Raw genomic sequence first — 72,089 nt, 5'->3', positions numbered from 1 at the left:
CTCTGTGATGTGCTAACTCCTACTGCAACTCCTGCGTGAGTAAACCTGTGGTCAATTGCCTTTGCATATTGTTGTGCTAAATAAACCATCTCACTTGTTTTCACTTTTAAAGAACCTCCTGGCGTCCATTATTCTATTTTGCACTTATATGCCTGTGAGTTGTAGTTCAACTACAGTTTGAAGGGGAAGCTTCCATTTGGCGAAGGCTCTGCCCTGGGGAAAGATTCGCAATGTAACCCATGCTCACTACCTAGCTGGTCACCCTTAACTTCTAATTGGCAGATTAGGCCAAGAAAGCGTTACAAAAGTGTTTTTTTTTGTCTCCCCAATGTATAGATCAGAACACTCTTCATTACACTGGACAGCATGGACCACATTACTCTTCTGGAAATATACAGGAAAGTGATGTTTATTGAAGATTTTCAGATGTTCCTGCCACATATGGGATAACTATGTTGCTTCGCCGGCAATGCTTCTCTCCTCTATTTCTTGTTTTGGTCTTTTTGCTTGGCTTTGATTTTATTTTGAAATAGGTGCAGTCCAGGTATATACAATTTTTCAGATCTCCTTTCAGATATATTCTTTCTCTTTCACTTCTGCACTGATTGCCACAGTTTCAGCCCGATTGTGTAGTCAAGGGTTTAGATGCCAGGGAATTCCCTACCACTTCAGTAGAACTCGGATGAGTGGGGAAACATTTCCATGAAAAACCTGTCCAGTTGTCTTTGATTTGAAAAATTTGCCCATTTGTCTTTGACTTAAATCTACTAGATAATGTATATCATTACCTGGATAAATGAGAATCTTCAGAGACATATTCCTTAGTAACCTTACATCCAGCTAAAATTTCTACCCATAGGGCTTCTACATGCACCCGCCCCAGTGCTATCTCTGGAAATGTCTTTAGTGCATGGCTTTAATTTTGGCTTACACAAAGAAACACTCCTGCCTTTTTGCATTCCTTCTATAAAAGGTGTAATCATTTAAATTCACAGCCCAGTCAGAAGTTTAATCCCACCAGGTCTCTGTAATTATATTACAATTATATCATAATTCTGTGCACAGCATACCCTCTTTCATTAAGCTGCAATGTGTCATGCCTGGATTGTACTCCCAACTGAACCCCATGCTAGATTGTACCCTGATGGTACTTCTAGAGTCCAGTGCTCTAGTAACCCAAACCCTTATTTAGCCACACATTTAGATCCCTAAACTGTAGCAGTCTTTCTAAATTTACAAAAAAATTACATTGGAAGATATTTGAAGTCCTACATTAAAAGAGCTTTAAGATCTCCAATTTATCATTACACTTAATGGTACTTAAACTAGTAGAGAACCTTCTAGACTTCTTTATATGTCTTGATTAATTTTAATGTTCTCTACTCACCCTCTATGGCCTGCCATCCCTCCTCCCAGTCATTGGCATCCTTGCTACACCCTTTGGTGCCCTCCATTATGTAGGGAATCTATAACAAAAGGCATCTTAGATACGCACAAATGCTTTGAATGCCCATTATGATTAGCCAATGAATACACACAGTAGCATAATTAGATAAAGCTATCCTTCTTTGTGGTTTAATTTATATCCAGCAACACAGTATTGGGTTGCTTATGAACGTAACCCTGAGTTGTTGCTGTAATTTTTATTGCAGCTTCTCTTCTCTAGAAATTTAACATTCATCTCCTTCAGATGGGCCTGACATGTTCATTTATCAAATCCTACCCTGTAACCATGTGTGTATTGACTTCTAAATCAGGTATGCGTGCTTATAAAAGCTCTATGTGATTTCCTTCTTAGGAAGAAGGTCTGTCTCAAAGCTCTTATCAAAATAAAGTATTGCTTGGTGCATAAGAACGGAATTACCGGTTTAAGTAAATCTCCCAAACTCAATACAAGGGCTTGGGTTGTCAAACTAATGGCCCTCAACTGTAGGAATACAGCAGTTTTTAGTAATTCTACTTGTGAATGTTGGGACATGCAGTATACTGTAGTTTACAGCTGTTAAGTCACTAATCAGTGACTTCAAACACTAATCTACATTCTATATGGGAAAATTATTAAAGGAATGTATAACCCACTTTTGGTTTGTGCTTATTTAATTGGGCTTTCTGTATTTAAAAAAAGGTGCATGAACATATAAACTGCCAAAACATTTTTTTAATAGATTAAAAGGAAACCATGATACTCATACCAATCATTTTCCAACACCCCTTGGGTAATGCAAATCTTCCCTGTATATTTTTATTTATATATCTTGTCGGCGCTATATAAATAAATGATGATGATGAAGATATTGCACTTCTTATGTAAACAGTGCTGTACAGCAAGACCGCCATCAGGCGGGGAGAGGAAGTCTCCCGGGCCCAGGCCTGAAGGGGGGCCCAGCAGTGCTGAACATTTCGAAAGAGCCGGGCCCCCTTGACGGCGCCGAGGCCGTGCCGCCTCCTTCCGAAGTCCCAAACAGACGAAATACGGAAGTGCCAAAAGTTACGAAGTCCCGAAGCGCAGAAAAGACCCGAGCTACGGAAATAGCCGAAATCCCGAAGCGGTGAAAAACCCGAAGTCACGAAAACAGCCGAAGTTGAAGTCCTGGAGTGGCGAAAAGACCCAAAGTCCTGAAAGGAGGCGAAGTCCTGAAGCCACAAGTTAAATTCTACTGAACAACAATGTGTGTGTTTTTTTTATTATTATTATTGTGTTTTATTTTAATATTCTATAGGCCCCGGCCACCAATGTTTTTTTTTAAAAAATATTCTTTTTTTCAACTTGTAAGGGGGGCCCTGGTGCCAATGTTTTTGTTTTAACTTATAGGGGGCCCTGGTCCCAATAGCTTTTTATAACTTATGTGTGGGGGGGGGGTTGTTGTATGGGCCCCCGTGATTTTGAACAATATATTAATAGAACAAACAGGGGTCATTACAATAACAAAAACAGATAAATATAAAGTACAGCAACTATATTTTAAAGATTATGCTAATAAAGATAATGATGGGGCCCTGTCCTTTAGAGTTTATAATCTAAGTGGGTGGATAATTTACAGACACTAAAGGATATTAAGTGCTGCAGGTTACAGTCACTGCACTAGAAGTTCCAGAACTGGGTGGTGGATTTGGGGACTCTTTTCCTTTTGGATGGTTCACAGATTCCTTACTGGTTTGAGTAAAGGTACTGGTATCAGGCACTTATGACAGATATAAAAACATATATGGAGGAACATCAGAATGTTTCTATATTAATTACACATGAAGTCTATTAATAAAACAATTAGACTTACTGCCTCTTGGACGGCCATATTTGGTTCACTAGCTGACATCTGCATTGCATTGTTTTAGGAATATAATGTGTATAGATAGATAGATAGATAGATAGATAGATAGATAGATAGATAGATAGATAGATGATAGATAGATAGATAGATAGATAGATATATAGATAAGCTGCTAGATACAGTATATAGGAATTACAACAAACAGCTAAATAGATGAAGAAGGGTTCAGCAATTCTAAAATATCCCATTAAAATGTTGCCTACAGAAGTTCAGTGCATGTGCAACTCCTTTTTTGCTGCAGAACTGTCTCTCCAGTCCACTAACATAGATGTATACATAACTGTGGGTGTCCATTCCTTTCAGCATGTGAAGATTGGATCCTACACTCCCCTTCCATCATCACCTTCAACCATGACAAGAGGACTTCTCAATTGACCCTTCGCTTTCAGCCATCCCATTGAACCCCATTGTTACATGCCTTAATGAAACACCAGGACCCAGAAATGTGCAAAATGGCCACATCATTTATTCAAATTTTATCAAATAAAAAGGACCTTGTCAGCCTCACCCCAATGCAATATTCCATACCTCCCAATTGTCCTGTTTTCTGTGAGACAGTCCCGATTTTGACAGTTCAGCCTGCCTGGTTTATCTTTGATTCTCCTGCACTGACGACAGAAAAAGATACAACGTTTCTGAAACTCAATTAAAATAACAGGCTTTTTGGCAGAGAACACTGAGCACCTGCACATATGTAACAATTTAAGGTAAGCAAAGAAACACTTGTTAAGATAAGCAGGTCTTTTGGGGAAACTGTGACTCACAGCTTAGAGTTTGTAAACTTTTAGTAAGATGTAGAGAGTGATATTCTGAGACAATTTGAAATAATTTTTTATTCTTTATTATTTGTGGTTTTTTAGTTTTGTAGCATTTTATTTGGCAGCTCCAATTTTTAATTGCAACAACTTAGTTGCTAAAGTCCACGTAAAGGAGTTCTGGAAATCCTTTACTTTGTCTACTAAAAACCATTCAAACATTAAATAAACCCAATAGGCTTGTTTTGCCTCCAATAAGGATTAATTGTATCTTAGTTGTCATTAAGTACAAGCTACTGTTTTATTATTACAGAGAACATTTTAATTATTTGCTTAAAATTGTTTCTGTAGGGGATGACCTGTATTACGCCACATTCTGGACATCGAGTTTCTGGGTTAAAGATCCCATTGGTGTTATATTTTGATTTTTACATTTCTCAATTATATATTTTACATTTAAGTATATCATCAATTCAATAATGCAGCCTAGCTATGGGAACAGCTGTCATCCCTGCCTACGCTAACAATCTATGGATCCTGCAGAGCAAAAAGACTTTATGCTAATTTTTTTATTTATGCCATATGGTGACACCTGGTGGCATTATACTGAAAATAGCTTTCTCTGTAGAAGAAAGGTTTACAATCCAATTTAGCTTTTGTACATGCTGCAAGCTCTTAACCTGTCTTTATAAATTTTTATTTAAAGGAACAGTAACACTAACATTTTATTTATTAAAATATGCATTTCCCCCCCACTAATAATAGATCTACCCTGCATAAAGTTTATTAATATCAATGCTTTATTAAAAAAATACTGTTTGAAAACACTGGTTCCTGTCTAGTACAAAACGGCGATATGGCGACTCACTCTGCAGATCTGCGCTCCACATCTTCCCCCTAACCCGACTTCTGCCAAAACCGGAAGCTAGGCAGGGAGACTACTGACAGCTCAAAATGTTCAGCAGCACTAAGGACAGAAAACACTTTCTGTTGCCACCAATTTCCAAGCTTTCTCTATGTAGCCCATTCTTACACAGTGTACAAGCCAAACACTCTATGCACATTTAGCATGGTTCTCCATATTCTGCATATAAGAGGAAGGCATTTAAGGGGAACTGTCATGGAAAATAAAAGTTAAAGGGATACTGTCATGGGAAAACATGTTTTTTCCCAAAATGCATCAGTTAATAGTGCTGCTCCAGCAGAATTCTGCACTGAAATTCATTCCTCAAAAGAGCAAAAAGATATTTTTATATGCGATTTTGAGATCTGACATGGAGCTTGGCATATTGTCATTTTCCCAGCTGCCCCAGTCACGTGACTTGCGCCTGCACTTGAGGATGGAACTACTTTGTGGCAGGCTGTTATTTCTCCTTCTTAATGTAACTGAATCAGTCTCAGTGGGACTTGGCTTTTACTACTGAGTACTGTTCTTAGATCTACCAGGCAGCTGTTATCTTGTGTTAGGGAGCTGCTATCTGGTTACCTTCCCATTGTTCTGTTGTTAGGCTGCTGGGGGGAAAGGGAGGGGGTGATATCACTCCAACTTGCAGTACAGCAGTAATTGAAGTTTATCAGAACACAAGTCACATGACTGGGGGCAGCTGGGAAACTGACAATATGTCTAGCCCCATGTCAGATTTCAAAATTGAATATAACAAAATCTGTTTGCTCATTTGAAAAATTGATTTCAGTGCAGAATTCTGCTGGAGCAGCATTATTAACTGATGGGTTTTGAAAAAAACATGTTTTCCCACAACAGTATCCCTTTGATATAATGTAAGCTAAGAAACTTTTTAATTATAATCAATTTAAAATCTGTACAGTTTCTGAGATCATCAGGTTAGTCTTCACTATCCCCCCTTCCAGTAATCTGTCTCTCTACATGCAGCTTTGTGCCGGAGACAGTTATTTTGAAAGTCAGCTAGCTCTAATACATTGTCTAGGCAAAGGAAATCACCCAGTTTGACAGTTTATTCGACTAAACTGCCAATCAAAATCTGACTCTGACCCTGCATGAAGAAAGGGAGATGTATATGAAGCTCATATTGTATTTTTATTTTCGTGATAACTTCTGTCTAATTAATTGATATCATTCCTTATTTACAAGTCAATCTGAAACATTTTGTAAGGTTTTCAGTATTTCAAAGAAGTGTCACTAAATATTGCCAAAGCCGGAAATGGTAGATCCACGGGTTGCATAGACACAAAATCTGCAACTGATTTCTTGTATTCAAACCAATGACACTGATTCATTTAAACGTTCAGGGTCGGACTGGGCCAGCCGGGAAAAAACCCGGGGCTGCTATACATGTCCAGGAGAGAAGCCTATATGGCACAATGATGTCTACTGGGGCTTCAGTTGTAAGGAAGAAAAGAGGGCAGGGACCCTGGTGGTAAAATAATTCTGGTAACGTTATGGTCTTTTATTCTAGCACAAATTACTGTTTAGCTGTTTACTTCTTTTCTGTGTAGATATTTCTTTGTTTTTCATAGGGTGAATAGCAACTGGTGATATTGATTTTATGTCGCAAGCACCTGCCTATTGTGACAATCCCCTGATTTATTTCTGTTATCTCTCTTTGGGGACAAGATATTGATTCTCCTTCATTAAAGGAATTAAGGGATGGTTACATCCTAATTGAAAAGAATTCCTTTAGGGTAAGGGCACACGCTAAGATTCAAGGAGATTTAGTCACCCAGCGACAAATCGCCTCTTCTTCGGGGACTAATCTTCCCGGAAAGCCTTCCCACCGGCTAGAATCTAAATCGACCAATGGGATGGCACTCGGAACGCTTCGGTTTCCGAAGTCGCCCGAAGTTTTCTCCTGAGGTGATTTAGATTCTAGCAGGCGGGAAGGCTTTTCAGGGAGATTAGTCGCCCGAAGAAGAGAACTCCAAATAGGTTCTAGGAGGTCTCCCATAGGCTAAAACAGCAATTCGGCTGGTTTTAGATGGCGAATGGTTGAAGTACACGATAGATTTCGATATTTTCAAATTTTAGCAATTTTCCAATTCGAATTTGGACTATTCCCTAGTACACAAAAATTAGCTTGAAATTCAAATTTTTTTAATTCGAATTTTCACTTTGACCTTTCATAAATCTGCCCCTAAACCTCCTCGTGTTTAACCCTATTATTCCAGTTGAATTAATATGGAACACCGTCACCACATAGAGACACAAACAAACAAATAAAGAAACTGCACTTCACAAAAATGACACCTGCATTACACTATACTATTTTACCAGTGGTGTGGAAGCTATGACGTCACAAATTAAATTATCTATGAAATTTCTTCTATTGCAGCTAGAGTTGCCACCCGGCCTGTATTTTGCCGGCCTAGCCGGTAAAACACCTGCAATTGCCGGTAAAATTTGAAATACCCTTTAAAAAAGCCCCTGGCCTGCCCCCAATTCGAAAATAACTTACCTTTTTTCCAGCGCTGTGCAATGTTGCTCCGCCCCTTTTGCGGCACGACGCGTAGCTCCGCTCCCTTTTAGCGTCACGCCGCGTAGCTCCGCCCACTTGTGGTGCCCGCCCCCAACTGGCCGGTAACATTTTTTAATAAAGGTGGCAATCCTAATTGCAGCAACAATTTCAAGTTTATTTTGGAAGCTAACATTGCTTGCTAGACGTGCAGTGCATTTGAATTTGGCTTTTAGAATCACAAGCACTTTTTCCTGAAATAAGTGAGAGTATTGGGTCCATGAAATTTAGCAGTATAAACATTTTTAATAGTTTAAAAACAACTTTAAAACAATTAAAATAGAACATTTAAGTAGGTTAGCTTAATTTTTGGGATTAATGAGACTGGCATGTCGGCGCATGGGCAGTTAAAGCAATTTTTATTGGCGCAAAATATTTTGGCCATGCCCATTTTTGGCCACACCCGCTAATTACCAAATACCCAAATTCGATGAAAAAAAATATTTAGATTCGATGGTTGAATTTCTAAGTATTTTTAACTTCGAAATTCGACCCTTGATAAATCTGCCCCTATAAATTACCTTGGCCTCGTGTTTTTATATGGTAACTTATAATATCCTTATAATTTACAAAAGGGGGTACTTTATTCACTATATATCTTTAAAGCAGTTAACATTTAATTAATGAAAGGGTTTACACAACAGTGGCTTTTGGGTAAATTGATGTGATTTCTTGTGCTCAATCTCTGCAACATGAATGCGAGTCAATAACTGCCTTGTACTTACTCTAGTGGAAAAGCCAGATAAAAAAAACAAAATGTGCATGATATTAATAAATGAGTTCTTTCAGGATCCGCAGGCCAGTTTCTAGCTGGTTTAATTTCTCTCCCACATATTTTGTAGAAGTAGTTTGTATAAGAATTCCTCAGAGGCCAGGCACTGGCTGTCAAGGTGACACTATGCTGTCCTTGTTATTTATGTATAGTAAGGAGAAGCTGTGACATCAGTATGCATTATTTATGAGTTTGGGGAGATTGTCCCTCTGTGAAAGTAAGATATACTAAGAGATGTGGTTCTGTTAAGGAGCTATTAGCAGCCTGGTGCCAGAAGAATATCGCCAACACAATGGAAAAATAGATTTGTTTGTTAGGCAGTTTGAGATTATATGCTACAGGGCTAATACCACTGCCTCTAGCTAAGGAAAGCTTCATGCAGTCATCAAAAATGCCAAATGAACATTACAGATATCTCCAAAATCACACTTAACTAAAACTCGACTTTTTCTCACTTTCATTAAAAAATACTTCTCGAAAAAAATTGGTTTGAGAAATAGTTGCGAAAAAATTGAGCATCAGTTCAAATGATGTGACTTTTTTTTTTAAAATTGATGCTCCAAAAACTCAAATTTCTAGGATTATTGAACAAAAACCAGTGCAAACAGCCCAAAACTATCAAGGATCCAGAGGGTAAAAAAATATGTTCCAATTGTTAAATGGGCCATCTGCCATTGACTTCTACATGATTTAATAGTTTTTAGCTTAAAAAAAATCGAGCTAGTTAAAAACACTAAAAAGTTTGAGTAGAAAAATTTGAGGTTTAATAAATAGGCCCTGTAGAGTTTAAAAAATCTTTTTTGAGATGTATCATCCTCCAAAGCTGCTAAAAATTGGAATCTAATAATACTTAAGATAAAATCTGTCAAAATAATGTAGATGTTAATGGCAGATGGTCCCTTTAACAATTGGAACATGTTTTTTACCTTCAGGATTCCCAATAGTTTTGGGCTTTTTGCACTGGTTTTTGTTCAATAATCCGATAAATTTGAGTTTTCAGAAAAAAATAAAAAGCTGAACAATTTGAACTGATGCTTGATTTTATGGCAAATTCTTCTCAAACCGATTTTTTTGAGAATAATTATCGGTAAATTAAGGGGATTCAGGTTTTGGAGCTTGCTCAAGTTTTTTAAATATAGTGAGAAAGAGTGGCGTTTTAGTAAAGAACCCCCTAAAATCATTATTACAATTTGATTTTCTCCCTTTAACAATTGGAACATGTTTTTTTACTTTCAGGATTCTCAATAGTTTTAGACTTTTTACACTGGTTTTTGTTTGATAGTCCGATAAATTTGAGTTTTCAGAATGTCAATTTAAAAAAGCTGAACAATTTGAACTGACGCTCGATTTTATCGCAAATTTTGCTCAAACCGATTTTTTTGAGAATAATTATTGGTAAATTAAGGGGATTCAGGTTTTGGAGTTTGCTCAAGTTTTTTAAATATAGTCAGAAAGAGTAATGTTTTAGTAAATAACCCCTAAAATCATTATTACACAGTGGATTTTCTCCACTTTAATTTCTGCACAGTTAAAACAGCTGCAGTTTCATACAGGTGTAACCCTTTTGACACCCCTTCTGTCGTGTTAGACACCACGGGGCATATTTATCAAGGGTCAAATTTTGAATTGAAAAAACTTTGAAATTTGAATTCAAAAAGACCAAACAAAATTAAATATTCGATATTCTAATTTTCTAAATTTTTTTTAAATTCTAATCGAATCTGGACTATTTCCCTAGTCGAAGTACACAAAAAATAGCTTGAAATTCAAATTTTTTTTTCATTCGAAAATTCACTTCGACCTTTGATAAATCTGCCCCCACATGTGGCGCTTAGTCGATGGCACGTATAAAACCTGAGCCACTCAAACTAGGTACCTGGTGGTGATGGGCGAATTTGCACCGTTTTGCTTCACTAAACAATTTGCGAATTTCCCACGAAATTCGCGAAACGGCGAGAAATTCGCAAAACTGCGCCGTTTTTTATGCCAGCGTCCATTTTTTTCAACACCATCGATAATTGATGCCCGTGAATTTTCGCCAGTGAATTTTTGCACCCATTTTGTGAATTTATTCGCTGGTGGTGAATCGTGCAAATTTGCCGTGAATTTGTGCCTGGCGAATAAATTCGCCCATCACTAGTACCTGGTACTTACTGGCGCAATTTCTCCACCTAGTGGGATCCAGGAATGCACCTACGGGTGGCCCCACTAGGAACACAGTAATAATACACACACAGCCCTGTGTTTGTACTGGAAAGTCCCGACTTTCTTTGCACTGAACAGCCAGAAAAGATACAAAGTTTCTAACTTAGCTTTTGGCAGAGAGCCCAGAACAGGTAACAGGTGCAAATAAGATACTTTGTTACGATTTTGAGATAAGCAAATAAGTAATTGTAACAATTTAGATAAGGAGGCCCCTTGGGAAAAGTCAGACTCACAGCTTAAAGGGCAATTCAGTATTATAATAGAAATCAGGACAAATCCAAGGCAGTAGCTATGACTGCAAAGTGCTTTTATTGGGGTAAAATGCTCCACAACATGTTTCGGGCGTTGGCCCTTTATCAAGTGTCACTTGATAAAGCGCCAACGCCCGAAACATGTTGTGGAGCATTTTTCCCCAATGAAAGCACTTTGCAGTCATAGCTACTGCCTTGGATTTGTCCTGATTTCTATTATAATACTGACTGTATCAATTTGGGTGTGGACACAGGACACCTTGCAGGAGAATCCACCTACATGTACTAAAGGTGAGCTACAGCCTATTTATAATTGATTTAAAGGGCAATTCACCTTCATTAGCAAAACTGTAATAACTGAAAAAAAACACAGAAATATGTTCAAACTTTCATAACCTGCCAAATTTTGTAAAATGAACATGATAATTAGGGGGTGTGGCCACAAAAATAAGCGAATATTTTCTGCCACTCATTTTATTTCAAAATGTTGGGGAAGTATGCAGTTACCCTTTCTCTCTCTCTCTGTCCACTGTGTGGTTCTCCATGCCAGGCTTTGCTGCTTCCTTTTCCTGCCGGACCCTCCCCAGCTGCTGTGTTACTTCCTGCAGCACTGAGATCAATGTCCAGCTAGTTGCTAGGTGACAGCCTACGGCACACAGACACAGGTTTTGTGGCAACTGCCTAACAGGGAAATACTGCAGAGTTTTTTGCACTTCTTCCCACAGGAAAGACACATTTCACAATCCTAAAGCCCACTTGCCCTAAAGCCTGACAGTTATTTACTGTGAGGTAATGATTTAATCCCTGGAACTAGCCATACTTGAGAATGCTTGTAAAAGTACTTACCTTTCATCTGTTTCTGACTTTATAAAACGAGTAATATGCACCAAAACAGACAGACATACAAATAGACATGAGAGATGAGCGCTAGAAACCAAGATACTCAATAAAACTAGTGTTGACGCATGCCATTTTCCATACACAAAGCCATTTCTCAGAATAAATATACATTTTCTATCTTTCATTACATTGATGGTAAACAATCTCAAAATTTCCCCAAGCAAGATTGCTCAGAAGCAGCTATTGATTCGCCTCACAGACTCCTAACTGGTACATGAAAAGCAGGTTTCAACTGTACAACATAAACAGCCAGAATGACTCATTTTCAGACCATGTGATTACTGAATATGCACAATTTCTTCTTTCTCATGCCTTAAGGTCAGAGTTTAATTATGGTAGGAGATGAAGGCGATATTTATAATTATATTATGAAAAAAAAAAAGAATTGTGTCTCTGCTTATATTGTGCAGCGGTGAAACTAGAGCAAGACTATGATTTGAGTGGTTTGTGAAGAAGAATGGCTGCTTGTCCTGAACCACCTAACCTTTATAAGCTATATTTCTTTTGGTGAATATAACTAGGGGCTCTACTACTACTTTTCTGCCTACCAGAAAATATAATAGCCTTTTACATCCACATGTCCAAAGGGCAATTTGCCCCAACACTTTATCAAGGTCGAAGTGAATTAGAGGGAATTTTCTAAGTAAAAAAATTCGAAATTCAAAGTAATTTTTTGGATACTTCAACCATTGAAAAGGATACTACGACTTCAACTTCAAATTCGATTCGAAGTAAAATAGTTTGAATATTCGACCATTCGATAATCGAAGTACTGTCTCTTTAAAAAAAACTTTGAATTCAATATTTCGCCAAATTAAACCTGCAGAAGTGCTATGTTAGCCTATGGGGACCTTCTAGAGTAGTTTTCTAAGTTTTTTTAAGTTGAAGAAAAATTGTTCGATCGATCACTGAAAGGATTTAAAGGATCGAACCATTTTACTTCGACCACAGGATACCCAAATTCTCTGAAAAAACTTCAATATTCGAAGTCGAAGTATTTTAATTCGATGGTCGAATTTCGAAGTATTTTTATCTTCAAAATTCGACCCTTGATAAATCTGCCCCTAAGTCCTTCATCAATATTACTGTCATATTTATTAATCCAAAACCAGAGCAAAGTGGGTAAACCAACAGACCTGGGAAATGTGTACATAGGGGACTGTAATTGGCAGAATTACTGCATATCATGGCTCAGTTAGGCACATGGTCTCAACGCCTTTATTCATCCGATACCGAATAATAGCACAGAGTATACATGAAATGTATATGGATACAGGAATCCGACCACAACCAACCATAGTTCCAACTATTAATAAAATACAGTGAAAGATAATAAAACAAGGAAGGAACTCGTGGAGGCTAAAAAAGAATTAATATCTGAAAACAATCCTAATAAAGAGACATTATAAAAGTATTTGACACATACAGTCCCACCATTTGCCTACTGAAACGAATAGTGTGCAGAATGCAGTATTTATACCAGATGCTTTGGTAGTGCATGCTCTATAAATATTTTAAAGCATTTTCGAGACAAAAATGGAGGGTTTATTTGCTGCAGTGCCTCAAAAAAAGATTGGTTAATAAATGACCAAAGAGCATCCTTAACGGTTCTAGTTTACTTGTGCTAACATAGCACTTTGTTGCTGTTTTTATTTCACATTCCCCTTTTGTTTCCTTTCTATTCCCCAGACTGCTACCCCTTAAATTATTTAAATATGACTCCATAAATGTTTTATTATGACTCTAGAGCTTTTTATCAGCCTTTACAGAAAAACTTCTTTATATAGAACCCTATTATTTACATATGCATAACAACTGTCTCCATCAGACTTTACCCTACATTAAGTTTTCTCAGTGGCGTAACTACTCGCAGGTGTGCCCTGGCACAGGATGGGCCCCGGGCCCCACTATCGAGCCCTCCCTCCTATGAATTGGGTGCTGGAGTATTGCTGGCATGCATGCTGTAAAATCTCCCCCTGCCCAGCCGCCCACGATAACCATTATTGTGGCTCCAGTGGGCCCCAAGGGAGTGCGGGCTCTGGTGCGTTCGCACCCACCGCACCACTGGCAGTTACGCCATGGAGTTTTCTCTAGAATGTAAGGGTACTTCAGATGTCACCTCTTAAATTAGAATAGCCACCTGTCTGAGGAATCCATCCCAGCATCTGGACTTAAATGGGTGAGCCCACAAATGAATTTCAACATATTTCAAATTTAAAGAAAAAAAAATTGTCCTAAACCTAGAGCAATCCTTTTTCTCTCTCCTTGCTGAACTTGCAGTACTGCACAGAAACAGAGAGGGCCTGTAATTATGTATTTATAGTATTCAAACTTATTATGCATTACTTTACAGTGATTGTACATCATTCACACAACAATTGCCTCGGTGGAGCTTACAGTCTAAGGTCCCTATCACATTCACATACTATGGTTAATTTTATTAGGAGCCTAATTAACATTGTCTGTATGTTTTTGGAGGAAACATGACTATTCAATGACACAGCCACAGGGAGAACATAATTCCTTACAGAGAAGGTCCCTGGATTCGAACCTAGTACCCCCAGCAATAGTGCCAACCACTGCTCAACCATGCTGCCCTGATACACATAACAACTTCAGAGTAGCAAGTTAAACTTTGCATATCATTCTACTTTGTAATGTATTTAGTTTTTCATTTAAAAGTTGCTTCAATATAATAATGTTAATGCTTGAAGTGACTTGAAAGAGTTTGATTTTTTAATTTCAGATTGGCTCCAAAATCAGTCCCCATGAGATATTTATGTAGCAGAACTTCAGGTTACAAATACGATTAAATTATTGCTCCACCCCCGAAGACTTTAAGATTTATCCCCCTGACAACTGACAGGGCTCTGTACTGCAGTCAAACTAGTTCCCATGTTTACAGTTTGTATGGTCTCTAGCTCTGCTAAGCATAACATTACCCTGGAGCTATTACCAACAGATCCAGAAAGAAATTAAATCAAGCACATGTTGCCAAGTAACCATCTGTGGAAATTGGAAATACATCAGTATTTCATTATTTTGGATTATTTTTATGATTTATGATCGTTGCCTATTTATTACATTCATCAAAAGATGCATTTATATAAGTTTGAAATGTTGTGATATAGACACTAGTTCATTAAAACACTAAGCAAAGTTATACTCAATTCAAAAAGGTAACATTAAAAAAAGTTTCTATTTGACCAAATCTACCTTTTATTTTCTGTTTATATTTTATTTTTATCTCTTTATATATTTTATCTCAACCCATAACTAAATGTTAATAAATAGATTCTCCATCCAACAAAGAACCAAGGCAAACTGAAGGACTAACTAAAGGAGAAATTTAATATAAGTTTGAAAAGGAGAGGCTAATTAAATAGAATACATTAAAAGTCTGTACTGTTCATGAAATAATCAAATTACTCTTCCCTATCCTCCACTCAGCATCTGTTTCTCTGCATGCAGGGGACTGAGTTTCTTACAAATAATGGTAAATAAGGTATATTCTGATTCAAGGTCTCTCTCTCTCATTAGTCCTCTTACGCTTAGGTCAATTTGAATAGGGTGGGTACATTAAAGTAGTATGGACGACTTTATTTTTATTACAAATGTAGGAACCTGAATATAGACAAAAAAGATCCTCTAATGTCCTACACATGAGCCCACCCTAAAATTAATGTTCCATGCCCCTCTACTGTCTGGGGAAAAATGTTAACCCAAAAAGTTTAATAAATAGAACTTTTGCAGGCAATCCCGCTTAAAAAAAAAGTCGCCAGCGTTTTTACAACTTTGATGAATTCCTGGCATACATGATATGATGTCACTGACATAAGATTGAGGAAGATGTAGTTTAATTTTAGCAGTTCGCCTGGTCTGAGGTGGCGAAGTCAACTCTGGCGAAAGAGATAACGGTCAGTACAATTCGCACTTTACTGAATATGCGAAGTAACGACCTTTCGCCAATGCGAAAAGTCGCCTGGAGAATGAACGCTAGAGACAGTCCCGTTTGCTAGCAAATTGTCGCCTACATCTGTCCCTGCGGATGGGATTTCTAGCAAATTTACGCTAGCGTTGGACACTTCGCCCTTTATTTCGATGAAAATAAAGGAGTGGGGTGTGTATCGAGGTAATAATTATAATGAGGTAATTGAAAAGAGAGAGAGGATTGCAGTGGGTAGGTCAAGGACTAAAGAAGAGAATTAAAGGAACAGCAACACAGCAGCTTGTTTACTTAAACTATAGTAGAGTTTCTGAAGCAAATACAACAGATTAACCAGTGCATTATATTGTCATTCCTTTAAATCACTTTAATTTTTGGTGTTACTGTTCCAAAGATTAGAAAATGATTTAAAAGGTTAAACAGCTACAGTTTGATTAAAGGAATGGTGAAACTATCATATATTATATACTGCGTGGGAGTTTAAAAGATGTTTGACCCTGCATAATTGTATATGCAATATAGAGACTTGTGGTAGTGTCAAATGCAATAGATAAATACATGTTTATAAATACATGTTAATAATAATAATAATAATGATAGATGGCTCAATTTGAGGTGTTTCACTGGAGGTGTAACATGTTTGTTTCTCCTTGTGTAAGAACTGAGTATGCAATAGAAAATAAGCTTTTTACCATGTACAGGTGTCTAAAGTGTAAGTTATGGATATTGCAGAGTCTGGTGCATAAGAGATAGCTGTAAATCTTCTTCCTGGTACTGGTCCTTCTAGACATTCTCTCCATCACGTAACGTCTTAGTAGGGTCAGTTCCATTTCTGTCTCAAGAACCATATTGTCATATAATGTAATAATAATCATGCAGGCACATGAATGATCACAAAATTATCAAAAGCAACAAGGACTAGAAAATGCATTAATGCAGAATATAAACTACCTATATTGTGCTTGTTCCTTCTCCCACTGTAAATGAAATAACTGTATATTTCATTTTTTTTTGTTTCCCTTGAGGAAATAGTCACTGAAACTTTGGGCTCTGAATAAACGTTTTTCACTTTGAGACCCGTTGAGTGCTCTACTAATTCTATAAAAATATATGTGTGTGTATACAGTATATAAATATATATCTATATACACACATATATAATAGTTGTAATATTCATAGCAAACATGTAAAACTCAGGATGTCATTTAGGCCCTTTTGTGCAACAGTTTGATTAGAGGAGCTAATAGCAACTGAGGTTCAATCACAGATAAACATATCTAGTTGCTCCAGTGCCACCGCTTTTCTCCTGCCTCTTGTTCTGAATAAAGTGCTGCTGCACATATCAATGCAGGGAAACTACCTGGTTTAGAGGTGGAGATGGCTTCAGAAAAAAAAATTTGGGCACACACTTCAAGGTGGACGATATTGGGCTGATCCGATAATTTGGTCCTAGGGCCCATGATCGGATCAGCCCAATATCGCCCACCTTGAAGTGTGTGCCCAATTTTTTTTGAAAAGCAATACGGGTTGTATGATTGCGGGGCCGCCTCAACAAACAGATGCAGTCTGCGATCCGACGGGAATTTTACCCCTGCCAGATCAACATCTGGCCAGATATCTATTGGGGAAGCCCGTCGGAGGGCCCAACAGGGGCCAATAAGCTTGGTCTGTCGACAGCTTTTATTGGGCCGTGTATGGCCATCTTAATGCTTCTGCCACAGAGTTAAGTATATGGGGATGATTTAGCATGTTCAAATTTGAATATTTGCCACGATTCAAATTTTTTTGCACAAAAGCTCATGAATTCAAATCATATTTTCAAAAACTAATGGTTGGTATTTGTTAAAGGGATACTGTCATGGAATTTTTTTTTCAAAACATATCAGTTAATAGTGCTGCTCCGGCAGAAATCCATTTTCCAAAAAGAGCAAACTGATTTTTTTTTTTTATATTTAATTTTAAAATCTGACATGGGGCTAGACATGTTGTCAGTTTCCCAGCTGCCTCTAGTCATATGACTTGTGCTCTGATAAACTTCAGTCACTCTTTACTGCTGTACTGCAAGTTGGAGTGATATCACCCCCTCCCTCCCCCCAACAGCCCAACAACAGAACAATGGGAAGGTAACCAGATAGCAGCTCCCTAACAAAAGATAACAGCTCCCTGGTAGATCTAAGAACAGCACTCAATAGTAAAATCCAGATCCCACTGCAACACATTCAGATACATTGAGTAGGAGAAACAACAGCCTGCCAGAAAGCATTTCCATCCTAAAATGCTGGCTCTTTCTGAGACGGCTGCCGACACATCAATATTACAACTTAAAAAAAACATACTTGCAGATTCAGGAATGAAATTTTATATGGCATAGTGAATTATTTGCAGTGTAAACAGTGTAATTTAGAAATAAAAACTACATCATAAAAATCACGACAGAATCCCTTTAATTTTATGACCTGAATAAAGTGTGAAGCTGAGTGCAGGATAATGTGACAGCTACAAATTAAAAGGGAAGACTATAGAGTTGAACTAGGCTTCCCAGGGCTTGCAAATGACATCCAAGGACATCCACTCTCACACAGTAGCAATCGTTACAAGCAAGAAAACTACTTTTATATCAATTGAGTTATAGGTATTTATTCAAAGAAAATATGAACACACGTTTAATGCCTAGTGCACAGATCTCTGGAATTATCGATATGGATCCTCTAATCTTACAGCCCATGATTTTGACTGGAGCTGATGATATTGAATCATCCTTCCGAGTCCTACCTGAAGGCATGGGCTCCATTGCCCAAGTGCCCAGGCACCGCCCACGGACAGCTTGAGCGTGTGGGTCCCCCTTCACCGAAGCTAGGGACGGCCCACCATCCCTGCCCCCCCCCAAAGGGGTTTGGGGTAGTTTGGACTCCCCTTCGCCGAAGCTAGGGGGAGTCCCGTCTTCCCTGGGTTCTGCCGAAGCTTTCCCCAGGGCGTGTTATGGCCTAGGGTCCAGTCAAAAGGACTAGGACACCTATCCAGGGTGCTCAAACCAGGCACATAAAAGGTGCTGGAAAGTGCAGTGCAATGCCATTGATTGCCTTGTTAGGGCTCTGGCTGACGGCCGGCAAAAAGAAAGAAGAGGAAAGGAGTAGTGGAGAAAAGATTTCCCCACCCTAGCCAAGCAGCCGGGGATATGGGAAGTGAAGCAAGATTATGTGTGGGCATGTATTATGCAAGACCCAAAAAAAGTAGATCAAACACTTCTCCATATAGGATCACTGCGCATCGCTTTGGTCAAGCTTCCACTTCATCTGCCTATACCAGAGGATCAAGCGTATCTGACTACACATGATCTTAGTGGTCCAAAGACCAAGTGTTGACCGGAGCTGATGCAGTACTGAAAGCCTTCCCATTTAGGCAGTTTTAGACACATTAAAAGCTGGGCTAGCACTCACATAGTGGGTATCATTAGGGAGAGATTCCAGTATTCATATTTTTGCCAAACATACTTTGTTCTTTATATAGACACTTGCTTGACAAATGAAGTGGGGCAGCACCACTGGGAACAGCTTTCTTGAGCCCCAGTTAAGTCAGTCTCTGAATAGAAAGTCATGTGCAGCATATAAATGCCATTGGGTAGGATTGTGTGCAAGAGGGTATGTCCTTTGGATACACAAGTGCAGGACAAACAAGGTTTATAAGGTTTACAAATAGCTTTCTGACCAAAGAGGGAAGACCTGAGTAATCAATGTATAGTCCGTGGCCTCTTGTTTTTTTAGTAATTCATATTTCTTCAAGAATGTACATTTCTAAAATAGGAGTTTCTGTATATACAAAAATTATTATTTCAAAATGTATATAGAGAAATAGACTTTTAAAATATTGGAAAATGAATATAAGCAGATCGCTGCTTTCATTTATAGTTGCATGTAGTCGTTTTGGTCAGATTAATAGCAAGCGCTCCAACAATCTCCTTGCAGCAGAAATCTTGCCAGTTTCATGTGAAATGGCAAAAGGTTGCCCTCAATTGAGTCATGTGAATCCCAAGGTGCTTTATTACAGATCCCCAATACTGCTCAGCACATGCCTCGTTACAGGAATATTATATAGTTTGTACTATGCTGCCACCATGTGATTAAAACTGGAAAATAATCACTTCCATGCTATAATGCTCTTGGGGTTTTTTTTGATCTGCAACTCCCAGCAACTTTAGGTCTGCCACCAGGGCTGCCAACAGAAATCTTGGGTCCCTGTACAAGCTATTGTTCTGGGGCCCACCTATGAACACAAAATTGCTGGCTATACACCGTGTGCTCTATGAATCCGATCAACTAGCAGTTTTGCCAGATCACAAGGTTGAACTTGATGGATTTTTTTTTCAACTTCATTTGAGATTACTGCAATTTCCTAGAGTTCCCAGACTCTCACTTGTCTCGCCTGCAATCAGTCTTAAACTGAACTGGGAACTGGCACTTATATGGTAATGTCACCCACTGTAACCTACAGCATTTAATATCCCTTCGATTTGTGTCGGAATGTTACCTTCCCATTTAGACTGTAAGCTCTATGGACAGGGACCTCCATCCCTTTGTCTCCTTGACAATAAGAACTTAATATGTATTGTAACTATACTTAATATTTATGTGTATTGTATTTTTATACTTATTTGTACTTATTATTGTAATAACCCCTGTTTCTTCTACTAATTTATTGTTCTGCTGTACAGTGCTTTGCCCTCAAGGAGCACTATACAAATAAAAACATACATACATACATACTGTACTTACATAAACACATTTATTGCTTGAATTAAAGCAGTGATATAGAGCAGTGCTGTGTAAATAGTTACAGGCAGGGATTTAAATAGATATGTCATTCCATGTGTTTGTGGGTCAGATTCATTGCTGTTGTCACTACTGATAAGTGAATCTGTCCTGTTTTGCTTTGCCGAAAAATTTGTGAAACTCCAAAAAAATTCGCAAAATGGCGAAAAATTCACGAAACTCATTGGTCAATGGATGTCAAAATAATTTTAACAAGTTTTACACACGACTCTTTTGTCCAAATGCATTAAAGTCAACGGGCGTCCAAAAAATTTTGACGTGCAACAATTTTTATGCACACGTCAATTTTGTTGTGCAACAATTTTTTTTTTGTCACATCGAATTTTCCACGGAAATTTGCCAGGCTCAACTTCGCCGCACTTCGCCGCACTTTGCCGGGCGTAGTTTCGCCAGCGCTCCGCAAATTCACTAAAATGCGAAGTTGCACTCAGGGGTAGCGTAAGGTTGCGAAGTTGCGCTAGCGTTGATTCGCTATGTAAAGCGAAGTTACGCTAGCGAAGGCTAATTTGCATACGGTGCCAAATTCAAATTTCAATGGAGGAATACGTATCAGCACTACAAATGCCAAGAAAACCTTCAAATCATTATTTAAAAATTTTATTTTGCCCTACACATGTGCCCACTGTCTAGGTAAGTTGCCACGAGTCAGGAAATGTAGGGGGGAAGGAGGGGAGCCCCAAAAATTTTTTCGATCTTTTTCAGCCTATCAGCCATCATGTAGAAAACACGCCAGCGTTTTTTGGGACTTTTTTTGAAACAATCCCTATCTACTCTATTGCGCTTCGCCAGGTCTGAGGTGGCGAAGGAAGTCTAGCGTAAAGGTAGCGTTCAGTACACTGCGCAAGTTAGTGAATTTGCGTAATTACTTCGCTAGCGAAAATTCGTCTGGCGTAAGGGTGCGAAGTAACACTAGCGAAACTACGCCAGCGTTCGTTAGTGAATTTGCGCAGTAACGAAAATGCCAAACGCTAGCGAATTAACGCTAGCGAATTAACGCTAGCGTTCGGCGCTTATTGAATTTGCCCCAAGGTGTGAAGATCCAAATTACAGAAAGATCCATCATTCAGAAAACCCCAGTTCCCAAGGATTCAGAATAACAGGTCCCATACCTGTACTAGATCGAGTTATCCCTAATGACTCTGAACGTATAGCAAATGCAAACTATAAAATTCGCATATGGTCTTCCACTGTCGGAAGTGGTCAATAAACAGTTTCCGGGTTCGCAAAACGCTATATTAAATTCCCGCAAAAATTTGTTTGTGCAAAGGCATAACTTTTCCCATTACGAATAGATTTTCATGTAGCTTAGTATAAGGAACTGTTTTATTATTACAGAGAAAAAGAAATTGTTTTTAAAAAGGCGGTATCATTTGCTTAAAGGAGAACTATCTCGAAAATGAAAATGTTAAATTTAAAGCTTCAGCATATGGAAATAAGAAACTTTCTAAATACAATCAATTAAAAATTCTGCATTGTTTCTGAAATAATCACGTTTATCTTAACTATCCCTCTCTCAGCATCTGTTTCTCTTCATTCTGTCTTCATTCAGGAGTTGAGCGTCAGATGTTCAGTGATAGGTTAGATCCAATATATTTTATAGAGGGGCTTCCTTTCCTAGCAGATATATTAGAGCTCACTCAAATAACTGATTCAAGTACTAACAAAATCTAACAACATAACTGCATTCTGCATGTAGAGAGACACTATTTCTGGTGATTTTAATAGAGTGAGCTTTAATACATATTCTAGGCAAAATGAGCCCCCCCTATAAGATATATAGGATCTAACTGTCAATGATTATCTGACACCCAGCTGTATGAAGAGAGAATGAAGAGAAAAAGAAGCTGAGAGAGGGATAGTGAAGATGAACAGTACAGATTTTTTAATTGATTATACTTAGAAATGTTATTATGATAAAGCTTATATTCAATTTTAATTTTCACGATAGTTCCCCTTTAAAATGCAGCCTATAGAATAAGGATACCCCATAATATGGAGCTTTCTGGATAACGGGTTTCCGGATAAGGTATCCCATATCTGTACTTAAAATGTACTATAAATGAAGTATTTATGTCCTAATGGAGAAGAAAGATCGTTTGCACAAAAGCCTAGTATATCATTTCAGACATGCCCATGTTTTAGTGGAGTGGAACTATCTTCATCTCCTGATCATGTCATGACCCAGCCTGATGTTTCCTGGCACTGTAACTGTTGTATCCGCAGATTTGCCCTGATGTGTTTTGAGAGATCAGCAGAGTTTTTTTCGGAAAAGAAGCCATCCAGAAATGAGTGCACGATCATCTTCTAGGACTGATAGGTGGTCTTGGCTTTCAGAGCTTTTACTTCTGTATCAAGCTTAATATATATATTTTTCTACATATATTAATTGCAGTACCATTGCTCACCAGGGTATGGTGATATAGCCTCTAAGATACACTGTTCCTAGCATAAATACCCTTTGATTCTTGAGATTTAAGGGTACAGAGAGGCACTCCACATTCTGCAGAAAGTGTTGGGAATTGGCTTATGTACTACAACTCGGGGGCATATTAAGGTGAACAGAGAATTTGCAAAAAAAAAAAAAAAGACCTTCACAGTGCTTTCACTTGTATAGGTCTCTTCTGATGAACAGTCTGTTTTGATAAATATGCCCAGGGGCGCTCCACCAATGAGGCGAGTTGAGCAACTTGCCTCAGGCTGCAGCACCCCACTAGCTACCCGAGGCAGCAAAAATGCCGCTCCTGGTACTATAAGAGCCGAATTTCCGGTTTTCAACCGGAAATTCGGCTCTTCTAGCACAGAGCGCAATTATGCTCTTAGCGCTAGCGTCCTGGTCCCCTCCCCCTCCGGAGGGGCGACAGCAACACCAAGCTGCCTCAGGTGGCGGGGGGCCGGGATCGCCCCTGAATATGCCCCAAAGTAATATGGGAAGTGTTTGAGGTTTTGCAGTAGTTGCAGTTCATGTCAGGAGGTGTTTATTAGGGCAACTTGTCCCTTGTAGAGTGACACAGGGTTAGTCAGTTTCTATTAATAAGATCAAAGCCATCCGGCAACAAATTTCTGCTCATTAACTTTTTTTAATGAGCCAGGCATTATTTTTTCAAGCCAAGCAAGTACCATTAATAATTACCTCATAGTCTCCCGCCTCAGTATTAGTAAGGTTTTCATTACAGGGAAACTATAATGAACACTGAATACATATCACATCATATAGCCCATACAACGTTGTTTCACATAAATTATTTTTTATGACATATTTAAAAAGTCCAAATAATACTTCTTTATGAAAGATATATATCAAATAGTATTTAGCATTGGATCAAATTCATGCCATTCTAAGTATATGTATGGGATCTGTTATTTGGAAATCTGATATCCAGAAAGCTCTGAATTACAGGAAGGCCATCTTCCATAGATGAAGGGGCCCATTCATTAAGTTCGAGTGAAGGAATAGAAGAAAAAAGACTTCGAATTTCGAAGTGTTTTTTCGGCTACTTCGACCATCGAATGGGCTACTTCGACCTTCGACTACGACTTGGACTTCGAATCAAAGGATTCGAACTAAAATTCGTTCGACTATTCGACCATTCGATAGTCGAAGTACTGTCTCTTTAAGAAAAAACTTTGACCCCCAAGTTCGCCACCTAAAAGCTAACGAACTCAATGTTAGCCTATGGGGAAGGTCCCCATAGGCTTGGCTAACTTTTTTTGGTTGAAGGATAATCCTTCGATCGTTGGATTAAAATCCTTCGAATCGTTCGATTCGAAGGATTTAATCGTTCGATCGAACGATTATTCCTTCGATCGTTGATCGAAGTATTTGCCCAAAATCCTTCGACTTTGATAATCGAAGTCAAAGGATTTTCATTCCCCAGTCGAATATCGAGGGTTAATTAACCCTCGATATTCGACCCTTGATGCATCTGCCCCGAAATGTTAAGCAAACTATTAAAAATAATAAAACCAATTACCTTTTTCTCTCTAATAATAAATCAGAACCTTGTATGTGATATTTTTCAAGATATAATAAATCCTTACAGTGGCAAAAGAATCAGATTGGATTTATTTAAAGTTTCAGTTGTTTGTTAGTAGAAAAGTGTGGAGATCCAAATTACTGATAGATACCTTTTCTGAAAAATCCAGGTCCCGAGAATTCTGGATAAGAGGTCCCATACCTGTAGTAAAGTTAAGGCTTAAGTAAGGACCTGATTTTTGTTCCTGTCACATGTTCAGAGAGTAAGTTCAAAGACCAACCCAATATAGTTCTCCTTTAAGTAGCTTAAAACAAGTAGAATGGTAAGGTAGTCAGTTTATAATTCAGCTGTTCCTTACTATACCACAGTGGGTATGTGACAAAGGAAAACAGGGCTGCCAGTGGGGGATTGGTTAAGAGACATACTGGTGTAATTTATGGGTTGCAAATGAGGTGTGATTTACAAGGGGAGTTGATGGAGCTTGGGTGGATTATAGGTAGATTCTATGGCAAAAGGAGGTTGGTTGGGGAAGATCAGAGGAGTATACTTATAAGCCATTATTTTCAAGATTTCTGGGTATGACTGCCAGTTGTTAATGAGGGGGTATGTAATTATATCTGTCCAAAACATTTCCTCTGCCAGTCCACTTTTGTTGGTGCAGGGCACATCCACAGATAATAAAGTGTAATCGACTTGCAACTCAGCTTCCTGCAGATCAAATCATTTGGGCAACAGATAGATCACTAGCATGTGTCTATATGTATGAGCAGTTGTGCTCGTTAGATATCCTGAAGGAATTGGCTAATTTGTGGCCATCTTTGTTGTCAAAGGGATATTCTTCTACCCAAAATTATAGACGGATGCTTTATCCTCAAAGCCCTATTTGCAGTCACAGCATTGAACTGTTTTAGATAAGAGGAACCTGGGAGGGTGGAAATGATAAGAAAGGTTAGCGTTGGCAATTATATGTTGGGGAATATTTTTACCAGGAAATATGTATTCATTTCTTTGCTTTTATTGTATTTCTGTAATTATTTATGATTGATACTCTAACATGGGTACAATAGTGTTAAGGGAAAGTTACATTTAAAGGAGAAGGAAAGGCTTAAATTAAGTAAGCTTTATCAGAAAGGTCTAAATAAATACACCTGTAAACCCTCAAAGTAATGCTGCTCTGAGTCCTCTGTCAAAAGAAACACTGCATTTCTTTCCTTCTATTGTGTACTCATGGGCTTCTGTATCAGACTTCCTGTTTTCAGCATAAACCTTCAGGGCTAGGGCTTGAGCATGCTCAGTTTGCTCCTCTCCCTCCCTCCTCCCCTCCCTGCTGTAATCTGAGCCCAGAGCTATGAGTGAGCAGAGAGACACTCAGGCAGGAAGTGATGTCACACCAAGCTAATATGGCAGCTGCTATCCTAAGCTTCTAGAGCTGTTTACTCAGGTATGGTAAAGAATTCTGCAGAATAAATGTTGTGTTATAGTTTGCACTATAGTGGCTAATCAATTGGCAATAAACTGCTCTGGTAGCTTTCTTTCTCCTTTCAATCATTTTCAGTATGTTGTAGATCAGCCACTGTGCTATGAAAATGTGTTATGAAATACTGAGGTCACTGTGATTGACACCTGAGACTTTTAAATAAGTTTATAACAGTTAAGTGTTTTAATGAAAAAAATATTTTGGGTTTCATGTTTAATTTGAAAGAGGCTTTTATTATACAGCTATTTATGCCTGGGTGACAGGTCCCCTTTAAATGGGTATTCTACAGTGCAGCAAGGACAAACCTGCTGTTACAGAATAATACAAACTTTTTTTTTGTGATGTCGACCCTTAAAATTAATACACAGCGGTGCAAAGCTTTAAAATTGTTTTGTCAGGCCTTTTATTTTTTTGGTTTCAAAATTGTTTTTGTTCATTTGGCAATGGGCACCCCAAAGTGAGCAAATGCTCAGAAAATTCAATTCATTAGAGATTACCAGAAATGACTTGAAAAGCTGGAAACCTACTGACTTGAACTGGTCGAGTGGAAGGAACATGTTCCGCTCCCACGCAATTCTCTTAAAGCATTTAATTAAAATTCACCGTGTTACACATTTATTAATATAAATCGTAAACATAAGTCTAGCCTATCTAATTGGCATTTATGCTATAAAAGCCTGTCGCATATATTAATAGCATGGCTCATCTATAGTGAATTTGGGGCGTTTTGCTTCGCCGAAAAATTAGCGAAATTCGCAAAATGGCGAAAAATTCACAAAACGGTGCGGTCTGTTTTTGCCAAAATTGCGCTGGTGTCCAAAAAAACAGATGCCAGCGTCCATTTTTTTGACACCGGAGAATTTTCGCGGCGGTTTCCCAGATTTATTCGCAGGCCGCGAATCATGGGAAGTCACTGCAAATTCACGCCTGGCGAATAAATCCGCCCATCCCTACTCATCTAAAATATATTTTGGGAAACAAAAAAATACCAAATACAAAACCATAACCTTCAATAAAGATAACTGCTGCTATTGTTAGGCCCTTTGAGTTAATGTAATACCCAGTGGTGTCCTTTTCATTTGACTGTTGTCCTCTAAACCAGCGTAGCAAAAATACAGAGTAGATAAAATTCTTTATAGCTGGTGCTTCTAAGCAAGCATATTGCAGGCGTCAGTAGTATCTAGTGAAATATATTGAAACACAGTTTAGATAAAATTCAGTATAGCTGGTGCTCTTAAGCAAGCATATTGCCAGGTCTCAGATCTAGTGAAATATATTGAGTTACTACACCCTAGAATCATTAGGGTTCATATCAAATACATATATATTTTTATTAGGCAGAAATGAACGCTAGGGAAAGTTCGCTATGAAATGCTCGCGCTGACGAATTAATGCCTCCGGCTGTTGAGACGCAACTTTGCATTTTAGTGAATTAGCGTAGTGGTAACTAATTTGCGGCTGTTTTGTTGACGGAAATTTGCCCTTTAGAGAGTTTGCTCCATAGTATTTTATCAGGCCCCAGAAACACTGAAGTAGATACCGAAATGCCTTTTGTTCGCCAGCTGATTTTATAAAAACAATACCCATGGCCCAACCACTACTGTCAGGATGGGTTGTCCTCTCTTGCTGTATAAAGGATTTAGGAGTGGTTTAACTTAATCCCATTAATCCGATTCAGGAAGGATGTAAAGTGTGAGATACAGCAGACAGAGTTGGGAGGCCCATTAGATAAAGATTATTTAGCCAGTTCTAGATATCAAATTTAATTACTCTAGACTAGAGTCACAAGTTGCATTATTCAGGCATTAGTAACCGAGCAGTTGCCCGAAGTTTCTACGTGAGGAAAATGAAGCGATCCGAGGGCCATCCTGCTGGCGATTTACATTCTAGCCTGCGGGAAGGCAGTTCAGTGAGATTAGTTGCCTCGAAGAAGAGGAGATTTGTTGCTGGCAGGCCCGGATTTGTGGCGAGGCCACATAGGCCCGGTCCTAGGGCGGCACATTTTTGGGGGCGGCATGCCGCCCAGCCGCTCTGTGGGGAGCCTGTGCTCCCCAGTGCTCCGGCGCTCGCACGCTGGCGCTTTTGCGCCAGCGTGTGGTAGTGTGGGCGGGCGCTAGGACCGCGCGGAGCGCACGGCCTAGGGGCGCCTGCCCAGTGAATCCGGCGCTGGTTGCTGGGTGACAATTCTCTCCGAATCTGAACGTGTGTCTCTACCCTAAGTTCTAGAGATGGATCTAGAAATACATATTTTTAGAGCTGATCCCTGACAGTATTCATAAGGACGTGCCTTGTAAGGAGATAACAAAACCCTTATTGCAGTTTGTTAAATATTATTTAATAAAATGTATTACTCTTTAAGAACCAATGCCACACACACATAAGAAGCATTCTTAATACAACTGCCCCGTACTGGTAGTGCATTAATCCAAAAGATGAAAACAGTGTTTTTTATATTTCTAATATAAATTTTTGAAAAATGAAAATAGCATCCGGAACATAAATTACAGGAAACACGTTTAAACCAATCAACAATAATTGTAACATTTTTTTTATTAAAATATAACTTTTTATGAAAACGACAGGCATGTTTGCTGGCTATTGAACATCAAGCACTATACAATGGCATTATGCAGGGAACTGTTGGACTGTAGAGTTCTGTATACGTCTAGGTACACTAATAAGTCATGGAATTTTGTATGTGATTGCTGTGTTGCCTTCATAGCCCAGAGAAAGTGGGAGTCTGTTTCCTGTTGTATGATCTGATCCAGCTGCATCAAAGACTTTACTCCCCTCAACCTTAGGCTGGAGAGAAATGTGCCTGCTCAGCCCTTAAGGTGGGGGCGGAAATGGGCAAATGTTATTAACCTCTTACTTGCCAGCGAGATGTTATTAAACAATTTCCCAGCTAATACCAACCACTCTGTACTACCCTTATACACTGGAGAGGCCGACAAGAATACCTAAGAAAAAAATCTATAACGTCCTAGATATATATTTACTAAAAAGGGAAGTAAGAGGTCGCCACAGTCCTCTAGAGAGAAATTTCGCCACTCTCCATTTATTTCTATGCGATTTATCAATGGGTGAAAGTGAAAGTTCATCCTTTGATAAATACGCCTTTCGGAATCCCATAGAAATGATTGGAGAGTAGCGGAATTTCACTCTAGAGGACTGTGGCGACCTCTAACTTCACTCTTTGATAAATATACCCCAATGTTTGGGAGTATCCATACCCTGCCTTGTTAAAGGGATCCTGTCATCGGAAAACATGTTTTTTTTCAAAACACATCAGTTAATAGTGCTACTCCAGCAGAATTCTGCACTGAAATCCATTTCTCAAAAGAGCAAACAGATTTTTTTATATTTAATTTTGAAATCTGACATGGGGCTAGACATTTTGTCAATTTCCCAGCTGCCCCTGGTCATGTGACTTGTGCCTGCACTTTAGGAGAGAAATGCTTTCTGGCAGGCTGCTGTTTTTCCTTCTCAATGTAACTGAATGTGTCTCAGTGGGACATGGGTTTTTAGGGTAGGGACACACTGGGCGATTTGGGGAGATTTAGTCGCCTGGCGACTAATCGCAGCGACTTTTCTCCCCGAATGCCTCCCCTCACTCTGCGCCTGGATAAAATGAAAAGTCGCCGGCGCTAATCACACACGGCGATTCGTTTTCCGAAATCGCCCGAAGTTGCCTCACGAGGAAACTTCGGGCGACTTCTGAAAACAAATCGCCACGTGTGATTAGCGCAGGCGATTTTTCATTTTATCCAGGCGCAGAGTGAGGGGAGGCATTCGGGGAAGATTGGTCGTGGAAAGTCGCGGCGATTAGTCGCCAGGCGACTAAATCTCCCCAAATCGCCCAGTGTGTCCCTACCCTTACTATTGAGTTCTTAGATCTACCAGGCAGCTGTTATCTTGTGTTAGGGAGCTGTTATCTGGTTACTTTCCCATTGTTCTTTTGTTTGGCTGCTGGGGGGGAAAGGGAGGGGGACGATATCACTCCAACTTGCAGTACAGCAGTAAAGAGTGATTGAAGTTTATCAGAGCACAAGTCACATGACTTGGGGCAGCTGGGAAATTGACAATGTGTCTAGCCCCATGTCAGATTTCACAATTGAATATAAAAAAATCTGTTCTCTTTTTAGAAATGGATTTCAGTGGAGCAGCACTGTTAACTGATTAATTTTGAAAAAAAATGTTTTTCCCATGACAATATCCCTTTAAGAGTAACAAATTGAAGTGGAAATATGTTTGTGCTGCATTGCTTTCCTGTCACCTGACATGCAATATGAATCACTCCCAGCACCCTCTGACAGCAATTCCTCGTCACTTCCTTTTGTCTGACTGATGTAAATTTCCCACAGAACAAATAAAACTTGATTCACCCGGATTGCAGAATTATTTGTTTAAAGGAGAACTAAACCCTGAAAATGAATGTGGCTAAAAATGCCATATTTTATATACTGAACTTATTGCACCAGCCTAAAGTTTCAGCTTGTCAATAGCAGCAATGATCCAGGACTTCAAACTTGTCACAGGGGGTCACCATCTTGGAAAGTGTCTGTGACACTCACATGCTCAGTGGGCTCTGAGCAGCTGTTGAGAAGCTAAGCTTAGGGCTCGTCACTAATTATCCAGTAGAAAATGAGGTTTGTCTGTAATATGATGCTACAAGGCTGATTATTACATTCTGATGCTAATTCCACTGGTTTCTGTGCTGCCATGTAGTAATTATCTGTATTAATTACTAATCAGCTTATATTGTGACATTTCTATTTTATATATGTACTGTATATTGTGAGTGGGTCCCTAAGCTCAGTAAGTGACAGCAGCACAGAGCATGTGCAGTGAATCAGCAGAAAAGAAGATGGGGAGCTACTGGGGCATCTTTGGAGACACAGATCTTTACTGCTAAAGGGCTGTGGTATAAACTAATTCGTGTGCAGGTATTGTACATTTGTAAATGGGACAGTTGGTTTCGTGCGCTGGTTCTGTTGGTGTGTTTACCAGGAATGATTGAGTTCTCCTGTCTGAACAAACAGAGGGCAGGAAAAGGGAAGTGTTGGCATTTCCAACTCCCTATGAGAAATATTTCCGTCTGTCTGACTTGTAACCTGTTATTATGTCCACCCCGCACTTAATCCTCAATATGTATGTTCTCCATAATGCGTGTGTAATATCTTACCCACTGCATAGTGACACAGTCATACAGAGAGAAAGCGCTGTGTGGGGGCGGAGTCAGTAAAATCACCTAATCTCAGCCTTAAAGGAACACTTTCACTAAAATTCAAGCTGTACAAGCAACTAATAATTATTACAGACATATATATATAAATACATAATTTTAAGTATTTTTAAAAATATATTTACATATTACATGCTCTCACGATGCAGGAAGTACTTTTGTAAGAGTTTTCCATATGCAGTGCTCGTTCAAGGTCCTTCACTGTTTATACATTGTAGTAAAATTAGAGGAATAAATATTTGTATTATTTTGCCCTTGCACATTGGCTTATAAACTATACCCAGCATCTGATATTATAAAAAATAATAAATGCCCTGGTTATGTCAGGGTCTTCTAGCAGGTTCAGATACCCCTCATTATGTAAACATACCTCCCAACATTATGGAAGCCAATTTTTTGACCACTCCCATTTTTGTGGCCACACCCCCTAATTACCATGTTCATTTTACAAAAATTGGCAGCTTATGAAAGTTTGAACATATTTCTGTTTTTTTTCCCCAATTATTACAGTTTTGCTAATGAAGGTGAATTGCCCTTTAAGCTGTGAGTCTAACTTTTCCCAAGGAACCGCCTTATCTAAATTGTTACAATTACTTATTTGCTTATCTCAAAATTGTTACAAAGTATCTTAGTTGCACCTGGTGGCTGTTCTGGGCTCTCTGCCAAAAGTCAATCAAATTAGAATCTTTTTCTGGCTGTTCAGTGCAGAGAAAGTCTGGATTTTACAAACGCGGGACTGCGGGTTGAGCTGTCAAAAGCGGGACTGTCCCGCTGAAAACGGGACAGTTGGGAGGTATGATGTAAATAGTGTAAAGGTGGCCATACACGGGCCGATAAAAGCTGCCGACAGACCAAGTCGGCAGCTTATTGGCCCGTGTATGGGGGCCCCCGACGGGCTTCCCCGATCGAGATCTGGCCGAAAGTCGGCCAGATCTCGATCGGATGGGGTTAAAAATCCCGTCGGATCGCGGCCGCATCTGTTCGTTGATGCGGTCCCGCGATCCGACCGCCCGTTTGGCGAACGCTAGGATCCGATCGTTGGGCCCTAGGGCCCACGATCGGATCAGCCCGATATTGCCCACCTCAAGGTGGGCATATCGGAGGGAGATCCGCTCGTTTGGCGACATCGCCAAACGAGCGGATCTATCCGTGTATGGCCACCTTAACTCTCCTTATGATGGTTCCTAAATCAATTACATGTCAGTGGTTTTGAAGGCTTAAACATTTTTTCTCTGTAAGCAATAAGCAATGCTTATTAATGCCAGCCTGCCTGCCACTGCATGGTAATTTATACCTTTGGGTGTTTGGAGAATGGAAACTCAAACAAGACCTTGTTTTCCACATGGAGATGTTATTGTGCTGAAATAAAAACAAGCCAAATCATGCCACACAGTGGAAAGTGCAGAATTGTAGGGGACAGCATGAATGTTTGCTTTTATTGAAACTAGAGGCCCTGGCACCACCAAACACAGTCCGTTAGACCTCCAGATACGCAATGCCATTTATCACTCCATTGAATGCATCTCCACTGTTGCAGCAGCAGCAGCTATTACTTCACTCCAGATAATGCAGAATTATGCAGCTAATTTTTGCCAGACTCTAGGCATGAGGTGCCCCTCTCAACTCTCTCCTACTCCCTCACCCCTCCCCCTTTCTAGAATCACCTCCCCTGTTTGCATCTGTTTCCATACACTCAGATAAATATCTTACACAAATAAATATCTGCACACAAATAGAGTAGCCGGATTAGGGACAGACGTAAGTAGGGGACATGTTATTTAAGGAAAGGTGTGCTGACAGTAAGGTTGCCACCCGGCTGGTATTTTACCGGCCTAGCAGATAAAACACCTGCCAAGGCCGGGGCCGGTATTACAAATTTACCGGCAATGTAGCTGCTGGTAAATTTGTAATACCCTTAAAAAGACCCCCTCGGCCTGCCCCCAATCCCCTGTAAACGTATCTTTTTACTCCGTTTTTGTCCTTTTCGTGCTGTGGCCCCACCCCCTTTGACATCACACCCGCCCCTTTTTGTACCCGCCCCCCACCAGACGGTAAAAAATCTAGCAAAAGGCGGAAACCCTAGCTGACAATCAGGCCCGGACTGGCAATCTGTGGGTTCTGGCAAATGCCAGAGGGGCTGCTATAAGGTGTCATAGAAAGTCAGTATTTTGTGCGCTGCTTGGGCCTCTGTGTACCTGAAATGCCAGGGCCTATTTTAATTCTCAGTCCGAACTTGCTGACAGTTTATTAAAGGGGTCGTTCACCTTCAAACAACTAGCTGTTTTCAGATAGATCAACAGAAATAACTACTTTTTCCAATGACTTTCTATTTTCTATGCGTCACCGTTTTTCTAATATTGTAAAGTGTAAAGTGTCATTTTTCACCTACTAAAGCAGCTCTGGGAGGGGGGTCGCCGACCCTGAAAACTGTTCTAAATTGATACATTTAGTTGACACATTTATTATCTTTGTCCCTGCTGAGCAGAATCTCTGGGTTTCATTACAGGCAGCTGTTAGACTTGATACAATAGTTGCTAAAATACTCCAGAGATGCTGCTGAGAAATGTATCAACTAAATGTTGCAAATTGAAACAGTTTAGAGTCTGTGCCTGAATTACTGAGCTGCCAGACTGAAACACCAGAGACAGGGACATTCAACTTTAAACTTAGATTTTTGAAAAACAGTAAAAAATAAATAATGGAGAGTAATTGAAAAAAGTCTTTATTTCTGGGGATCAATCTGTAAACAACTGAACTGAAAAAAGTTTTGAAAGATGAACAACCCCTTTAAAGCTTCACTTTCATCTAATAATGTGCCTGAGGCTCCTGCATTTTCTGCCTGCACCTTATTCAGGCCATGCCTTTTACTATTTTTCCTCCTACTGCATACTATAATTTCATACTATAACCTGTTGCTTAATGTATTTCCTCTTCCTAGTGCTCCATAAAAGCCACTCCCTTTGACCGAGGTTTTTTCTGTGCCAACCCTAACCCTGACTACACCCAACCCAAGGCCAACCACTGTATATAATGGCACATCCTTGTATATACTCTAGCTCTTTCATATACCCTCCCCCCCATCCTATGGCTCCTTTTACTTACTTACATACAGCACAAGCATAAATGATGATGCAAATAGCTGGCCTATTGAATGTAGCAACTGAAACAGCTACATGGTGTGATATCAATAATGCCTTCTACTATTTTTCATATCTCATAGGGCAGGCAGAGTATGGCACACACAGGGAGCGTAGGACAGGCAGAGTATGGCACACACAGGGAGCATAGGGCAGGCAGAGTATGGCACACACAGGGAGCATAGGACAGGCAGAGTATGGCACACACAAGGAGCATAGGGTAGGCAGAGTATGACACACACAGGGAGCATAGGGTAGGCAGAGTATGACACACACAGGGAGCATTGGGCAGGCAGAGTATGGCACACACAGGGAGCATATGGCAGGCAGAGTATGGCACACACAAGGAACTTAGGGCAGGCAGTGTATGAGTGTATGAAACACACATGGAGCATAGGGCAGGCAGAGTATGGCACACACAGAGAGCATAGGGCAGGCAGAGTATGGCACACACAAGGAACATAGGGCAGGCAGAGTATGGCACACACAAGGAACATAAGGCAGGCAGAGCATGGCACACACAGGGAGCATAGGGAAGGCAGAGTATGACACACACAGGGAGCATAGGGAAGGCAGAATAGAGCAGGATACAGGGAACTCTAAAATGGACAGTTCATTCTGTGCCCCTCCAGCAGTTTGTCTAAGGTGTGAACAGGTGAACTATGTGGGCACTTTCAGTCTGAGATGTGAACAGTACAGGGCTTTAGGGGTGAGAACAATAGAAGTATTACAGGTGTGAACAATACGGGGTTTTACAGAATTAGAGGTGTAAACAATGCAGGGGCCAGTTAATCTCAGTACTGATATCCTTTAAATCTTACACAAGGTAAGCAGTCACAGTTGACAGACTTTCATAATAAGAGGCCACACAAAGGGAGGGGGGGGCGTAGGCCGCCAGTTGTACAGCACTGCTCTATAACATTTAGGGTCTTTCTATTAACAATGGAAACAAAATTCAGGGTTTCGGTTCAGGGTAAGTTTTGGAGGTGCCAAGACTCTAAATGTAACCTAGAAATTGTACATTCAATTTACTAGAAGGATATATCTTAATTGAAACAAGCCAGTGTTCTAGCAATAAGTATAGAAGCAATGTTAAAAATAGAATAGGAAATAAAGTGCTGAACTATTACATTGCTGTAGTTTTCTTGCTCTAAACACCACCACTGATTTTGTTGCAGGTTTATAGAGATATATTTAATGCTTATAATTGAAGATTCAACCATTAAAGGGCAACTAAAGTCTAAAATAGAATAATGTTAGAAATGCTGTATTATGTATACTAAATATAAACATGAACTTACTGCACCAGCAGCCTAATAAGACAAATGATTTATGCTTTCAAAGTTGGCGCAGGGGGCTGTCATCTTGTAACTTTGTTAGACATTTCTGCAATATCAAGACTCGCACATGCTCAGTGTGGTCTGGGCTTCAGTTGGGAGGTTAAGCTTAGGGATCGTCATAAATTATCAAAACAGCACAAGTCAAATAATATCTGCCATAGAAGCCAATACAGCAAGACTGATTAATAATCATATTTATAGAGACTGCACTGCGTCCCTGGATACAAATCTCTACTGGGAATCCAACAATGCTGCTGGAGTTCTGGGAAGTAAGGTGGGGGGGCTCCCCCTGCCATTTGAAAGTATGATCGTTTACCTGCACAGCAGTTGGGGACCATCTGACAATTCCTATCCACAGCAGTAAAAGAAGGGGGAATTGCACTGCATACAGTCAGGTTTATGATAAAAACTGTAGACATCTTTTAATTAAAGTATATTGGAGATAGATTTCTTTTTCATTAAAGAAAGTAAAAATGGGATTTTATATTTTTGACTTTACATGCCCTTTAATAAGCTCAAGCAAGAGAGGGAGGGAAAAAAGATTAGGTTTACTTTGTAGTCCTCTCCACCCCAAAACGTAAGAGCATTTCCTTAAACCATTTCAGTGTGTGTGTTGAGAGTATTTTATCTCCCATATCCTGGGTGGAGCTTTAAGTTACAGCACACAGGAGGAAGCCAAGAGGGGGGGACGGTGAGAATCATGTTCTAGCAAGCAGGGTTACAAGGGCCGTCAAATTACATTTAGAGGGGGGAGTTGACTGCATACAAGGCACATATTCTATAAGCTCTGGAAGCAAACCAGGATCTCCCACACTGCTCAATGCAACTGCTTCATGAAGACAGGACAGCAACTTTCTGAACTGCTTTTCTCACCAAGAGACCGTTCCATCCCTTTAACATAATGACACAGTGTTCCAGTTGTAATTATGCTTTCGTTTAATGGTGGCAGCAAAACCTCTCGTCTTTATTTTTAGGCCGGCACATGGAACTCTGAGCGCAGCGCTCATACAATGAATTGGAAGTGCTTAAACTCTCTGTAAGCCAATCTGAACTGGTGCTGAGATTGTTGAAGGACATACAAGTAAAAGGAAACTATTCTAAAAGCCTAAAAGTCTAAAGCTACTCGAGTTTTGTCGTGGAACGTTGCATTATGGAGGTTCTGTGGATGCTGCTGGTGCTGTTGGTCCTGCATCTTTCCACTTTAACTATGTCCATGTCTACCTGCAAGGCTGTGGATATGGAAGACGTCAGGAAGAGGAGAATTGAAGCCATCAGGGGCCAAATTCTCAGCAAACTAAAACTGGACAAAACACCAGACGTAGACAGTGAGAAGATGACAATGCCCAGCGAAGCCATCTTCCTTTATAATAGCACCTTGGAGGTGATCAGAGAAAAAGCAGCCAGAGAAGAAGAACATGTGGGGCAAGAGCAGAACATACAGGACTATTATGCAAAACAAGTACACAGATTTAAAAGCACGAACCGTAAGTGGCAGAACTCGAGTTTAGAGATTCTAGGGAGTCACACCATTAATGAAATTAAATAAATGGCCCAGCAGAAATAGCCAAAGGAGTTCTCCATCTCTTGTTGAACTACAACTCAGAATGTCCTCCTGTAGCACTAGCTAAGAAGAACATTAAGGGTGTCTTTTATTATCTTGCCGTCCTTTAAGATTAAAAATGACGCACAAGCAATATTATCACCCAAAAATATTCTTGTCTTTGTATTTTCTAGTGATACCTGAGAATATGCTGGGTGTGACATTACCATTACATTAGGATACTAACAATTATAGTTTAATAAGTGCTTTATATCTTTTACTGTGTGCTCTACATCTGCTGCAGGGCAATTTTGTTTCTTTAAAGATGTGAGGGCTTACTTACAAACATAGGCACTAACTTGTGCTAACGCAGTTACCAATAGCAACCACTCGCTATTAACAATTATTGTTTACTAATGCAATTAAGCAACTGTGTTTGTAAATCACTTCTTATAGCTTTCAGGTCTTCATCTCTCTCACTTCAGATTGGTGAGCTTGTTTATGAACAGAGAGTTCCCAGATATACCTGACACTTTACTCTTACTTGACTTGATGATACTGTATGTATCAATTTGTCCACTAAATTGGACAAGGAAAGCTAAACTAAAGAAGTAGGCTAGAAATGTACATTATGTTTTGGGGTCCTTTTCCAGCCCCAGACAACCAAAGCCCTTTAGCAAGTAAAGATCTGTGTCTCCAAAGATGCCCCAGTAGCTCCCCATCTTCTCTTCTGCTGATTCACTGTACATGCTCTGTGCTGCTGTCAGGGACCCACTCACAATATATATAATAGAAATGTCACAATATAAGGCTGATTAGTAATTAATACAGATAATTACTACATGGCAGCACATAAACCAGTGCAATTAGCATCAGAATTTAATAATCAGCCCTGTAGCATCCGCTTATATTACAGACAAACCTCATTTTCTGCTGGATAATTAGTGACGACCCCTAAGCTTAGCGTCTCAACAGCTGCTCAGAGCCCACTGAGCATGTGAGTGTCACAGACACTTTCCAAGATGGTGACCCCCTGTGACAAGTTTGAAGTCCTGGATCATTGCTGCTATTGAGATGCTGAAACTTTAGGCTGCTGCAATAAGTTCAGTATATAAAATATGGCATTTTTAGCCCTATTCATTTTTAAGGTTTTGGTTTTCCTTTAAGGGGTTACAATTTGAGTAGAATATTGGGCCCAACCTAAATAAGCAAGCTCCTGTGACCTCTGTTTCTAGCCATTGGACTCCTTGAGATGTGCTTCCCTGCTGATACCCTCTAAATCCCTTTGTATTAAACATCAAACTGATTCCTTTCAGTATCTAGTTGTGCAATGCCTTCCCCAAATTATACTATAAAAGAAAAAGACCAGCAATGAAAACACCTTATGCATGTCAGTTCAGATGAAGACTAGTAACAAAACAGGGAAGATGCTGCCACCTAGTCTGTGACAATTCAATGGCTAGAGTGCAGCAAGTAATTTAGGGTGCTTTTCTGAGCACAGATAATTCATTATTAACTATAGCTAAAGAGACGGCACTTAAAGTGATATTGACACTAAAATATTATTCTTAATCTACATTAAAATTTACCTATAGCTCATGTTGATCGTTTTCACAGATAGGTCTGCTTTTGTAAGTAATTGTAATTATGTAACCTGACTGTTTTGCCAATCTGACTGTCCCTTCTCACCCTGAAAGTTAGAATTTCTAATGCTATTAAAGCTCAAATATGGCAGCCCCCTTATCGAGGAACATGGGAGATCAGATGGGTAATGTAAAAGCATCTGCAAATACTTTAATGGCAAAATTATAGATAGTATGCAAAGACAATTTTATGATAGATGTAAAAAAATGGTTTAATTCCTGGTGTCAGTATCTCTTTAATTACCGACACAAGAACAATTACGGTCTTAGTCGAGTGTATTATGCACATTCCTTTATATTATTATTATTCAGAATTGCACCCTAAGGGAACTGTGCATGTGTATAGGCATGCATGAGCACACACACATACATATACTTGGACATGGATAGAAACTCTTCACGGACACACACATATGTCTTTATACTTTACATTAGAGATGCTTTGCTTCCTCAGATATTACTGAACATCCACCATCCCATGCTGAGGTTAGACACTGGAAGTTGTAGTTCTGCAACACCCGAAGAACCATAGGATTTATTATTTACTGCAGCTAAAGAGAATTAATTAGTTAATAACAGGAATAATTATGGTCTTAGCTGAGTGTACTCCGCACACTCAGCTATATGATTATGCCGGATTGCACTGTACACGTGTACAGATATGGGATCCGTTATACGGAAACCTGTTATCCAGAAAGCTCCAAAGGACGAAAAGGCCGTCTCCCATAGACATCATTATAAGGAAATAATTCACATTTTTTTAAGATGATTTTCTTCTTCTCTGTAATAAAAAAATGGTATTGTTCTCGATCCAAACTAAGATATAATGAATCCTTGTTTGATGCACTGCAAATCATATAGTTAAGGCCACTTCTTCCAACCATGTATGTGTATTAAAGGAGTAGTTCACCTTAATATTATTATTAATATTAAGTATGATAAATTGTGAGGAAACTTCAAGCAATTTTGGAAGACTGTAGCAACACATGGGTTTTACCACCAGCGATTCACATTATTGCCAGTGGGAAAGCTTTTATAGGAGATTAGTCGCCCACAGAAGCAGAGATAAACGCTGGTGATTAATCTTCATTGCCCTAAAACTGTTATGAACTTTTCACTGATAAAGTGTTGATAACCTTGTTTTCTGTCTTATACATCTATTGAATCAGATAGTTTTCACGTTGCTGCTTCTGCAACACGTGTGTGAAACCTGTTCAGTAATTCTGCTGCCCTATATCTGGAGATGATGTCTCACACTTCCCTTGGGCTTTCCCTATTCTGGCTTCCTAGGTGACCTTCTCTTTCAGTTCTTGTTTTGCTCTAAAAGAAATTGACTTTACCCCTGAGTAAAAAAAAAATGGTGAAGTAAGGTACAGGGAATTCATCCAATTTATTCTTCTCTGTGTCAAATTTCTCTCTCTTCCTCTGCTTCTCTTTGCCTTTGCCCTGTTTCCTTGACTTTACTTTCCTTGACTTTTCCCTACTTCTATCCCACTGACATTTCTGTGTATAAATACAGACCCAGACTGGTAATCTGTAGATACTGGAAAATATAAGAGGGGCTGCTGTATGATTCCATAGTCACTATTGGATTGATGGAGAGCTGTTTGGCCTGTGTACTTGTGATGCCAGGGCTTATTTTGTTTCCCTGTATGGACCACTACCACTGTCTTCAAAATTCCTATGCTTATTTCTGAGAATTTACTCCTGCCCCCTCTGTTTTTCTTGCAGGTGGTTCTTCATACACCTAGGGGCACATTTACTAAGCTCGAGTGAAGGATTCGAATAAAAAAAATTTCGAATTTTTTTTATGGCTACTTCGGCCTTCGACTACGACTTCGACTTCGAATTGAACTTAAAATCGTTCGACTATTCGATAGTCGAAGTACTGTCTCTTTTAAAAAAACTTCGACTACCTACTTCGCCACCTAAAACCTACTGAGCACCAATGTTAGCCTATGGGGAAGGTCCCCATAAGCTTTCTAAGCTTTTTTTGATTGAAGGAAAATCCTTTGATCGATGGATTAAAATCGTTTGATCGTACTAAATGCGGTAAATCCTTCGACTTCGCTATTCGAAGTCAAAGGATTTTACTTCGAGGGTCGAATATCGAGGGTTAATTAACCCTCGATATTCGACCAATAGTAAATGTGCCCCCTACTGTTCCCTACTCACGGCTGTTATCACTTCTATTCCTTCTCTCTGCTACTGCCAATTCTTTTGCCCCTGCATTTGCTTGACACTTCCCATTATTTTCCTGTCACATCTCCTCTCTTTATTCTTCCTGTAACTTTCATCTCATGCGTGGTTTCTCATCCTTCCTTTTCCATACACTCTCCCCTCTTCTCTGCTTATGTTTATCACCCCCATCTAGGGTTGCCACCTGGCCGGTATTGTACAGGCCAGGCCGGTAAAAATGATGGTTGAACCCAATGTTATTAATAGTGAAAAAAGATAACTATATAGGAAGACCGGTATTTATTTCCAGAAAAGGTGGCAACCCTACCCCCATCTCCTCCCTTAAATTTGCTTAAAGGAAAACTCAGAACAATGTAGGTCTCGATAAAAAGATATTTCATAAAACAGCTCATATGTAAAATATGTAAATAAACCATTTTCATAATAATATACTTTTTTAGTAGTATGTGCCATTGGGTACTCCTAAATAGAAAATTGACATTTTAAAAAATAAGGATCGCCCCCTGGGATCCTAGGGTTCACCATGCACACAAACAAACCATACATATATGGGTCACATGAGCCAATTAATAGACAGAGCTGTGTCTTTTGCTTCCACACTTCTTCCTGTTACAGTTAGAGCTGCAGCATTTCTGGTCAGGTGATCTCTGAGGCAGCACACAGACCATCACGAAATGGTGGTTCAAGGCAAGAGATGTAAAAGAGTAAAATTTTCTTAAATATATATACCAGTTTGATAAGATTCTTTAATATGCCACTTAATATGATATAAACTATCTGTTGCTTTAGTATTCATTTTGGGGGTATAGTTTTCCTTTAGGGCAGGGGCACACAAAGCTACTGGGGGAAATTAGACACCCAGCGACAAACCGCTTCTTCTTCGGGCGACTAATCTCCCCAAACTGCCTCCCCACTGGCTAGAATCTAAATCGCCGGTTGGATGGCACTTGGAGCACTTTGTTTTCCGAAGTCGCCAGAAGTTTCCTCGTGAGGCAACTTCGGAAAATGAAGCGCTCCGAGTGCAATCCTGCCGGCGATTTAGATTCTAGCCAGTGGGGAGGCAGTTTGGGGAGATTAGTCACCCGGCGAAGAGGCAATTTGTCGTCTGGCGACTAATTCTCCCCGAATCTTAGCGTGTGCCCTTACCCTTAAACTGTTCTTTTCCTCCCATCTTCTTTCTTGACTTCCTTTTACTACCTGGTACTACATTATGCCAATATTTTTAACAGGGTTGAACAATAAAAGATTTGCCTTCCCGCCGGCTAGAATAAAAATCGCCGGTGGGATGGCACTCGGAGTGCTTCGTTTTCCGAAGTCGCCCGAAGTTTCCTCGTGAGGCTGTTTCCTAGATGGCTGAAATATAAGAATTGTATTGATCTTGCGCTGACTATGATCTCGTGGCAGCAGTTTGGGGAAGGCCAGTTTGTGTTTCAGTGCTGTAATACCACTTTCACAATCATGGTCTGTATAAACGTGGTTTGCTGTGATCAAAGTAGAAGAACTTGACTCCTGACACTGACTGAGACTCATATATGTAGACTTGGCTCATCCAGGGCTTTAGAAATTCCTGTTGGATATACCTACTATGCTAAAACTGTATTTGTTTTAGACTTAAAGGGATCCTGTCATCAGAAAACATGTTTTTTTCAAAACGCATCAGTTAATAGCGCTGCTCCAGCAGAATTCTGCACTGAAATCCATTTCTCAAAAGAGCAAACAGATTTTTTTATATTCAATTTTGAAATCTGACATGGGGCTAGACATTTTGTCAATTTCCCAGCAGCCCCCAGTCATGTGACTGGTGCCTGCACTTTAGGAGAGAAATGCTTTCTGGCAGGCTGCTGTTTTTCCTTCTCAATGTAACTGAATGTGTCTCAGTGGGACATGGGTTTTTACTATTGAGTGTTGTTCTTAGATCTACCAGGCAGCTGTTATCTTGTGTTAGGGAGCTGCTATCTGGTTGCCTACCCATTGTTCTTTTGTTTGGCTGCTGGTGGGGGAAAGGGAGGGGGTGATATCACTCCAACTTACAGTACAGCAGTAAAGAGTGATTGAAGTTTATCAGAGCACAAGTCACATGACTTGGGGCAGCTGGGAAATTGATAATATGTCTAGCCCCATGTCAGATTTCAAAATTGAATATAAAAAAATCTGTTTGCTCTTTTGAGAAATGGATTTCAGTGCAGAATTCTGCTGGAGCAGCACTATTAACTTATTCATTTCGAAAAAAAAAAAAAACATTTGCAGCACAACCTTTATGTTTATTTGTGTTAAGGTTAAATGAAAGAAATAAAAATCCCCAGGATCCCAAGTTTCCACCAACCAATTTTCCCCACAGCTGACACATTGAAGTGATGCTGATTGTAGTAGTCACGTGAAACAGAACAACTTTAAAGAGGAAGCGCAGGAGAGATAAATTTAGACTGAGTAGAAGAGCAAAGGAAGAAGTAGGGGGTGGGGGAAAGAGACTGCTGCTGGGACTCACACTGATCAGGCAGAGGGAGGGTTAAACGAGGAGGCCAGGGTAATGAATTACAGGCAGCAAAAGTGAACAGAGCACTCTCATGTAGACACGCTATGAAAGATAATAGGTTCATAAAACCTGTAATTTTGAATAAAACTATGGATCGGTTTAGTATTAATATAATTATATTAATAGGGCAAAGTCCTGTTGACAGACATTGATATTTCTCTAACACGAAAGTGTATAATAAGCATATAGTTTGTCCCGTATGTTGCTTTTGACACTGTGCCCAGGCCATTATTATTGTAACCAACCCCTACAGCAGTGATCCCCAACCAGTGGCCTAGTTGCTCTCCGACCCCTTGGACGTTGCTCTCAGTGTCCTCAAAGTAGGTACATATTTCTTTTTGAATTCCTGGCTTGAAGGAAAACTTTACTTGCATAAAAAACATGTGCACTGCCAATCAGAACCACCAGTAATCTGCCAGACCACAAAGAAACTACCAATAGCCAACCACAGCCATTATCTGGCACCCCTAGGAACTCTCTGTATGATTATGTTGCTCTCCAACATTTATTTACATTTGAGTGTGGCTCACGGGTAAAAAAGTTTGGGGACCCCTGCCCTACAGTTTTCATACTGGTCAGTGAGCAAAATGGCCAGATATTGTGCAATTTGCCCATCCATGCAGATGGAAAATCTCTCTGATCACAGATGTTTATTCTGTCTTTTCCCCTTATTTTACTTCCTATTTCCCCCCAATTCACATCCTGTCCAACTGTTTTTCAGCTGCGCCTGCATCTAGTTTTTGTCCAACTGCTCCACCTACTGTGATCCATCAATTCCCTTACCCCTTACTTCTGTCATCCCATACAATGTTTGTATACCCTAAATCAATCTCTCTGCACTCCATAAAGGCCCATCTTTGGCATCAAATCCCCATCTCTTTCCTTATCTGAGATCCATCCCCATTGCCCTGTATGAACATATATTACAGGTATTTTTTTTTACATATAAATAACCCTAAATGACTATTTCCTATATAGGAAGCTATAGTTCCTTAGTTCACTCTTTGACAGCTTTTAGCCTTTATGGAGAGTAGTGGATAAAGGTCCAGTAACTGTTTATTTGACTTTCTGTCTAAGTCTCCTGCTTGGTCTCCAACGAGGTTGCAGAATAAGGATGGATTGTTACCAAAATGGCAGAATTACCCTCATTATAAACACACAGGAGCTACTGTCTGGAACACATATGCAACCTAATCCGTTTGGCACACATGCACAGCACTGCTGCTTTCTGTGACTCTTTCCTTTTACACCTTCTTCCCAAGAAATATAAGTTCTAGTTCAATTTATGTTCATAAGACTTTTATTTAATAATGCGTGCATGCCAAAGAATTAAAATAGTCTTTATTAAATTTCCTGCATAAATTGTAATACTCAGGAGAGAAAGACTCTCAGTTTAGCTTGGAAATCTTCACTCTGAAATGTTTAACATAAAATTGAAGCTTTTCCGGCCAAAATTCTCACAACAAGCCAAAAATATCTCCGTGTCTGCATCTTGCTGTCAGCCATTCTATTACTTAACCAACTGTCTTCTACAATATTTTTCAGTAATTTCAAAAACTGAAAATATTTCTTACCTTAAAAAATGTACCTTTTTACTATTTTTTTTTTAACAAATGCTCTGTAGCCCCTTGGCTACACAGCAGTAGGATACATGTCTAGGGTTTACCACCTGTCCGGACAGCCCGTTTCTTTGAAGGGCTGCCGGGGCAAAACTGCCTGCCTGGTTTTCCAAATTAGGAAAATCGTGCAGGATTCCCTATGATTGACGCGGCGATCAGCCAACCATCTGACGATGGCAACCCTACTGTCATCTGAGTCCTCTTTTATGCATGTACTGGTAGGATTGTATCAAAAGTTGTACCATTTTCTGTACGTATATAATGGTTGACAATATATTTCAGTTAACTGATAATACACATTTCATCTGCTGGTCTATCATGCTGGCCAGTGTATGGTGCATTGTCACATGAGGATGTGAAAAGGAGTCACATCTGCTCTTTACTTCCTGCTGTTCCAATTGATTGGGCTACCAGCCTAAATTAATGAAAAAAAAGAGAGGTGGCCTTACAGCCCCTCATATGGAATCCAATCAATCACGTACTGTATAGGATTGGGTGTGAAAAGCCGCTTTTGCACTTGGGCCTTCCCCCCTCGGGTTGCAAATGACCCCTTTAATTTTTTAAGACATCATCGACAGTGTTTTGTATTTATTTATTTATATAAAACTATAATATCCCACTATGTCCATCTACCCCTAGATTTGGCCAAAATCATTCTTCAAACAGGATCTTCCAACCTCCTTATGCTTTAGATAAGTCTTTTTCTAGAACTGGGCTTGTTTGATGCCCCTTTCTTATGAACTGGAGACCAAATCTTCACTGTATAATCAGAGAATGTCTTAAAGGAGAACTAAACAATGGGATAGATATGTTGTACATTATGTTTTGGGCTTCTGTACCAGCCCAAGGCAACCCCAGCCCTTTAGCAGGGAAGATCTGTGTCTCCAAAGATGCCCCAGTAGCTCCCCATCTTCTTTTCTGCTGATTCACTGCACATGCTCTGTGCTGCTGTCACTTACTGAGCTTAGGGACCCACTCACAATATACAGTACACATAGAATAGAAATGTCACAATATAAGGCTGATTAGTAATTAATATAGATAATTACTACATGGCAGCACAGAAACCAGTGCAATTAGCATCAGAATTTAATAATCAGCCCTGCAGCATCAGCTTATATTACAGACCAACCTCATTTTCCCTAGTCTAAATACACTGAAATAAAAAAAAATTTAATTTGAAATTTGAATTTTCCCTTCAAGCCTTGATAAATCTGCCCCCAAAAGTTAACTTAAAGGTGAAGCACCCCTTAAGATTTATAACTAACAAGGGACTTATGATGCCACCCCCCTTACCTGCCCCATGCTTACCCCTTTTGCTTCAGAGCGGGTTGAGAGGGAGCACATCTCTAGTGCAGAGAGCACAACTACGCATGTCACAAGCATGATACACCTCAGAAAGGACGACACCAAAATTCTAAACAACTGGGGACTTACACAAAGTCTGTATAGTACAATGTGCAGGCCTTATAAGCAGGTTCTAAGTCACATAGTTAGCTGTAGTTTTGTGGGTTTTAATTTCGTTGACAGAATGAATCCTGTGCTATAAAGTATTGCTTTTATGTCGCAAGTATCTATTTAGTCATTAAAAAGTAAATAACAAATAATCTGTCTCACAAATGTTATACATATACACATTACATAGATGTTGTTCTTATTCTTTAATAGAAATTTGTCTTTTGTATATTATTTATGGTCACAAATACGTATGTAGCCTGAGAGACATTCATTCTGTGTACTAGGGATTAGTGCTGGGGCGAATTTGCGCGAAAATTCGTGAAATGGCGAATTTTCGTGCCCATTTCGCACATGTATTCGCTGCCGGCGAATCGCGCAAATTTGCGCCTGGCGAATAAATTCGCCCATCACCACTAGGGATATTTTGTATACAGAATCGAATTTGAATCGATTTCCATTTGAATTTAAAAAAACTCAATTTGAGTTTTTTTCTCCGAAAAAAAACTCGAATCTCAGAAAGGCTACAAACAACTCCAAATTGATCCCTGGACGTCTCCCATTGACTTAAAGAGCAATTCGGCAGGTTTTAGGTGGCGAATAGACGAATTCGAGTTTTTAAAGGTCCAGAGTATGATAACTCTCGAAATTGAAATCAAATTTTTTTAAAAACTTAAAGGAGAACTAACTCCTAAAAATGAATGTGGCTAAAAATGCCATATTTTAGATACTGAACTTATTGCAGCAGCCTAAAGTTTCAGCTTGTCAATAGCAGCAATGATCCAGGACTTCAAACTTGTCACAGGGGGTCACCATCTTGGAAAGTGTCTGTGACACTCACATGCTCAGTGGGCTCTGAGCAGCTGTTGAGAAGCTAAGCTTAGGGGTCGTTGCAAATTATCCATCAGAAAATTAGGTTGGTCTGTAATATAAGCTGATGCTACAGGGCTGATTATTAAATTCTGATGCTAGTTGCACTGGATTCAGGCTGTCATGTAGTAATTATCTGTATTAATTACTAATCAGCCTTATATTGTGACATTTCTATTCTATGAGTACTGTATATTGTGAGTGGGTCCCTAAGCTCACTAAGTGACAGCAGCACAGAGCATGTGCAGTGAATCAGCAGAAAAGAATATGGGGAGCTACTGGGGCATCTTTGGAGACACAGATCTTTACTGCTAAAGGACTGTGGTTGCCGTGGGCTGGTACAGAAGCCCAAAACATAATGTACAACATTTCCAGCTACTTCTTTAGTTAAGCTTTAGTTCTCCTTTAAAGTACCCAAAGTATAAATTCAATAATATTCTTGTTGGAGAACACACTGCTTCCAATTACTTTTGCCTATATAAATGAAACACAGTGTGTAGGCACACCATCAATACACCCCTTTAAAGAAAACTACCGTCAAAGTTAGGAATCAGCACTTAGAAGAACTGGGAAAGAGGGATGGATAATGAAGCATTGCTGGAAAGCAAAGTATCTTTCCCAGTACTGTATCACTGATACTGAAAGATACAGCAGGGGAATTCCTCCAGTTGTGACACTGTTTCTCTCAGACCAGCTGGGAATGTTTGTGATGTTTGTATAGCAAGAGAGAGCAGTGGAGATGAAAATAATGTTTTGACATATGTCTTCTTTCCATATTCCACAGACCTGGAAGACCGTATATTTAAGTTTATATTTAATGCTTCGAATGTGAGGGAGAACGTGGGTAACAAGTCTCTTCTGCACCATGCGGAGCTGCGCGTGTACAGGAAGAAGCAGACAGATAAAAATAGCAGTCAAAGGATGGAATTATTCTGGGAAAATAAGGTACAGGCTTATGTATTTTATGACAAAGGATTTGTGAAACATTTGGTCTGTGTTGTTTTTCAGTTTGGTAAAAGTATTGGTCAGCAATAGTAAAAAGCTTAATCCTACTGTCCCTGAACATTCTCACAAAGAGTCCAACAATGGAGGTCTCTATAAAAATATATTTCATAAAACAGCTCACAAGTAAAACTGTTTTGTAGTGATGGGCGAATTTATTCACCAGGCGCGAATTCGCAGCGAATTCCCGTGATTAATCGGCAGTGAAAATTCACCGTCGTAAAAAAAAAATGTACGCCGGCGTACGTTTCTTTGGGACGCCGGCAAATGTGCGCTGGCATCCAAAAAAGGACGCCAGCGTCCAAAAAACGGCGAAACACCCCAAATTCGCCCATCACTACTGTTTCGTAAAAAAGATTATTTTTAATAGTATGTGCCATTGGGTAAGCTTAAATAGAAAGTTGCCATATATTTTTAGGACTAAGGGGAACCTCCTCTTGGGATCATATGAATTACAGTGCACACAAACAAACCTAGGGCACATATTAGAGTCCTGTGCGGAACCAATTTCTAAGACCCGTACCCGACTCGAACCCGCAGCCTGTGACCCAAACCACAACCCGCATATTTACTCACTTTGATCCTCTACCCGACCCGGACCCACAACGGCCTTATCCGCAACCCGACCCACAACCCGCTGACCACCATCAAACAGGAAGTGATGGTGCTGCAAACTGGAAGTGAAGTCATCAAAAGTGGGTGGGGACAGAAACAATGAAAAAATATGATGCGGTCCGCCAGGTCCTTCCAGACGCTGCCATCGGGAGATGCCGGCAACTCCTCGCCAGTACAACTTTTAGCACTAGAGAATCCCGCTTCTGTAGGCGCTGTTCTGAAAATCCATTAGGGAACAGACTGTATCTTCGAAAATCGGCTTTATTAGTGCACACACAGTGGTATAAACAAAATGCATTAGCACACCCACCGCATTTTGTTTATACCACTGTGTGTGCATTATAAAGACCCATTTTTGAAGATACAGTCTGTGCCCTCTAATGGATTTCCAGAACAGCGCCTACAGAAGCGGGATTCTCTAGTGCTAAAGGGGACAGAAACAAGTTTTGTGAAACTTTAAAAGGAGTAAAATATAGACAATATTACATAAGATAAGAAATATAGATGAGACCCGCAACCCTAACCTAATATAGATGAGACCCCCAACTCCGCAGACCCATGGGTATACCTGCACCTGAAAATCCTCCCCTCATACTGCAGGGTGCCTGTTTTTTTTGCGGGTAGCCCTCGGGTACCCGACCCGCTGCAGGACTCTAGCATACAGACATGTTAGGTCCCATGAGCCAATTAATGGACAAACTACCTCTGTCATTTACTACCACACTTCTTCCTGTTACAGTTAGAGCTGAAGTATGTCTGGTGATCTCTGAGTTCTGCATGGGTCCAGAAAAAGATACAACATTTGTGCATTTGGCAGAGAGCCCAGAATGGCAGGTGCACTTAGATACATTTGTAACAATTTAAGATAAGCAAAGAAACAATTGTAACAATTTAAGATAAACAAGTCTCTTGGGGAAACTGTGACTTGCATTTAAACGGCAATTCCCCCATTTTCAAAACTTTAATAACACATTAAACCTAAACCCTAAAACCCCCAGAAATGTGTTCAAACTTTCCATAACATGACAAATTTTGTAAAACGGCCCTAAAATGGGCGTTGGTCCAAATACTTTTCGTTGCACTGCTCATGGAAAATGTTTTTGATCCTCTTTATATTTTCAAAATGTTGGGAGGTCCAGATCCACTACCCGACCCTGACCACATAGAGTAAACCTACCTTCTGACCCATAAAAGTAAAATTGATGTCACTTTAGACAGAAAGAATCTGCAGGCAAATGGAAGGAGACTACCAAAATCAAAAGGAAGAGTTGGGTTACCACTGGACTGCCTGCATGGCCAGGGAATCTGGGATTTTTTGACTGGATCTGCTTTGGGCACCCAATTTGGGGAAAGTAGGTCACTCGGCTGAGCTACAAGGAACAGTCAGACTTGACTTTGACACCCATTGTTTTGAAAAAACAACACTTGATAAGTCATTTCTTTCCATATGCACAGACATACACAAATATCTCCAATCTCATTATATCTTACACGTATGATAGCTGAAGTTTCCCTGTTTAACCAGATAATTGAACTGTTCCTGCAATCACTTGAGCAGGTAGGCAGATCACAAAGGAATTGCCCTGAGTATGGTAGCTTTAAGGAAGAGAGAATACAAATAGAAAAATGGGAAAAGAAAACAGAACACAAAACACAGAGCAAGAAGTCACAAGAGAGAGAGAGAGAACGGGAAACGATTTTACAAAATACAGTAGATATCAAATAACTAGAAATAATGATGTATGTAGTAACAGCAAGTTCAGCCTTTACATTTCGCTAGAGGAGCTTACCCTCGTCTTACTTCCTTCATGATACACTTAGGGGCAGATTTATCAAGGGTTGAATTGAAAAATCGAATTTTAAAATTAGATTTTCGAGCGAAATTTATCATGAACTGTCTCTTTAAAACTTCGATTTCGTCCATTCGCCATCTAAAACCTGCTCAATTGCTGTTTTTGGCACCTTTTCGGGGACCTCCTATTTGGAGGCATTTGGTGGACTTTAAAAAATCCTTCGATTCGAATTTGATAGAACAAGGTAAAAATTCAATTTGAATGATTCGAGTACAGGCTATTCACCCGAAGTTAAAAACTTTGATTTTTTTTTTACTAAATTTCGATTGGTCTTTTTTTTATTCGAATTTCGAGTTGATGGGAGTAACCATCACCTTCGAAATTCGACCCTTGATAAATCTGCCACCTGTGGGGTGCAACTCAATGTCACATCTATGTGAGCTCCTAATTTTGCCCAACCATAAACTTTGTATAGCACCCCTCTTTCTCCTTTTGATTATAAGCTCTAATGAGCAGGGCCCCTTCTTTAATTCTTTAATTATGTGTTTGTCTCTTTTTCATTGTTTTTTATATAAATCTTTCGACTGTCCAGCAATGCAGAAAATGTTGGTGCTTTAAAAAAAATTGTGAATAGTAATTAGCCTATTTTCATGCAGGAAAATGTGTCAAGATCAAGATACCTGGATAGCAAGTACTTTACTCCAGTAACAGATGATGAGTGGGTGTCGTTTGATGTTACAAAGACTGTAAATGAATGGCTGAAACATGCAGGTAAGAGGCAGAAGAAAGACTCATCTGCAGAACGGTAGAATGATTTCAATTTTAGACTATGCAACCATACATGGTATCGTCCAGGAAATTAACCCATTTGTTTTATCTACAGAGGAGGATGAAGAATTCAGGTTGCAGCCTGCCTGCAAATGTGAAAGCGAACAGACCAAGAACATAGACATAGAAGGTGAGCAAAGCTGTACTGTAAGTTGGAGTGATATCACACCCTCCCTTTTCCCCCCCAGCAGCCAAACAACAGAACAATTGGAAGGTAACCAGATAGCAGCTCCCTAACACAAGATAACAGCTCCCTGGTAGATATAAGAACAGCACTCAATAGTAAAATCCAGGTCCCACTGAGACACATTCAGTTACATTGAGTAGGAGAAACAAAAGCCTGCCAGAAAGCAGTTCCATTCTAAAGTGCTGGCTCTTTCTGAAACCACATGACCAGGCAAAATGACCTGAGATGCACCTACACACCAATATTACAACTAAAAAAATACACTTGCTTGAAAAACTCGAATTTTGACACCAAATATTTTTGATGACGGCACAATAAATGACTTGAACAACAGATGTGTTAGCCTTTCATCTATTTTGTTATTTCCCCTGCACCATGCAGCCTAATCTGATGCCAAGGCAGTAGAGTCACTCGATCATTCAGATTCTATCCTTCATCTAAGAATTTTTCCGCAAATGCTGTTTTCTTATGAAGTGAGCGATACAGTGAAACCTCAATTTCTAAGTACCCTGATTTTAAGTTTCCCCGCATTTTACATTTTTTATTTGTGGTCTTACCAGTTTATAATGCATTACAATGGGTGCATTTCCCTGATTTTAAGTAATGTTTTCCTGGATTGTACATCAAAATTCTGATTCAAAAACTGATTTTTTTACTCTCTTTGAATGTTATTATTTGTGAAATAAAGAGGTTTAAAATACAAACCAGATGTATATTTTTTCATGGTTTTGCCTGTAAATAGTAAATTGCAATTAGTCTCCCCTTTATACAGTCCTGCACCAATCACATATTGCTTTAGCTTGTGTATGTGACTGACAGAGAGACTTGCACATGTCCCCATAGTATAGCATTAATGCTGCAATACTTAACCCTTGTTATTAACACAGTAAGGGGCACATTTACTTAGCTTGAGTGAAGTATTAGAATGAAAAATACTTCGAACTTCGAAGTTTCTTTTGGCTACTTCGACCATCGAATTGGCTACTTTGACCTTCGACTGCAACTACGACTTCGAATCAAACGATTCGAACTAAAAATAGTTTGACTATTCGACCATTCGATAGTTGAAGTACTGTCTCTTTAAAAAAAACTTCGACTACCTACTTCGCCACCTAAAACCTACCGAGCACCAATGTTAGCCTATGGGGACCTTCCCCATAAGCTTTCTAAGCTTTTTTTGATTGAAAGAAAATCGTTTGATCGATGGATTCAAATCCTTCGAATCAAAGGATTTAATCGTTCGATCAAACTATTTTTCCTTCGACCGAACGATCGAGGCATTTGCGGTAAATCCTTCGACTTCGATATTCGAAGTCGAAGGATTTTACTTAGAGGGTCGAATATCGAGGGTTAATTAACCCTCGATATTCGACCAATAGTAAATGTGCCCCTAAATATTGTATCTCAAAGTAAAAATGACTCCTGTGCTTATATCCTTTCAGTACTTTAACACATTTCCCTGATTTTACATTTTACCGGATTTTATCTAGTTTTTTCCTGTTCCTCTGAAAAAACGTAAAATGTATTAACTAATAAATAACTAAATATTCTGTTGTTACTCTTGTTGCTATTGTAAACATCTAGTTTGAATGTTCTATACCGCAATTAATGAACTATATATCATGTATATCCTGTTCTTCCTTATTCATATACTAAAAATTCTAATAAATATATATATAAAAAAAAAGAAATTGTAAATATAAATATGTTGTGTTGGAAATGTGAGTGGGAAGAAAAGCCAGGTGCCTGCTCTAACAGCCTGACACTAATAAGCTGTATTACCTGCCCCTTACGGTGCTACTTTTTGTTTTCAAGGGTTTCCTATTAAGCGTGGAGACATGGGGGATTTGGGTTCCGATGAATTCAAGAAACCCTACCTGATGATCACTTCAATGCCAGCCGAGCGTATTGACAAGGTTACAAGCTCACGGAAAAAGCGTGGGGTTGGACAGGATTATTGCTTTGTGTAAGTAAAGGCAAACCAACTTGTTTTTTGGAGCTAATATACTGTATGCACGTACTGTAGTTTATAATGTGATTCAATTATATGAAAGGTAAGTAAATGGCTCTCTGATCTTGCTTTTTGCAGGAACACTGGACCAAACTGCTGTGTGAAACCTCTTTACATAAATTTCCGCAAGGATCTAGGCTGGAAGTGGATCCATGAACCTAAGGGTTATGAAGCAAATTATTGTTTAGGAAATTGTCCTTACATCTGGAGCACAGATACTCAGTACAGCAAGGTGAGTGTTGACTCTGCTCATTATTAAAAACTCACGTGTGTGATATATTTATTAATGTGGGGCATGCACGCCAGTCACTGCAATTATTGCACCTAACACCTTGGGGCACATTTACTAAGCTCGAGTGAAGGATTCGAATAAAAATAAACTTCGAATTTCAAAGTATTTTTTTGGGTACTTCGACCATCGAATAGGCTACTACGACCATAGACTTTGATTCGAACGTTTTGAACTAAAAATCGTTCGACTATTCGACAATTCGATAGTGAAGTACTGTCTCTTTAAAAAAAACTTCGACTACATACTTCGGTAGTTTAAACCTACCAAGGTACAATGTTAGCCTATGGGGACCTTCCCCATCATTTTTCTAAGCTTTTTTTGATCGAAGAAAAATCCTTCGATCGATCGTTTAAAATCTTTCGAGCGATTGATCGAACGTAGGATTTGCGCTAAATCTTTCGATATTCGAAGGATTTAAATTCGAGGGTCGAATTCGAGGGTTTATTAATCCTCGATATTCGACCCTTAGTAAATGTGCCCCCTAGTATTCTATTTTTACTTTTTAAAGGAGAAGGAAAGTCTTCTTGCACTTGGGGGTGCCAAATGTAAGGCACCCCCAAGTGATTGTATTGACTTACCTGGAACCCTGGGCCGGTGCTCCTATCAGCAGAAAACTGCACCGGCCCAGTGAGCACCACGGAGCGATCCTTTTCCGTCTTCCTCTTTCTTGGAGCGGCTGCACATGCGCAGTAGAGCGAAAAGCCGAACTTTAACAAAAAAGTCGGTTATTTCGCTCTACTGCGCATGCGTTTGCACCGGAAAATTTTAAGAAAGAAGAAGCCGAAAGAGAAGAGCTCCAAGGTGCTCACTGGAATAACCCTGGGCCGCTGCAGTTTTCTGCTGATCGGAGCCGACCCGGGGGTTTCAGGTAAGTAAATACACTTGGGGGTTTCATTTGTTCATACAAAGCCATGTGGATAGTTGCGCTTGTATTCTACATGATTGTGCTTTTCAGCAGTTTTTCAGAGATATAAAATCAGAAGCACTTAACATTGGAAATTATAGATCAGTTTATTAAAGGTTGTCATTCAAAACATTTACATCAAACTCGCATTATGAACCCATAGGTTCATGTCTTTTAGCTTTTGTTAATGCCCACAGCTCCTACTGGGAGTATCCTCACAGTTATCATTCTAGGGGGCTGTTTTACCATTTCTCAAAAAAATGCAGATTCTCATATTCTGTAATATAATAATATTGTGCAGTTTTATTACAATTGCCCCCCCCCCACGCTGCAGGGCCTGCGGGGTCCTTATGAATAGCTTTTGCAGTGTGAATCCCAGGCTTGCAGTATTTCATTTGTTTTCGACACGCTAGATCAGGGGTCAGCAACCTTTACTATCAAAACAGCCATTTTGCCCCCTCTTCCACTAAAGAAGTGGAGCCGAAAAACATACAGCTTATATATTTTTAAAAGTTTTAACCTTTTTTTAATTTTAACTGTTGCAACAACAGAATACAACAAACAGTGTGTATGTGTAGGCCTACTTTGAAATAAATTAAACACTAAGGGGCCGATTCACTAAGCTCGAGTGAAGGATTCGAATGAAAAATACTTCGAATTTCGAAGTATTTTTTGGGTACTTCGACCATCGAATGGGCTACTTCGACCTTCGACTACGACCTTCGACTTCGATTCGAACGATTCGAACGAAAAATCGTTCGACTATTCGACCATTCGATAGTCAAAGTACTTTCCCTTTAAAAAAAACTTCGACCCCCTACTTCGGCAGATAAAACCTACTGAAGTCAATGTTAGCCTATGGGGAAGGTCCCCATAGGCTTGCTAAACTTTTTTTGATCGAAGGATTTTCCTTCGATCGTTGGATTAAAATCCTTCGAATCGTTCGATTCGAAGGATTTAATCGTTCGATCGAACGAAAAATCCTTCGATCGATCGAACGAACGTTTAGCGCTAAATCCTTCGACTTCGATATTCGAAGTCGAAGGATTTCAATTTGAGGGTCGAATTTCGAAGTATTTTTTACTTCGAAATTCGACCCTTAGTGAATCTGCCCCTAAAGTGAAGTTCCGCCACTAGAGTGAAATTCCGCCACTTCCTATTCATTTCTATGGGGTTTTTAAAGGCGTATTTATCAAAGGGTGAAATTTCACTTTCACCCATTGATAAATACGCCTTTTAAAATCCCATAGAAATGAATGGAGAGCTGCGGAATTTTACTCTAGTGGCGGAACTTCACTCTTTGATAAATTTACCCCTAAATAGCCCTATTAAATGCTAGTGTTCTCATCTGTTTGGTGTGACTTCTGTTTCTGAAGCTCCATGCTGGTCTTCCTTCTCTTGTCTTGAGTGTGTGACCACGGTAAGGACCATGATGAATCATCTTGCTGTGGCTCGGTCTTGCCTGTAACTCCTGGGACGTCTATACAGCCCTCGCTCCTGCTGGCGGCTTCCTGAGTGTGCGACCGTGATGAGATAACCGTTAGCTTACCGTGGTCGCACACTCAAGAAGCCGCCAGCAAGTGTGAGGGCTGTATAGACGACGTGACAGGCAAAGCCGCAAGCAGAATGAAGAGCTGCCTGAGGCTCCGGAGCCGTGGGTTACCCCTGAGCTAGATAAAGAAGTCTTCAGCAGCCAAGTAATTGCCATTCCTGGATGGAAAGTTACAAATGTTGCAATTTTTCCCTGCTGACAATTATTTGTTATATAAGAATTATTTTGGAGAAATATAGCATTAGTCCATGTGGCATTAGTATTACCAACAACTGAGCATTTCTCAGTCTAGTCTACAAAAGGATTCATGCGACATTCATGTCAACTTTACCCCCCTTTTTGACTTGGTTATCAATTATTGATGATATAAAAGATATTATTGCTACACTGGTCCTGCCCTATACTCTCCCTGTTCTTTTCCAACTATATGGTGTTGGCACACCGACTGACTATTTCTAGCTTACATTTTTTTTCACAGCATTCATTTTCTTTTTTTCTTATTGGGCTAGTACTCTTAGTTATTCTTTCATTAAAATATTGTTTTATTTTCGTGTAAATTATCTTGGCACTCCAGAAATGTGCATCTTATACCAATTTTAGCTTGTCCTCCAGTTCTAATCCTGGCTCTGCATGTCTTTCTCATCCTCTTCTATTCTTGCACTTGCAGCCTAAGACCTTGGCTGAACCCAAACATTTATTTACTTCACGCTTGTGCTGTGTCCTTGGGGGACTTGCATTCCCTGCTTTTTTTCTAGCACAAGATTCTTACTCACACTCCAATTTGACACTGTCAAACTAAATACCCATGCTGAGTTTTCCACTAATTAATCATCACTGAGTAACAAATCTAGCTCCCACTGGGTTGGTTATTCTATACTGAGGCCTCTAATAGTTTCAGGAGAGTGCACCAATACTAAACAGAGGTTATAGTATTAAAATTGGAATTTGTTACATTTTAGGACAGTCTTGCCTAAAAATGTACAAAATAGCTCAAGTTGTCTCTTCTCTGAAGAGGACTACTAAAATTGACTTTCTGTGTATCACATATGCTACATCCCATCACACGATCAATACCCTTATCTTCTAAAAGCTCATAAACCCAGTATTCTCTTTACTTCTCTTCTCTGGCATTGGGGTTATCAGACATGCACTATAACCTATCCCTCTTCACAACTGACACCCTGAATTACCAATCATAATTATTAACCAGTATTTATGAATCACCAATTTAGCCTCCAGTGCTGCACAATAGAAGGGTGTATACATCAAACATACATACTATATACAAATGCTTACCAAAACAATACATAAAGAGGGCCCTGCTCTTTTAAGTCTCAAAGGAGAAATAGAAATGAGAGCCATAAAGTATGAGGTTGAGCAAGAACAGGCATATGTAAATTGAGAGAAGTGGCATTGTCTATTGCAGTTAGCAGATGTTTGATGAAGGAATGCTTTGCTAGATGACAGAAGCTTCTTTAAAGAAATACATTTTAAAGGAAAATTAAAGCCTAACTAAAGAAGAAGCTAGAAATGTTGTACATGATGTTTTGGGATTTTGTACCAGCCCAAGGCAACCACAGCCCTTTAGCAGGGAAGATCTGTATCTCCAAAGATGCCCCAGTAGCTCCCCATCTTCTTTTCTGCTGATTCACTGCACATGCTCTGTGCTGCTGTCACTTACTGAGCTTAGGGACCCACTCACAATATACAGTACACATAGAATAGAAATGTCACAATATAAAGCTGATTAGTATTTAATACAGATACATGGCAGCACAGAAACCAGTGCAATTAGCATCAGGATTTAATAATCAGTCCTGTAGTATCCACTTATATTACAGACCAACCTCATTTTAAGCTTTAAGATTTTTAAGCTTAGCTTCTCAACAGCTGCTCAGAGCCCACTGAGCATGTGAGTGTCACAGACACTTTCCAAGATGGTGACCCCCTGTGACAAGTTTGAAGTCCTGGATCATTGCTGCTATTGACAAGCTGAAACTTAAGGCTGCTGCAATAAGTTCAGTAAATAAAATATGGCATTTTTAGCCACATTCATTTTTAGGGTTTAGTTCTCCTTTAAGAGATAGTTTAGAGTCTGAAGGATTGGGATTGAGAGAAAGTCTAATGGAACGGAATTCTAGAGAAGAGTTGCAACTCAAGCAAAGTCTTAAGCAAAGTAATAATGAGTGAGGTTTTGAAGGGAAAAGTCTTGGGTGGTTTGTTGTATATTTGGGTAAGTGTTATAGGGCGGGGCAGCATTGTGAACTGCTTTGACTGTAAGGGTTTGCAGTTTACATTTTATGAAAGGATGCTTTCAAAAGCACATAACATCTGCAATATCCAATTGTATCTAGGATCTGAACATTAATAATAATACAGTATGCACGTACTGATGCTGGTCTATGTTCTGCAGGTGCTATCCCTTTACAATCAGAACAATCCTGGTGCATCCATTTCTCCCTGCTGTGTTCCTGATGTCCTGGAGCCACTGCCAATCATTTATTATGTTGGCCGCAATGCCAAGGTTGAGCAGCTCTCTAATATGGTGGTAAGGTCTTGCCACTGCAGCTGAGTACAGCTTGGGGGCAAAAAGCAAAGACATGGTACGGAACACACGGAACAAACCACCTTACTGCTTTAACCAGTGGCGAACAAGGAGACCATGAAGTCAAGTCATGACCATTGATGAACCCTTTAATTCCACATCTGCACAGAGCAATTGCTGAAAGCACAGACATGGATTTCAGATTCTTCTACAGCAATACACCCTTGGTACCAACTGCAACCCTTCACTTCACTGCTCAGATACTGTATCAAGATTTTATGAAAGTGCTTCCCTGCCAAATGTTATGGACAAATCTTAAATTTTGGCAAACGCTAAACCTGGCTTCTGGATAAACTCATCTGAAAGCATCCAGTCCATGTAAATGGGTTTTATCTACACTTATTATGGCAGAGAAATAAGGGATGTGCCTCTTTATAATCAGAAGGCCAGCTTACAAGAGATAGACTAAAAAAAAGCAGAACCCTTTCTAGAATCTGTTTGGTGGTTATTACATTATATTTATGGTAAGCTAGAGAATAATCTACATTGAAAAAACGCTGTTGTTTCCGGTCGCAAGACCTTACAGTGAAGTTAGCCCATTCCATGCTGAATACGGATTGGAGAATCTCGAAATTCTTTATAGATTGTATGTTTATTAACATATATAATTAATTGCCAAATCAAAGCTCAAGCATTTCTTAAGGTATATTATCCAAAAAGCATGGGTGTTCCCATGTTGATTTCTACTCTCCCAGCTAGTAGAGCTATGATTGTGTTCAAAGGAAGCAAAAATAATTATTTACATATCCAGGATACAGGAATAAACCAGAAAGAGAAACATATCAGTGCCCCCTCTGCTGCAGGAATGACCTCTCAGACATAACTGGACGAAATACAGAAAGCCATGTGCAGGTACCCACTGAACAAGGAAGGAGCTAATAATTCCTGTTTAAAGGAGGTTTTTTTTTTTTACCTTATTTTTTATTTGTCTTATTTTATATAGTTTTTTTTTAATATTTAAAATATTTTGTTTTAATGTGGAAAAATAAAAAGAGGTACATAAATATTTTGTGTGTGCTTTTGATTTGGAGGGGTCTTGCATGCACTTCAACTACTGACCCCCTACCCCATTTCTGGAGGATTTCTTTATACAGAACTTGTGGTCCTGGTCCCCTTATGCCCCGGCCCCCCTGCAGCCTTAGGGTTTGTTCTTCTATACTTATGCCCCTAATGAAACCTGGCCAGCCCGTTGAAGACAAGCAACATTCCCTGGGAATTAGACTGCTAGTTGAGCCCCTTGATGCATACCTCCTAACTGTCCCTTTTTTGGAGGGACAGTCCCTCTTTTGACAGCTCAACCCGCAGTCCCTCGTTTGTACTGGAAAGTCCCTCTTTTCTCTGCACTGAACAGCCAGAAAAAGAAACAAAGTTTCTCACTTAATTGGCTTTTAGCAGAGAGCCCAGAACAGCTAACAGGTGCAAATAAGATACTTAGTAACAATTTTGAAACACAAAAACACAGTTTAGATAAGGAGAAATATTTTCAAACTTTCATAACCTGCCAAATTTTGTAAAACAAACATGGTAATTAGGGGGTGTGGCCACAGAAAGGGTGTGGTCAAAAAATTTGCTGCGCTACGTGCGGAAATTTTTTTTTGTCCCTCTTTTTACTTCCAAAATGTTGGGAGGTATGTTGATGCACCACAGGGGCTCACATTCCACAGTTCACATTGAGCCAGTTTCATATTCTTTAGTGCTGTGCATTTTGGAGTTGGCAGTGGACAATTGAATTGAGAGTATTCTATTGCTCTAAGATTCTAGCCCAGGGTGTCCACACTTTTTGCAACGAGGGCCAGATTTGGTGAGGTGAAAATATGTGGGGGCCGACCATTCAGCCGGACACTCTTTGAATCATTAACATTAAAGAAGAAGGAAAGGCAGCACTTTGGGGTGCCAAATGTTAGGCATCCCCAAGTGATTGTATTGACATACCTGAAACCCTGGGCTGGTGCTCCTATCATCAGAAAACTGCACCGGCCTGGGTTATACCAGTGAGCACCACAGAGTGATCCACTTCCGTCTTCTAATTTCCCGGGGCAAACGCATGCGCAATTGAATGAATTAGCCGACTTTTTAGTTAAAGTCCTGCTTCTCTTTTTACTGTGCTTGCTCAGCCGCGCGAATAAAGAGGAAGATAGAGAGGATCGCTCCATGGTGCTTGCTGGAAGAACCCCGGCCGGTGCAGTTTTCCTCTTCAGAAACGGCCACAGGGCGACTATCCATCGTGCGGCACTCTATGTCTCCTCCCTGGCTATCTCCTATAGAAGGCAGGGAGGAGAAATCGAGCGTCGCACAATGGATCGTCTCCCTGTCGCCGTTTCTGAAGAGGAGCACATGCAGAGAATCGGTAAGTCATTTCTTAATAAAAGCTTTGTGATTTAAAAGTTAAAACTGTATTGGTGTTGTTTTTTAGTTTTTAAAAAAAATTATGTTACTGATCCTTTCAATGCAAATGAACTATTTTATGACATTTTTATTGCAAATGGCACATTTTTTCTTATAAAAAATAAATCTAAACAATTTTTTACCAAAATCACTCTACCTTTTATATTTGATCGTTGAGTGTTGATTTCAGCCTCTGTCATGAAATGAATAATAATGTGGCCTACTGCCAGCACAGTATAAATTACACGCGTATAAATGACTCCATCGGAGTGCCAGAGGAACACCAATATCCCTTCCGAGGTTGCTAGCTTGCGATCAGGATCACTCCGGGAACATTCACTCCTGGAGATGGACATGTGCACAGCTTTTAGGAAGTGGAGGAGTGGAGTCTGTTTGGACTTGTTCTCCGTGCCTCATTTAAACAAGGAATCGCATAGCTGTAGCAGTAATATTTGGGCACATTAGTGAAATGATCTGCCACTTGGTCTATACTGCTGCCTGTGTGCTGAAGGTGTTAGTAATAGACACGTACTGGAACGTAGAGACGCGCTGTTTTCACATACTTCTTTAGGGCTGAAGGTGTCAATAGACGTACTGATGTGCCAGTACAGTAAACTAAAGAAGTATGGTGTCACTACGTTCCAGTACGTGTCTATTACTAACACCTTCAGCACACAGACAGCAGTATAGACCAAGTGGCAGATCATTTCACTAATGTGCCCAAATATTACTGCTACGAGATTCCTTGTTTAAATGAGGGATGGAGAATAAGTCCAAACAGACTCCACCTCTCCACTTCCTAAACGGCGTGTACGCGTCCACCTCCGGGAGTGAATGATCCTGATCTCACTGTGCTGCCGGGCCGCATTATTATTAATTTCATGATGGAGGCGGTGTAAATTTTAAAAAGGGCAGCAATTGGCCCGCGGACCAGACTTTGGACATGCCTGTTCTAGCCCTACCCATGCCAAAGCCACAAACATAGCAAATTACATTAATATATGCATAATGTAACATTAAACGGTACATTTCTCACATAACACACCTATACCATCTATATCAATACACATATGCTCAGTGTGCAATATAATATCCACAACTGCGTATCTTGACAGCGCTATATAAATAAATGATGATGATGATGATGATCCACAACATACAAAGTACCTGTAGATTTCCTAAATCTACTCCTGTCCCCGGCTCCTATATAAAGTATACATGCATACAAAACACTAATTACATTTATACACAGGGAAAAGGCAAAGACAATACATGATAGCGTTCACAGGGCTGGTATCCATCAGAGATAAATATTGACTACAGTTTTGTGATACAATGATGGTGTCCGTGGGGGACTTCCTCAGCAGCCATTCATTTCCCGGAAATTCCACTAACAGTTTATTTCAGGAATAGATGCAAATAAAGTGGTGCTGGCTTAAAGTTGGAAACACAAAAATAATATTACATAGGATATTCTATTTATCTTCAGCTGTTGCAGGGTGACATACTGTGGCTGTTCATGTATAAACATACCATAATGGTAAAACTAGGCGTGTTCACGTGTTAAGAACTAAGAATAATATCTAAGCCTTTCCTCTCTGCTCTTTTATATTTCTTATGCCCTAAAATGTTTCCCACATTTCTATCTAAAGATTCCATATTCTCTTCTTGGCATCCAGAGTTCAAAGCATACCCTGGGTAGTCACACCCTGTGCATCTTGCAGCACTCTTCAAAGAGTTTGCAGCAGCTGCATAGTCTATAGTTAGCCCATCATGGGCTACAACTGTCCTGTATCTACCCCCTCCCTTATCACGCTGCTTCATATTTTTGCTGGTCAGAGAATATCCTCCTTGCGTGTAATTATAACTTTCTGGGTAGATATGCACCCACTAACTAGTCTGTAAATGACTGGCTGCACTGTACTCGAAATAACTCCACTATCTCTGCAGCCAAGACTTCTTTATTAATGTACAATAGGAAATTATTGTTCTCTGAATCAACCTGATACAGGCAAAGTTGTGTTATCACATATTCCAAGCCCCATTGTGCTTGTATGCTTTAACTTTCAGGATATCTTAAAAAAACCCATTCTATTTACAGAATTTCAGCAGGGGCGCTGCGCCAATGAGGTGAGTTGAAAAACTGGCTTCAGGTGGCAGCGCCGAGCGGGTTACCGGGGGGGGAGGCAAAAAGTCATCCCTGGTACATTTAGGAGCCAAATTTCCAGATTTTATACCAGAAATTTGGCTTTACTAGTGTGAGAGAGTGCAATTTCACTATACGCACTAGCGTTGCAGCCTCCCCTGGAACCCCTTCATAAGTAATGTAAGTGGGAGAGGGGGTGGCATTATAGGGCCCGGATATTAACCCTTTGTTACCTGGATGGACCACCGTCCGTCCGTCGGGTGGGGTAACACCTGGAAGGAGACACAGCAGGCAGGGATTGGCAGTCAAACAATTCCTTCTTTATTCGGCAAGGCATGCATCAGTACAGCAGTTCACCAATAGGGCTCAATTCCTCCTTATACTGGACTGCACAATGTCAGGTGGGTTCACTCTCTTAGGCACCCCTCCTTGGGTCCTGACTGACACTATCAGCCACACCTAGCTTTCACTAGCCACTTAGATCCTAACTGGCGGGTATCCCACTGGACACATTGTGCCCACTCACTCCTTGTAGGGGGCACAACTGCCTATGCTAGTCCCTGGCTAACTTAGCCACTATAGCATACCGGTTACCACAGATTTCTCACTATCTAAGTCACTATATCTTCCAGAGAATGACTCAACTATGAGAGAGCCTGCTGCTCTTTCTTTCCCATGATGCATCACACTACTTATCCCTGCAACCTTCCCTTATATAACTTCCCTTCCTCCACCCACTGGGGACTTTCCCTAGCAACAGCTACCCTCCAGCTCCCCCTGGTGGTTAACCATTCTACCCTACTACAAGCCACCTCAGGTGGATCCTGCCTCAAAAATGCCCCTGTATTCCAGTTTAGAAGAAGGCACCACAAAGAATGTTTTCATTATTTAATTTAATTTGATGCATTGCATTGTGCCATTTTCTTTACCATTTTGACCAAAAGGTAGTAGAGCATGTTATGTAATCATCCCATTTTCCATAAAGGCTAAACATTGAACATTTTGTTGCAGTGAGACTCCATGTTCCACTGATTCAGTCAAAGGTCAAGCACCATGTTCAACAGCATCCTTCTGTGTCTCATCTTCTAATAAGATAGACAGACTGAATGTTCCATAATGTCCTTCTGTATCTCACCATGGGAGTGTCAGACTTTATATCCTACAGCCCTGTCTAAAAAATTTGCACCCATAGTAAAAATAAAGCCTCTGCTTACCACAACTGCCCCATGTAGACAGCATGCAGAGAACAGGCAGAAAAATGTGTATATGTGCACCAAGCATTCCATTTTGTATGAATTGATCTTCCAATCTGTGTAGACAGAATTATTTTTTTAAAGATAATGTGCACACCAGAATTGTAATATCTCTTGGGGAGATCAAAGGCTGTGCATCTACAAAAAGACTATGTTCATTAAAGGAACAATAACACCAAAAAATTAAAATGTTTTAAAGCAGGGCTTCCCCCCTTGTGTGGCCCCCCACATGAAAGTCTACCTGCTGTGTCTGATTACCATGTGTAAAATTTAAAAGGTATCACTACAGAGATTAACTGGTCCCTGCATTGTTTAATCAAGTTCAGACTGTAATCCCCTGTATTGTTCACACCTGTGATCCCCATGTATTGTTCACACTTGTGACACCTCTATTGTTCACACCCCAAAACCCTGTACTGTTCACACCTGGAACCCAGACTGAAACTGCCCACATTATTCACCTGTTCACACTGTATTCAAAATGCTAATGGGGCACCAGCACTGTGTCACTTTAATTAGTTCATATAAGAGTGGTCCTGATGGGTTTCCCTGTCTCCTGCTCTGTTCTGCCTTCCCTATACTCCCTGTGTGTGCCCTGCTCTGCCTGTGGAACAGAAGCCTGGTATTTGTTAGCCACAAATGTAATTTATAAAGGCTCTCGATCAGAAATTTTTTAGTTACATAGTTACATAGTTACATAGTTAAATTGGGTTGAAAAAAGACAAAGTCCATCAAGTTCAACCCCTCCAAATGAAAACCCAGCATCCATACACACACCCCTCACTACTTTTAATTAAAATTCTATATACCCATACCTATATTAACTATAGAGTTTAGTATCACAATAGCCTTTAATATTATGTCTGTCCAAAAAATCATCCAAGCCATTCTTAAAGGCATTAACTGAATCAGCCATCACAACATCACCCGGCAGTGCATTCCACAACCTCACTGTCCTGACTGTGAAGAACCCTCTACGTTGCTTCAAATGAAAGTTCTTTTCTTCTAGTCTAAAGGGGTGGCCTCTGGTACGGTGATCCACTTTATGGGTAAAAAGGTCCCCTGCCATTTGTCTATAATGTCCTCTAATGTACTTGTAAAGTGTAATCATGTCCCCTCGCAAGCGCCTTTTTTCCAGAGAAAACAACCCCAACCTTGACAGTCTACCCTCATAATTTAAGTCTTCCGTCCCTTGCTAGGAAAGCTTATGGGGAAGGTCCCCATAGGCTAACATTGGTGCTCGGTAGGTTTTAGGTGGTGAAGTAGGTAGTCAAAGTTTTTTTTAAAGAGACAGTACTTCGACTATGAAGTCGTAGTTGAAGTAGCCAATTCGATGGCCGAAGTAGCCAAAAAAAAAAAACTTCGAAATTCGAAGTTTTTTTCATTCTAATCCTTCACTCGAGCTAAGTAAATGTGCCCCATAGTATACAGGCAGTTGCCTGTTATCTCTAAAAAAGTTAAAAAGTAACAAAGAAATACTTGTATAACATCAAGCTAACCCTATTAATGGTAAGGTAAATTACCTGTCCCTGGGGTATAATATCAAAGAGGTTTTCTTATCTGTAGAGAAACAGGAAAGAAATATTTAAAACAAAAAAAAATTCATAATGTAAATACAAAGAGTATTTATACAAAGCAAGACAAGTTGTATTCCTCGTTAAGACCTTTCGGACTCCTGGATTGGAGTAACCAGATCTAGAAGCATTCTCTCAGTCGTTTTTTGTCTTGACCCTGATTAGCATCACTTTTTCTAAGATCTGCCATCTACACATACGTAACAACCTTCTTTCCCTTTCTGCCTGTTATTGTTTGGTATTACCTGTCGGATTATACAACACAGTACCAGTCATGACAAGACTTACCCAGTCATGTCGATTTATTACTCACTTCACCACCTCACCATGTTCCTCTGACACTATTTATTCTACTGTTATTTGAAAGGATGAAGTTGTGATAAGCTGTAGGGCGTGAGCTCCTTGTAGGAGCCTGCAAAATACTTGTTATCTCCTTGACGGAGTGCCGTGCATTATTTTGGCTCTGATGTGAAAAGCTGTAGCTCCTTCTGAAACACACATCAGCTCACATGGGGGCAAATTTACTAACCTCAGAAAATTCGCCAGCGACGACTTCGCTCACATCGCAACACTTCACCAGGCGTAGATTCGCCAGGACAATACTAATTCACTAAAATCCAAAGTTACTTTCATCCTACCAGCTGGCTCTTGGCAAACTAATCAAATACAAGAGTCCTCTGCACTCAACCCATTATCAATATATTTAAGACAGCGACATTCTGTGCATACTGCTACTAAAAAATGCCTTACCCTTTAAACAAAACAGGGATTGTTTGTCCATATATTGCAATATATTTAAGCTGGCCAACTACGTCAAAGTCATCCCATATCTGGCCAGGCCTATGCTCAATTTTATCTGATTCATTAAGAATTCTATTGCTTCATTATACATTTTACAAAGGGACTAGGTATTACCTGCAACTTAACTTGCTGCTTTCAAAGTAAACCTCCATACTTGGCTGCCCTTTTATTAGACACCAGTGGGATCACCTGACTATAGCTGGGAAAGCAGCAAGTTAAGTTGCAGGTAATACCTAGTCCCTTTGTAAAATGTATAATGAAGCAATAGAATTCTTAATGAATCAGATAAAATTGAGCATAGGACTGGCCAGATATGGGATGACTTTGACGTAGTTGGCCAGCTTAAATATATTGCAATATATGGACAAACAATCCCTGTTTTGTTTAAAGGGTAAGGCATTTTTTAGTAGCAGTATGCACAGAATGTCGCTGTCTTAAATATATTGATAATGGGTTGAGTGCAGAGGACTCTTGTATTTGACTATGTGTATTTTGTGGTCACAGCCTCATTGCACCCCCGCCTAATGGTTTTAAAAAATAGTGGTGAGCACAACTTTCCCTTGTTTGTTATAGTCTTGGCAAACTAATTACACACCATGGGGAAAATTTACTAAAGGGCGAAGTGACTAATGCTCGCGAAGTTGCGCTAGCGTTGCCTAATTTGCATACGGTAGGAAGTTAAAGCTAAATGGACGTATATGTTGCAGCAAATACATTACACTACACAAGGCCGGGGAAACCTGAATAAAATAAAATAAAGTTGTTATATTGCCCTACACATGAGCCCAGCGTATAGTTTATGTGCCATATGTTAGGAAATGTACGGGGGAAGCTGGTTACCCCCCAAAAATTTTTTCGCACTTTTGCAGCCTAACACCCTGAAAAAGGAAAAAAGATGCTAGCTTTTTTTGGGACTGGTCTGAGGTGGTGAAGGCAAGTCTGGCTCAAGAGGTAACGTCCAGTAAAATCCGCATCTTAGGGAATTTGCGTAGTTACATCCATTCGCCAGAGCAAATTCGCCGTGTGTTAGGGAACGAAGTACCGCTAGAGTCTATCTCCTTCACTAGCAAAGTTATGCCAGCGTAAGGGTGCGAAGTAACACTACCGAATTTATGCCAGCGTCCGTAAGTGAATCGGCGAATTAACGAAAATGCGCTACGCTAGCGAATTAACGCTAGCGTTAGGCGCTTCGTCCTTTAGTGGATTTGCCCCTATCTGTCTGAGTTGTGCAGGATCTCCTAGGTATGAGATCTCTTTTGTGGAAACCTAATATCCAGAAAGCTCTAAATTATAGGAAGGTCATGCCCCATTGAGTCCACTTTAAACAAATAATACTATTGATAATTATTACCATGAATTTTATCCTAAATAAGCTTGATTTAATTTAATATTTAAATGTTATTTTGGTAGACATAAGATATGGTGATCAAGATCACAGGAAAAAACTCCTTCCAAGAGACAGAGAATGGGATGCTAGCTCTTGTATCGCCTGCACTGTATACATACAGTTATGTTAGAGTGGATGGCACTTTAGATGTCTGTATATGTCAAGGGTTAAACTGCTTCCAACACTTCAGTTTTGCTCTGGGCTTTCGCAGTAAAATTTCCAGCTGCTGTAACATCTGCTTTCCATCAGGTAATTGCAGGGGGTTGGTGGCAAGGTAAAAAGTAAATGGGGGCAGGGACCCAAGTGCAGGGAAAGTAGATAGGAGACTCCACTGGATCAACATAAAGAGAGTTTTTTTTTAGAGAGTTTCATTTTGTTAGACAGCCTAATATTTTTCTATAAATGCATTGTTTTTGTTTGTTTAATAAGAATAAATCTCTTCCTCTAGGAATGAAGTCATTTGTATTCATATATACAGAGACTCAAGCTGCGGTGGGGCTGCAGATAAAGTAATAGACTGTCCATTTGAAAATGAATGCTCATGGCGGCTTGTTATAACAGGGCACTGACTAATTCCAGAAATATGCTGGGAATCTGAAGAGCAAGGAAAAGCTTAAAAAAAACAAGGCAGAGATCAAATCGGGTCTGAGTCTGTGTTCCAGGTAGGAAAGGGTGAATAGTGTGGGTTATGTTTAGAAGAAAGTTTTAGCATGACATTCATAAATAAACTTTTTTGGATCTTTCAGCTGCTTCCAATTCTTTCCCCAGACAATCCCAGGTTTCCCAGCCAGTAGTGAAAGCTAATAGGAACTAGGACTGTACAGGTATGGGATCCGTTATACGGAAACCCATTATCCAGAAACCCGTTAACCAGAAAGCTCCAAATTACAGAATGGCATCTCCCATAGACTCTGCTATAATAAAATAATCCAATGTAATAACAAAACATTACCTTGTACTTGATCCAAACTAAGATCTAATTAACAGGGCCGGAACTAGGGGTAGGAAGAGTAGGCATCTGCCTAGGGCGCAAAGCTTAGGGGGCGCCCAGCACGTACCTTTAACTGCTGCCTACCCCCATCTGGTCTTCATTACTGTTCTTTGTGCGCATGCGCACGCTCCTTTGAGACAGGAGCGTGGCATGCGATGTGTGCGCGCGTGCAAGTGATTGAGAATGGCGTGTGCGCTGTGACGCTTTTGTCAGCGTGCCTGCGCGCGCTCAGTGTAGGTCGGGTTGCCTGGGGCGCATGCCCAGCCCTGCTAATTAATCTTTATTGGAAGCAAAACCGGCTTTTGGGGTTTATTTAATGTTTACATCATTTTCTAGTAGATTTAAGTTATGAAGATCCAAATTACAGAAAGATCGTTATCCTGAAAACCCCAGGTTCCGAGCATTCTGGATAATAGGTCCCATACCTGTACCAATATTCAGCAAGGTGTTGGTTCACTCCAGGTACCTTTCAGACAAAAAGTGACCAAGTGATACAGAAGAAGAAATGGATGGATATCTTAAAAGTTGATCTGGGAGCAGATGACATTTAACAAGAACACTTAATAAAAGGCTATGATATAATACTTTGTGATATACAGTAGCTATGGAGACTGTAAATAAGAACAAATGGCCAATCCTGCATTGTGACTTGGTGAAATCCACAAAACAAGTGCTGTTCTCCTCTGCACTGCAGTCAACTGATTGTTACCCCAGGGCAAATACTACAGCTCCTACACCTGCTTTGAGAATTACCCTCCCTGTAAAGCTCATTATGTGGAAAGCACTTATTTTAATAGCTATATAAATGGTGGGACTTTTTTCTTTTTAAAGTCCCGCAAAGTCAACATGAATGTTACCGCTGTCTCACTCTCTCTCTCTGGGGCAGATTCACTAAAGGGCGAATTGTTACCAGGGGCCGCTACGCACAAATCGCACCACTTCGCCAGGTGCAAATTTGCTACCAATACTCTAATTCACTGATATGCGAAGTTGCGCACTGGCCATTGAACGCTGGCGACTTTCGGCTAGCGTTACTTTGGCAGTGCGAGCATTTCATAGCAAAGATGCGCTAGCGTTCATTATGCATAGCGAAAATTCACTAGTGATCTTGCGCTTAGGTCATATAAAGTTGTATGGACGTCTTTATTATAAATGTTGGTGCAAATGCTTGAAGTTACCACTTTTTATTACACATGTCCAGGGAACCTTAATAGAGACAAGAGAGTTAATAAAATGCCCTACACATGAGCCCACTGTAAAATGAATGTTCCATATGTAAGGAAATGTCTGGAGAAAACCGGTTACCCAAAAAAAGTTTGTCAGGACAGGCAATTGCGCTTCAAAAAAGGAAAAGTCGCCAGCGTATTTGGAACTATAATGTATTTCTGGCTCACAGGATATGATGTAAGTGACAGAAGATTGAGGAAGACGTTGTTTCTTTTAAGCACTTCGTCTGGACTGAGGTGGCGAAAGCAAATCTGGCAAAAGAGGTAGCGTTCAGTAAAATCCGCATTTTACTGAATTTGCGGAGTATCAACCATTCGAAAGAGCAAAAAAGTCCCTGGCGATAGAGTGCGAATGAACGCTAGCGGCAGTCTCTTTCACTAGCGAATTGACGCCTGTGAATTGTCGATGTCCCTGCGGATGTGATTTCTGGCGAAAAGTCGCTAGCGTTAGCCATTTCGCCCTTTAGTAAATCTGCCCCTCTGTCTGTGTATATGGATTCAACAGTTAACCTTATTTTTTCTCCCCCACATTATCTCACTTTGTATCACATAAATGTATTGTTATGCGTCACATAGTGTTACTTTTCCCGTTTCTCTTTCTGCAGTCCATTTCTTTTTCACTCTACCTGTGAATCATGTATTTCCTGCTATCTCTCTTCATTGCACCAGCTCCCCCCATGTTCATCCTTTGCACAACTGCGTCACATTTCTGTATTCTTTCCTGCCCCCCCACAATAACTGTCCTTTGTGACCCACATCCGACTCACTCTCTCCCAAGTGGTTTCACTGAGTCACAAAACCTCCCAGAAAGTCCAGACGTCCATTTATCAGAGATTGAGTTACTAAGGAAGGACAGTTACAGGGAGGGTCACTCTTTCCCTCTCTCATTCTGCTCTGTCAGTGCTTCATTCTGCCATAAGTAATATTCTGTTTGTGAAACAGACATAATCTAAGCCGGAAGTCATGTCTGTTCACCCTGTGCTCCAAATATGGAATCAAAACCTTCCCTTGTGCCCAGATTTCCAAAACAAGT

The 72,089-nt window shown here is 39.9% G+C and overlaps 1 protein-coding gene across 1 annotated transcript; it reads left to right on the top strand.

Moving 5' to 3' along the window:
• The first annotated feature begins 36,296 nt into the window (after window positions 1–36,296).
• Window positions 36,297–60,588, top strand: tgfb1.S (transforming growth factor beta 1 S homeolog). Its single transcript, XM_018233331.2, has 7 exons — window positions 36,297–37,129; window positions 48,289–48,449; window positions 51,571–51,685; window positions 51,798–51,872; window positions 53,745–53,895; window positions 54,019–54,172; window positions 59,102–60,588. Exons 1-7 carry the CDS (start codon window positions 36,796–36,798, stop codon window positions 59,258–59,260), a joined length of 1,149 nt encoding a protein of 382 aa, XP_018088820.1. The 5' UTR covers window positions 36,297–36,795; the 3' UTR covers window positions 59,261–60,588.
• Window positions 60,589–72,089: the final 11,501 nt, after the last annotated feature.

This window comes from Xenopus laevis, chromosome 8S (assembly GCF_017654675.1).
Source record: "Xenopus laevis strain J_2021 chromosome 8S, Xenopus_laevis_v10.1, whole genome shotgun sequence".
NCBI classification, from domain to species: domain Eukaryota; kingdom Metazoa; phylum Chordata; class Amphibia; order Anura; family Pipidae; genus Xenopus; species Xenopus laevis.
The sequence above is the reverse complement of the archived record's forward strand: the minus strand, read 5'-3'. Positions and strand labels throughout refer to the sequence as shown.

Excerpts from the sequence above, each read along its gene's own strand:
- tgfb1.S (XM_018233331.2), top strand. The coding sequence starts at position 36,796 with ATGGAGGTTCTGTGGATGCTGCTGGTGCTGTTGGTCCTGCATCTTTCC. Across the intron at positions 48,450-51,570 it reads AATTATTCTGGGAAAATAAG|GAAAATGTGTCAAGATCAAG; the intron begins GTACAGGCTTAT and ends ATTTTCATGCAG. Across the intron at positions 51,873-53,744 it reads CAAGAACATAGACATAGAAG|GGTTTCCTATTAAGCGTGGA; the intron begins GTGAGCAAAGCT and ends TTTGTTTTCAAG.